Source organism: Chlamydotis macqueenii, chromosome Z (genome assembly GCF_036417535.1).
Source record: "Chlamydotis macqueenii isolate bChlMac1 chromosome Z, bChlMac1.mat, whole genome shotgun sequence".
Taxonomy (NCBI): Eukaryota; Metazoa; Chordata; class Aves; order Otidiformes; family Otididae; genus Chlamydotis; species Chlamydotis macqueenii.
The window spans coordinates 3,985,371-4,057,459 of NC_141593.1; the positions used below are offsets into that span (position 1 = coordinate 3,985,371).

General features: G+C 39.4%; 1 protein-coding gene across 1 annotated transcript; it reads left to right on the forward strand.

Annotated features, from left to right (window-relative positions):
- Window positions 1-43,537: 43,537 nt before the first annotated feature.
- Window positions 43,538-51,528, forward strand: SYT4 (synaptotagmin 4). Its single transcript, XM_010121340.2, has 4 exons — window positions 43,538-43,571; window positions 46,392-47,206; window positions 48,723-48,843; window positions 51,186-51,528. Exons 1-4 carry the CDS (start codon window positions 43,538-43,540, stop codon window positions 51,491-51,493), a joined length of 1,278 nt encoding a protein of 425 aa, XP_010119642.1. The 3' UTR covers window positions 51,494-51,528.
- The last annotated feature ends 20,561 nt before the right edge of the window (window positions 51,529-72,089 follow it).

A 72,089-nucleotide genomic window follows, 5' to 3' on the forward strand; every position in this document is an offset into this window, starting at 1 on the left:
GATATTTGATTTAAAAGTGATTTATTTTGTTAATCTGTTTCTAATTTGAACAGACAAACAAATAAAAAACTGTTTCTGCCAAAATAAATGGAAGAGTTTGGATCAATATAACTATATTGGTTTATAAGCAGACCCTAGAATACATTGGTGCAAATTTCCTGTATAAAGGAGCTCTTTTTATGGATTTGTGGAAGTATAAGTTGCAGACTACAATATTTTTGCTGTCATGATATGAGGTCTTTTAACAATCTGATTTATGTCTATCATCTCCTAAGATTCGTGACCTGTCAGAAATATCTCAACACAGCGCTCAGGGGTTTCAGAGGACCAGGGATTATTAGTAACTTTCTAACATCATTCCCTGCCCACTCCCCTTCCTTATTTCCAACAGAATATAGAGAAATTTCTTTTCATAGGAGACCATCAAGTTCAGTAGCAGACATTTCAGAGATAGATAAAAAAAAATGAGCAGACATTTAGCTACTGAAGGGAGAAGTATTTCTAAATCACTTATGATAGGAAAACATAAAATAAGTAAGAACAGAAAAAAAGAAAGTACATAGTCAGAAATCTCATAACCTATTTTCAGTTAATTCTTCACTCACTATCTCAAATTAGCATCTTTGTCTACGAATACAAATATCATACTAGACTAAACTCAGAAGTGATATTTAAGTCTTTACAAACTATTATACAGAGCACAACCAACACTGGAAAAGGTGACAGTGATGTGACTCGTTAAAAAGTGTATTTTCTATATCCCATGGTATTGGTGAACATTTGAGTCAGAACTTACAGACTTCAGTTGGTTAATGTTAGGCTGACAATGTTAGGTACAAGTTATACCACCTTTCCGTGTAGGCTAGTGACCACCAGGCTAGTGATTGAGTTTGGAGATAGAGTTGGGTTGCAAGGAGTTCCTTTTAGTCTGTGTTCATACATTATGGTGAAATTTTGATCCATGACTTCAACTTTTTCCTCTAATTTCTCTGTTACTCTGTCAAAAAACATACCAAATTTGAAGAGCTGATCACTTTTCACTATGTATATGTATTTGAAAAATTAAAGAGAGAGCAATTATTTTTGAAGAGGAAAAGAGAATCATTTGTTGTATGAACTCCTCATGTGTGAACTACTGCTAAATCCAACCCTGGAGCTAGTAGAGTGCATGGACTCGTCTGGGCTGAAGTGTCATTAAGCATCAGTGTTTCTGGTGTTAAGCCAATAAACATTCACCTCTCAGCTGCACAACATGCAAACCATTCACTGGAAAGACCCTCATCAAAGTTAGCAAGACTGATATCAAGAGCTATACAATTATAGGGTGGGCACTCTCCTTGAGTACTGACTACAGTTCTTGTTCCAGCACTGTTCCAGCACCAACATCCTCAGTCATGACAGGACAGATGGATGTTCTCTTGCAGATGGAGCTCCTGGGTATTCCTTGCTGGAGGAGAAACTTCCCATGGTGCCACATGTACTGCAGTGAAAGTAGGCTGAAAATCTTTTATGAGACACGGCAAATCACCTGCATTCTTTAGCATATACACAACTTTATTTCCAGAAGGTATTACATTGTCTCCTAGATTACACATTTACACCAGTAAATATGACACCAACAAAAACTTCTTCTTTAGTAATCCCTCTATAGAGATAACATAGCAGGCAGCAGAGATGGAGAGAGAAATCTCAATTGCTTAAAAGCAAAGAAATCAATAACCAAATTTAAATAAATAAAACAGTATGTAAAGACTCTATTGTGATTGGATCACATACAAATTCTGTGCTTTAATCTGTGTACTACAGTATTCCTTTTGTTTCTTTGTTGGCGTTCTTTTCCCTTCAGTTGCTTAAATTATACCCGATTCTTTTTATATTAGAGGCTCAAAGCATAAATTTAAGATCACAACACCTCTGTTGTGCAGGGAAGTATCAGTCACATCAATTTTGTCACAAGGCAAGCAGAAACAGAGCCTTCAAAGGAATTGTCCAAGGCCTGCCAGTAGATTAACTAAATTCTTACTAAGAGTTGTCACTTGCTAGAGCAACAACTCCTCTTTATCCAGCAGTCTGAAACAGAAGGTATATGATGATGGTGTCAGTAAAATTGTATGACCTCTAAGTTGTTACAATTTCTCATTAAACTACCAGGAGCGCACTAGATTGTAGAATCCTACAAATGTTACTTGTTTTATGAATGCATGCCTATATATAATTGATATTTTTATTTATTTTTATATATATATATGTATCTAAAACCAATCATTTAAAATGAGGAATTAAAAATTCGGACAAGCTCTGTGGGATAAAAGTTCTTAGTTACTTATTTTGGAGTGGAAACAGCAATAATTTCAGTATATAATTTACTTCCTAATCTCCACTACAATGTCTGTTTCCAATGATTCATTTTGAAGTATGCTGGATACTTCATACTCTATTTAAACTCTATATCATGCTTAAAATGAGATCTGGAGGGAAGGTGTCAGAAAAGAGCCTTTAAATAGCTGTATGGAAATACATACATACCCAGCTGCAAATAGAGGTACAAGATGATACAGACTGTCTGGAGCTCAGGTTCAAATGAGAGTCTGGGGAACAGAGCAACCCAGGTATCTGATATCATTATGCAAACATCTTTCTACACATGATAAGTGTTTGTATCCCTTACAATGGACCTATAGTTGAACAGAATTATTCAGAAATGGGGAGACTGTGACATTAGATTTGGTGGGAGCAAACAAACACCAGGACAAGACTGTGGTACCAGATGAATACCCTTCTTATGTATATGTTTCGTTCAATGCCACCAAAATTATTGAAGAGCTAAAAAACTGTATATGATAACAGTGACATAAAATCAAAAAAGAGATAAAACAAGATGGTGATGCATATTCACAAAATGCATTTCATAATGATGATTTCTTCCTGGTTAACCAAGCAGGTAAAAGATGAAGAAAGCATAACATTAATCTTTCTTTTCAGTTCAACCTTTTTTTATATTCATTCATTATTGCTTCAGTGTATATGTTGTATACCGTTTTATCACAGTGATTTTCTGTATTGTGATCTTGGAATGGTGCAATTCTACAAAGATGTGTTGTGCAGTGCTAAAATGCAATATTTAAATCACTGCCCCTGTAAGACCAGCTTCCAAATGCAACTCCTTGGAAGCAAACACTCCAACTGTACTGGAGCAGGAGTTGTTGCAATCTTGCAAACATGGTTTTTTTTTTGGCTTTTCCTCTCAAGGAACTAAGGGATCTTGCTGTTCCAATGGCCTGAGCATCATTTTTGCGTGCAACATGTGGCACAGGCCAAGAAAGGTTAGTTGTTCTCCAAATCCCATGCAGAAATAAATTGACAAGATCTGAAGTTGACATCACTTGCTGTAGTTCCTTCAATAAGAAATGTTTCAGTGAAGCCACACCACTTTTAAGCTATTTGAAGATCACATTTAATCTGCTGATAGACTCTATAGAATCTACCTTCAATGTTGGTTAAATATAGCCCTTACTAGAGATCAGAAGAAAGTTTATTCATAACCTCTTCTGAGCTCTAGAGGCTATAATAGTAAGTAAAGCTAAATACAAGGGTGATTTTTATCTCCCACATCCATTTAATTAAACATGGTTCATAAACTGCCATCATTAATACTAAATCACCATTGAAAAGTATATGTAATGTTAAATTAACCCTTGATTCTAGATTTTTTCCTTTTATGTCATATCTGATAAATCTTGCAGAGGATTAATGGATATGATTTAACTAGAGACAAACAGCCATATGCAAAGTACAACAGGAAGTACAATTTCTTGCTACATGATTCAGGAAAGAGTCAGTAGTACAAATAGCATGTAGTTACTAGAGGTATGCTGATTTTAAGATGTATGTTCAACTCCTTATAGCGCGCTATTTCTGTGATGTTCAAATAATGAAATGCTATGATAAATTCTAGTTCAAATCAAGCCAAATCCCTCCATGTTTAACTATGGATCATTTCATCTGACTTTCTGTGTATCTCTGACCTATTCATTCTGTGTCAATCACATTATAATTCACCATTGACCACTGATGATCACTGATCATCATTACCCTTCAAGATAGACATTAGTAACAATTTTTAAAGTGAAATTCCCCACTTTGGTCTTCTAGTCACTGTTACTTGCTATGTCTCTGACTAAGCAAAAGAGTCTTATGTTATGCACTATGCTCTCTTGACTGGCTTACAAATTGTACATATCACCTTTATCAATCTTATTTTGATAAAACAGTTCATCTAAACTCTTACGTTTTCCATTGTAAGGCACATTTGGTAGATCTCAAACTGATTTGTTCCTTTTTTTATTTCATCACCGGTTTATAAATTCCTCTCTAAGGTAGAAGCACCAGAATTCTGTACAACATTCCTTCATCTCTTTCAGTACTGGCACACATGGATAAGGTATAATTACCAATTATCTGCTTATTACTCCATTTCATTATTTTTAGCAATTTTTTGCCACAAACTGGTAGATAAAGCAAGAGCCAGAGGTTTGTTTTTGACTATTCCTAGTGGTATCTAACTCAAATTATTTTCACTAATTAACCAACTCCCATCACTCTGGTAGCTAGACTGTCATTTATCTTAGAATCATAAAATTATTGAGGTTGGAAAAGACCTTTAAGATCATTGAGTACAACCATAAACCTAACACTGCCAAATCCATGACCAAAGTCCCTAAGCATACAAATCTTCTGAGTACCTCCAGGGATGGTGACTCAACCACTCCCCTGGGCAGCCTGTTCCTGTGCTTGATAACCCTTTCAGTGAAGAGATTTTTCCTAATATTCAATCTAAACCTCCTCTGGTGCAACTTAAGGCCATTTCCTCTCATCCTATCACTTGTTCCTTGTGAGAAGAGACCAACACCCAGCTCACTGCAACTATTTTTCAGGTAGTTTTAGAGAGCAACAAGGTCTCCCCTCCTTATATGTCATTTCACCTTTACTGGGAGATTTTTTCTTCAGTAATTCCATTTTCAAGCAATGAAAACAAAATAAATATATTGAATGTTGGTGCAACCAGTGATGATTTTCCATTAACAAACACTTAAAAGGTTTTGATTAGCAAATTCACAACCTTTTTAATGTGACCTATAGATACTTGTAATTTTTATAATCATCTCCTCATCTGATACAGATCAAATGCCACACTAAAGTCTACATGTATTACATACACACAGCTACCTTTATCAACCAAATTTGTAATCTTATCAAATAATGAAATCTAAACTATGTGACAAAACCTATTTTCCATAAAAACACACTTACTGGAATGAATTACAGTCTCCTCTTTCTGATTCTCTGTTAATGGAAAATCATATTGACTTTTCCATTATATTGTCTGAGTTTGATGTCTGGGTAACTGGCCTATAATTACTAGGACTATTCAGCTCATGCTTTATGAATATCTGTACCAGAGTACAGGTACTCTTTCAGAACTCTAGGTTTTCCTAGAATGTAAAGTTTTCTTAAAAATGAGTATTTATTTGTTTATTATTTATTTCTGTCACCTACTCAGCTATTCCTGGATGCAATTTGATCCAAGATTTCAGAGAAATTTTCCTGGATGCAATTTGATCCAGATAATTTCAGACAAATTATGAAGCTGGCAATCAGCTTCACATGATACAGGCGTCTCATTCTCTGCAGTGATGATGTTGAGCAAACTAATATTTATTTTGTCATTTCTTTGTATTTATTATTTTTGTTTCATGGTTTTGAGTTTTATTTCCTGTCATCACTAAATAAGGATGGTTCTGTAACAAGGGTTATAATTTTTCTTGACAGTGAGATCCATGTTTCCTAAATATAACTTTAATAATTACTTTTCTTTCTATACCTTTTCTTGCCATCAATTTCATAAGGCATCTTTAAGTTTATGTTTGTGACTTTGTTCCTTCAATGGTAAATAGCATAATACTCTGTGCAGTGGAATATTCTGATTTCTGAATATTTTTGCATAGTCTTGCAAATGCTTAACTGGGAAGTGACATTTTTATGAACAACTTGAGGTACTATTTTTTCCTTTCATCATTGGTCTGTATGACTTCTTCATGGGAAAAGTATTTCTAGGAGTAATCGGGAAGTAATAATAGACATCTTGATGCTATCAGACCTAGGAAGGGTATGCTGTGTGACTGGCAAGTGTTTCTTCCATTTCTGTATAATTTTAGTCAGGGACCTTGTTCAAATTATGATGAGGAAATACAGATGTAAAACTTCAACACTTTAGATTGCATCTAAACTCAGGAGCTATAAATGTGCAGTTAATCTCTAAAAGCTCTTATAATTGTCTTCTTCTCTTGAAAGAATGATGTTATCTTATATTTGTTAAATGGAAACAGTGGGTAAACATGCGCTTATTAAAGCAACTACATCACAAAACTATAGCCTGATTCACCCTAGTAAGACGGGTATTAACCACCTTTTGTTATAGCAGACTAGGGATTATGATTGTATTTTCAAATGCCTGGAATGTGTTACTATTCACAGACCATGTATGAGGCTATGCAAGGTCACTGCTTCAGCATATGAAAGCCTCTTTCTCCACTCTCCTTCACTGTTTGCTGAAAAGAAAACTTCCTGCCTCACCATCCTTCCTTTTTCATGTCTTTAATCCCTTGCCATGGTAGAATCCATTAACAAAGTTCTGTTTTCCAATGAGCTTGACAGCTAGTTTGGTGCACTCGTATACCACTTGCTCTAGCTCATTGAGTGGGTTCCCTGTTACGAAGTTTATTTTTCTGCATGGACCACCCGCAACAACCTTGTACTTCTTTCATGCTTGCACACCTGTGCTGTAGGGCTTTGTTTTACCCAGGCCATTCTGATCGTATCATTCTCCTTGCTGTATGTTCTCTCCTTCATGTTGCTGCTGTCTCTGTTTTCACCTCTCAGACTTCTCATGAACCTGCTTTCCATCACCCCAAGTCATACTAGTATACATAAGAACGGATGGCTAATTAGCACTGAGAGAAGGAAGCTGTCCTGGCAAGGGGAAGGGCTTTAACTTGAGGAGACTATCATAATGAACCATAAAATGCCTTATCTTAGGCACTTGCAGTTCAAGAAGTAGCAACTCTGGTCTTTTTTTTCCCCTCTGTTACTCTGCTCTAGATGCAGCCCATCTTCATGGATGACAGATCAGGCTCAGCATCTGTATCTGATGCGTGGAGTGGCTCCCCTGGAGGGCAGGGGAGCCAAGTGTTTGAGACGAAGCTTCTTGGGAGACATCCTAAGGCAGGAATCAGATGTAAACATGGTAACAGTTATTTCTTTGGTTTTCTCATCTCACCTGGAAAGATAACTTTGAAATCTCTTATTTTGAGTTAAGCTTCTGCTTTATATGAGTATAGGAAGAAAAGTGTAGTCTTGTTTCAAAAGGATCTTGGTTCACTGGGGTAGTAGACAGAGTAACTCAGATACTCTGAAGAGCAGTGCTGTTCACTGTAGATCCAAGCACATTAAGCAGAGATGAGAAAGTGGTGCAGAAAGCTCTGCCAAATTCTTTTTTCACTCAGTCTGTCATCTGTATCCAAATGCTATTCTCAGGGTCCAATCTTGCTTCTCACTTCCTTATACCTATTCTCCCCCATATGTTATGATGCTCCTTCCTCTCTGACACGATGTTTGTCTCTTCACAGTCCACCTTTTCATGTTCTACTATTCAGTCTCCCATCCTTTTCTCAAGCATTTTTATGTGTATTTATTTTTGTGTTTTAATACTCCAATTGTATTGATTTTCTGGTGTGCTTAGATTACAGAGGCAAATTGTAGTATGCCACAAAAAAAATGATACAGCCTTTCAGGAACCAAACATGTCCTGGCTTCAACTAGGCATTGAGGGCTGAGAGTTGCTACATAAACCTTCTCCTATATGTGTTGAACAGAAGCTTGTGTCCCCAGAAAGTGTCTACCTACACACTTCTTGTATACAACCCAACTCCTTATGTTTATTTTTATTTCCTCCAAAGGACAGGAAATACACACATAAGATGCAATAGTAGTACTAATAGTCAGCAGTAATTGTGAGCAGTATAACAATTTGAAGTGTGAATCAGATCTGGGCAAAGAGAAGTAGTCTGTCAGCTTTTTTAGATGCACTTTCTCAGAGAGTATAAAATCTTAGGATCTGGAGTATTATCCATACTCTTCCCCCCTTTCTATAATAACTCAAAAAAGCATTTTGATTTTAGTATATTTAATAGAAAGTTCTCAGTCTCCCCTATTGTTAAAGATTAGAATTATCTTTGCCTAAGATGACTAGTCGTGTGACAACCACAATTCTTGAGGGCAGGAATTATTTCAGCACAAGTCAAAAATAGGACATCTATCATTTTTTTAAAAAAAAATCTCAAGTTGTTATAATAGAGATTAGATCACTAACAGACTCTTACACAGTATTCTAATATTGTAGAGTGGTTACTGTCAGCATGGCAAGCTTCCTCCTAATTGCTCACTTTGGGCTGCTGTAAATGGTGAATTGTTTGACTTTTAATGGAATTACAGTATCTTATGTATAAACATATAAGGTTCTTCATTTGTGTCAGTTACGTGTTCAAGCATAAGGCTGAGGTGAGAAACAGGTAAGATTCTTCCCCACAACCCTTTCTGTTAGTACTGGAACTTGTTCTGGTGTCCTTGCCCATTAACTGTGTCAATACTGGGAAATGAAATGAGCCAAGGACTTTATGAAGTGGCATAGATTGCATTCATATGGCTAAACTCTCTCTTTTACAAATACCCTGTCCCCAAAAAGAAAAGCCTCATTCATGGTAACTGCTGGGAAAAAAAAACCCTGTCCCTTTCTATTTTGCAACTGTGCTTGAGCGCTCGCTGGAAAAGCACTAACTGGCACAGACTAAAACAATGTTGGTGTGGCAGCAATTTTTCATTTACATCATTGAAGCAGAAACACAGGGATTTTCACTAGGAGGTCCATGGGTATAGAAACATTCGTTTGGAAAAACAGACATTAAAGAGATTTGGCTGGAAAAAATAGCAGGTATCTCATCTGTCACTCAGGCTTCAGTCAGGGACACTGCCCTTACTTGGTATCAGTGGGCCTTTACAGTTGTAAAAATATTTTAGCATTTTCATGTAATGTTAACTAGACTCGGGTGAGCCCCTCATCCCTCTTCTTCCTGCTCTTAACAGAGGTTGTTGCCCTGAGATTTATATATTTAAAGTCTCTTTATCTGACAAAGAGGGTGTTTTTCTTTATCCCTGTTTAATTTGAGCATCCCTGAAAGGTAATTTGAAAAGCTGCTTGAATACCTGTAGTGTTGTGGAGAGTTCCTATTTTCCAGTTTTCCTAAGCAGCTGAACTCCAGCAAATTCCATAGTTTTGTTCATTTATCCATTTCTCTTAGCCTACTTTTACATTTCCAGATCCTTTCACATTGCCATGATTTGACAATATGCGATTATTTTATTTGTTTTGCATGCATAATAACCTGCAGGCAGCAGCTTTGCATCTAATAAATGATTCTGTCATAGAGAGACTTGGACAAAACAGATTTTACTAGTGATATTCATTGCCTGTAAAAAAGAATTACACCACAAACAGACATTTATTCCAGATCTAACTGCCTATTCATACAGTTCAATAGACTGTCAGATTAACTGTAATGGTGCCTTCTGGTGACTTTAAATAATACAACAGTATGTGTCCTCTCAGATTTTTTTTTGCCTATTTCTGTTTAAGTAGATACATCAGGTGTCCATATTCAGGTTTTGGAAGTGGGGGGCTGCAGGAGTGGCCTCTGTGAGAAGAGGCTGAGGTTTCTCCCTAGTTAAATCTATTTTAATTGCAATAAATTAAATTAATTTTCCCCACATAGAGCCTGTTTTGCCTGTAAAGGTTACTGGCAAGTTTATCTCGACCTCTGAACTTTCTTACTTTATTTTTTTCTATGCCACCAAGGAGAGGGAGGGAGTGATCTGTCAAGTGGGCTTCTGGCTGTTTGCTAAGGCTAATCCACCACAGTGGAGTTAAGGGATAGCACTTGAAAGCAGAATGGATGTAAATTTAGTCCAGTTCAGTTTGAATTTAAACTCCTCTAGGTAAGCTTTAAGACTCCTTGAAACTCAAATCCCCTGACTATTCAAGTGGAAAAACAAGCAAAGAGGCAACTTGTTGAAGGATGCACATAGCTGTACACTATGTGAACACTTGAATAATACATATGCATTTTATATATGATGCTTTTTAACTGCAAAAGAACTTACCTTCATATAACTTTTACACAGAAAAGACAATTTTGATCCTGTCATTAAATGATTTAAAAGCAAAAATTAACAGTCTATACAGATAATGTTACACAACTCTACTGAATAAAAGGAAAGAAGACAGCCAAGCAAACAACAAAACCAACCAATCCAACTGTTCTCTGGATTGTTCCATGTGAACAACTTGGCCTCTGGCTTCTAGTAATTACATTCCATATAATTTGGCAAGTGGCATTTCTTCTCTACCTGAAAGCCAGAGAAAGCAAGTGCAAAGTCCTGCATACCACAAAATCCCTGAAAGTAAGTGGTTAATACTATGAAAGAAGTCTTATCTTCTGTACATAATCAAAATGAGAATACATTATTAGCTTGAAAAGACACAAGTTTCAGAAAAACACAAACGATTTAGGAACTGAAGATCCCACATGCTGTAAATGAGATTTAATTTCTAAGTAAAGCTGTGTCTCATTTATTAGTTGAAAGAAGTCTTATCAACCTGCAAATTCAGATTAACTGTAACAATTTGTGAATTCAAGATAATTTCAGCTAATTGTCTGATTTGGAAGGAGGAAAAAAAAAAAAAAAGAATAGTTCTTCACTGACATTTCCGAATAGAAAAATAGTAATCTTTTTCAAATTAGAATACTGTGTCCCAGCTTCTCTGGGCAACCTGGGCCAGTGCCTCTCCACCCTCACAGCAAAGAAATTCTTCCTCATATCTAATCTAAATCTACCATCTTCCAGTTTAAAGCCATAACCCCTTGTCCTGTCACTACATGCCCTTGTCAAAAGTACCTCCTCAGATTTCTTGTAGGCCTCTTTTAGGTACTGGAAGACTGATATAAGTTCTCTTCAGAGCCTTCTCTACTCCAGGCTGGACAGCCCCAACTCTCTTAGCCTGTCCTCATAGGAGAGGTGCTGCAGCCCTCTGATCATCTTCATGGCCTCCTCTGGACTCACTCCAACAGGTCCACATCCTTCTGATGTTGAGGGGTCCAGAGCTGGACACAGTAGTCCAGGTGAGGTCTCACCAGGGCAGAGCAGAGGGGCAGAATCATGTCCCTTGACCTGCTGCCGCTCTTCTTTTGATGCTGGACAGGATGCCGTTGGCTTTCTGGGCTGCAAGCAAACATTGCAGGTTTATCTTGAGCTTCTAGTCCAGCAGCACCCCCAAGTCCTTCTCCTCAGGGCTGCTCTCAATCTATTCTCCAGCCAGCCTGTAGTTGTGCTTGGGATTACCCGGAACCATGAGCAGGACCTCGCACTTGGCCTTGTTGAACTTTATTAGGTTCACATGGGCCTGTCTCTCCACTCTGTCAAGGTCTCTCTGGATGGCACCCCTTCCCTACAGCGTGTTGATTGCACCACACATCTTGGTGTCATTGGTGAACTTGCTGAGGGTGCACTCAATCCCACTGTCCCTGTCGCTGACAAAGATGTTAATCAGGGCCAGTCCCAATATTAACCCCTGAGGAATACCACTCGTCACCAGTCTCCACTTGGACATTAAGCCATTGACCACAACTCTTTGAGTGTGGCCATCCAGCAAATTCTTTATCCACCAAGTGGTCCGTCCGCCAAATCCATGTCTCCAGTTTAGAGACAAGGATGTTGTGCAGGACAGTGTCAAATGCTTTGTACAAGTACAGGTAGATGATGTCAGTTACCCTTATCCATCAATACTGGAACCCCGTCATAAAAGGTCACCAAATTTGTCAGGCACAATTCTCCCTTAGTGAAGCCATGTTGGCTGTCACCAACTTATTTTCATCTCTTTGCTCTCCATGTGCCTTAGCATAGTTTCCAGGAGAATCTGCTCCATGACCTTGCCAGGCACAGAAGTGAGACTGTCAAAGTGTAGTTCCCCAGGTCTTCCTTGTTTCCTTTTTTAAAAATGGGGGATATGTTCCCTTTTTTCCAGTCAGTGGGAACCTCACCAGACTGCCATGACTTCTTGGATATAATGGATAATGGCTTAGAGATTTAATCCACCAGTTTCCAGATGTTTTATTTCCTTTTCAGTTTTCATACTATTTATATGAACCATATATAGTCACTCAAATATCATTTTAATCTCATCTAATGCAAAAGGTGATAAAATTTTGTTTTGAAGCTTACTGCACTTTTAATTAACATTTTAGTGCATTTGTGAAACTACAAATAAATTGAAAATAAAAATTAAATAGGTGTCTATTTCTCAATCATATGTAAAAATATTAAGTTCAATTAAAAGTCTGTAATCACTCCCTTTCTTTTGCAAAAATGTTGGGAACATTTATTCCAGTAGTTAAAATCAGTGGAAGTCCACTGATTTCAATAGAATAATGCTGATTAACTGCAAAGAAGACTTCAAAATTTGGATTCCCAATTCAAGAGCAATAGGCTTTTGTAGGAAAAGATAGTTTCCCTGCCTGCTGCAGATATGGAGTCTTATACATACATAAAACATAAAAACACATACCAGTGTGCCAACAAGTTTTTAATTATTTATCACACTTAGAACATAGAGTGTGATAACATTCCTGAAGTTGCTTTTTCATTTGTTGTAGCGGGTTTGCTTAATGAATGTTCAACATTTGTTTGCTAAGCATGAATGTAAAAGGGAGCAAAATAAGATCCTTGTCAAGGACCATTTAAATGGTAATGCCAATGTTGCAAAAGGTGATAGTCTGTGTCCCTTGTAAATGATTTATTCCTACTTTCCCTGCATAGCCTGCTTGCAAAGCTGATTGATTTAACATCTGGTTTTATTTTTTGGACTAAGTAAGATTTTTCTAAATGTCTGTATGTTATATTAGGTACTGTCATTGTTTAGCCCCACTTGGGAAAAAGCTATGCAATTTTTCGCTCACTCTTCCCACTCTCTGTGGGAATGGGGGAGAGATAATATAACAAAAACTCAAGGTTTGAGATAAGGACAGGGAGAGATCATTGAAATTACCATTACAGGCAAAACAGACTCAACCTGGGGAAAAAGATTTCAATTTATTATTAATAAAACCAAAGTAGGATAATGAGGGAGAGAATAAAAACAATTCATCACATGTTGTTTCAGCTCCTCCTTCCTCCCCAGGGGAAGAACTCCTCACATTCCTTCTCTGCTCCAGAATAGGGTCCTTCCCACGGGCTACAGTCCTTTCTGAACTGCTGCAGCATAAGGTCCTTTTCCACAGGGTGCAGTCCCTCTGGAGTGGCTGCCCCAGCAAGAGCCCTCTATGGGCCATAGCCTCCTTCAGGCATCTGCCTGCCCTGGCGTGGGGTCCTCCCCGGGCTGCAGGGGGATCTCTGCCCCTCCGTGGGCCTCCACGGGCTGCAGGGGCACAGCCGGCCTCACCATGGGCTGCACCACGGGCTGCAGGGGAATCTCTGCCGGGAGCAGCGTTACTGCTGTCCCTCCTTCTGCACTGCCCTTGGCATCTGCAGCCATTCCTCTCACAAGAAATTCTTCACAACAGGGAGGCAGATGCCTCTCAGGATCTCTTCACATCTCATCTCCTCTCCACTTCTTGCAGCCAGGCCAGGCCCAGATGGCCGCCCGGCAGGAGGCCAGAGGGTGAGGCCTGCAAGGCCCACGAGGCTCGCGCCTCCCCCTTTCTGCCCCCACTTAAGCTTCTTCATGTCTTTTTTTTTTTATTATTATTTTTCCCCTTCTCAAATATGTTATTGCAGAGGCATTATCAGGGAATATTCTGCTACCAATTGGCTCGGACCTGGCCAGCAGTGGGTCTGGCCTGGCCAGCTCCACTGGACAAAGGGGAAATTTCTAGCAGCTTCTTACAGAAGCTGCCACTGTAGCCACCCTGCTACAAAAAATCAGCACAGTACATGTATTAAAGGTGTGCTTGCACTAGGATGTGCATGTAGAGGGGGAGTCATTTATAATTTAGGAGCTCTGCAGAGTTTTGTTTCCTTCTTTTCAGAGAAGATGATTTTTTTGAGTGTGTGTTTATATGGTATAGGAAGTATGCTATCATTTTAAAACGAAAGGTTCTCAAATCCAGGATAAAACTTCTACTGTATTGAGAGACAGATCCATCTACCCTAGGATAGCTTTTGATTTGCAACATAGGATATTTGTAGTCTCAGAGTTCCATTTTGGGTTAAAGCTGATTCTCAGTTTAGTTACTGCTTTATTGCCTTGACTTTACCACTGAGCTTTCTTTACTGATTGTGGTTGCCCTTTTTCCCCTTGCATTTGTTAAGTTTTCCTTCAGCGAATACATTAGGACGACTTTAGCTCTGTATTTCAAAGTTAATGTCAAACTTACGGTTGGCCTAAGTACAGAGAAGGTCTGCATCTGATCACAAGGTGACCAGCACCACTACAGTGTATTGTCTATAGTGTCTGTTTGACATTTCTTTTGAAATTCAGTGTCCTGAAGTGGATGTGTTTGCCATTGGTTCTTAACTTCTTTGCCTTTGTTCCCAGTCTTGGATACCTCCAAAGAAGAGATGATATTGAGGTAAACTAACCTTGCTGGGGCTGAAGCTGAAAAGCTATTTTTAAAGGTTGTCTCTTCTCTGATCTTTACAATGGAAAAGACTGCTCGTAAACTTTTGAAATTTTGTGTTTCTTTATGGTGGTAAAGGGTGACTTGTGGTTCAGATTTGCAGTTCCTTGAGCAAGAAATTCCTAAGATAGCTTTCCCCATTAGGCATAGAACATTTTTTCTTATTTTAGGAAATTAGAAGACTTTTGCTAATTACCTTGGAGCTTAAAACAATGCTCTCATTTTTTTTTACATACTCAAGCCTGTGCCAGCCTCATGAAGTTTAACCAGGCTAAGTACAAGGTCCTGCACCTGGGTCATGGCAATCCCAGGCACAAATACAGGCTGGGCGGAGAATGGATTGAGAGCAGCCCTGAGGAGAAGGACCTGGGGGTGCTGGTGGACGAGAAGCTGAACATGAGCCGGCAATGCACTCTTGTGGCCCAGAAGGCCAACCGCATCCTGGGCTGCACCAAGAGGATCGTGGCCAGCAGGTCGAGGGAGGTGATTCTCCCCCTCTACTCTGCCCTGGTGAGACCGCACCTGGAGTACTGTGTCCAGTTCTGGAGCCCCCAACATAAGAAGGACATGGACCAGTTGAAGGAGGTCCAGAGGAGGGCCACAAAGATGATAAAAGGGCTGGAGCACCTCTCTTATGAGGACAGGCTGAGAGAGTTGGGGCTGTTCAGCCTGGAGAAGAGGAGGCTCCAGGGAGACCTGATAGCGGTCTTCCAGTACTTCAAGGGGGCCTATAAGAAAGATGGGGAGAGGCTGTTCAGTAGGGCCTGTTGTGATAGGATGAGGAGTAATGGTTTTAAAATAGAGGGAGGTAGATTTAGATTGGAAATTAGGAAAAAAATTTTTACAATGCCAGTTGTAGAACACTGAAACACGTTGCCCAGAGAGGTGGTGGAAGCCCCATCCCTGGAAACGTTCAAGGCCAAGCTGTATGAGGCTCTGAGCAACCTGATCTAGTCAGGGATGTCCCTGCTCCTTGCAGGGGGGTTGGACTAGATGACCATTGAAGGTCCCCTTCAACTCTAACCATTCTATGATTTTAACCAAGTCAGAATGCAGAAACAAACATTCAGTTCTGGAGGGAAATCTTGGAATTGTTTTTTAAAAGAAAAGCTAGATTTTGGTAGATTTGTCTCAGATATTCAATACACTGGACAGAACTAATTTCACAAAACAACAATTTCTGGCTAAGAGTCACTCAGTTTCAATTTTACATTTCTGGCTAAAAAGGACCTAGTTTGGACATTTTTTGCTGTATGCTCATGGGTGATAATCCAATGTCTACTTCTAGCATAAATGCTAGAAGAATAACTTATTTGGGTGATTGTTTCTGAGTATTGTGTGCATCTGTGGTGAGAATAGATAGTTCTGCAGAAACTTGGAACATCACTATGGAAATGTGTTGAGTGAGCAGGAGTATAAGAGATGAAAAGATCTGGGAGAAACAAATGGATTTGAAGTCTCAGGTTGGGGGAAGGAGCTGGGATAGGAAAAGGAAAAACATGAAGTGTGATAGTGAGCTCTAAATTAAGCATTTCACTGTATGTGAAATTGAATTTGTCACTGTAGATATGATCTTTATTAATTTCAACTCTTGCATGAACCATAAGTTTGGGATTTTCCCCTTCTTTGAAAGCATCTCATTTCCCTAGTTTCCCCACTCCCCCACAGTACCACATTGCAACTGGCTTTGGGGCGTCTTTCACCTCTGAAAGTGTTCTGAGCTCTCCTGTTTTCTCCAGATACTATCTCCCAAGTAAAGGAGAAAATTCACTCCTCTGGACTTAAACTTCATCCATGAAGGATTCCACATTCAGACCACGGCAGAGTGAAGAGGGCGTATCCAAGATGTACATCATGGGAACAGAAGCATTGATGCTTCTGAGGCAGCAATAACAGAACCAGCTCAGGTGACTGAAGCAGTTCACACATTTAAAAGCTGCTGCTTCAGACTAAATTCATCTCCATGTCTTTTTCTTATTCCTCTGGGAACATTTCATGGAGACAAATTGGCCACTTCACACTCCTCTGAACCTCCTAAACTACAGATGGATGTAGAAAGCCCTTTGCTTTCGTCCTTCCTTTTAAAAGTCCCTTTTTCTCAATACTGGCAAGGTCAGTATGGCAAAAGCAGTGTTTTGTGATTGAATTTATACAATAGTACCGTGGAGAACTAGGCTTCCTATAGTTAGACTAAAGAAGAATTTCTGTCTTCTGGGAATCTTTGGAGATATTTTACAGTCTGGATGACTGACAGGATTGTCTTAAAACTTGTTTCCTTTAGTAGTGGTGCAAGAACAGTTAAGAATTTAGGATAAGGGCTCCTGAAGAAAAGTCTTCCCAAAAGTGAAAGGTATATATTGCATAGAATATACAATTTCTTTTCTATGTATTTATACATATACATATACACATGTACATGAATATACATATTCTAAGATTTCAATACATATGTTTATGTGTATATAAAATAGTTAATAAATTCTGATGGTTTTACTCTTTTAACAGCTCTGTGGCTCTTTCTGCTTCCTTCCTGATGCACCCTCATTTGTATAGTCTTTCAGAGAGATAGTTTGATTTTAGAAAATATTTTGGCTAATGGCTTATTATTACTTTCGGTGGAAAGAAAATGTCTAATCAGTCAGTTCTGCTATTTTCCAAAGAGTTCAATACGTCATGTGAGTTGGGCTTTCCTGCACTTAGGCAGCACATGTTTCAGCTCTATGTATTTCACATCTTTGAGGAGACAGAAAAATCATCATCAGAGCACAACTGTTGGTGCATTGCTAAAATTTGTTCTACATTTTATTTCCAGAAAATATAACTGGAGATAAATGTAGTATTAAGGAAAGAAGACAAAAAGAACGTGTACAAAAGATTGATTTGACAAGGTGGAAAAGCACCACTGAAGGCTACACTAAGGTCAGAAATGACACAAAGAGGAAATGGCTGTGAAGGGAAAGAAGACTGTAAAGGTGAGAGGAATTGGAATGAATAAGACTAATTAGTCATGAAAAAGAGATAATACCTTCATATCGTAAGCTATGGGGTTGTAGAAAGTCAGTGAAGCCTCCCAGCACCACTTCCCTTTCATTTCTGGGGATGTTCATCAATACAAGATTCAAGTACAGCTAGATGGGGAGAGTATCTAGAACTTCACAAGGGAGTTCCAAAACTCCAAAGGTACATCCCAGATATTTAGACTTTTCAGGCAATTGAGAGAAATATCTTGAGCCAAGGCTGATAGTGGGGGTGCAGGTAAAGTGGGGGTGAATATTCCAAGAAATACAACTATTGATCATGCAGGAACAATATCATCTTCATGAATTCAAAAAACAACAGGAAAAGTTTTTAGTGAACAACTTGACTTTATAGAAGAAAAATAAAGAGTAGAGAAACAAAACTTAAGTATACCTAATTTACATCTGATTTGTCACAACTCAAGGTAAAAAGACAAACCTGGAGACATGCAGCCGATTGGCTGGGCAGTTTTTACTTCGTATATAATGTTTGGTTATATCTTAATAGCAGAAGCAGCTGGTTTTAATTATTTAGAGCAGTGCAAACTAGTCACAGTGACAATTATTATCTGACCCAGAAGGATTATTAAATAAAACAATTCTTAAAATAAAGGGCATCATAGAAATTATATATATCATAGACTACTTCTGGAAAGAGCATTTTCCAAATCAAGGCATCTAGCAGCATTCAGAAAATAACCTGCCTACTATAAAAAAAAAACAAAAAAACAAAAAACAATTAATCAAAGCTTTCATATGTGCAAGTAGCATGAGTACAGATTAAAATTTTAATTCATTGAGTAAAAAAATAAGTTTTGTTAAGGGAATATTAAAATAAGAGATCCAATAGCTTCTTCATACCACTGCAGGAAATAGCTTAATATGAGATCATTCACTAATGATATCTTGCAGGAAAGAAGCTGAAGTTCCAATAACTTGTTCACTAAGAGGGTTGGGGTTTTTTTTGTTTGGTTTTTTTTTTTTTTTTAAATATGCTGGACATTGTTTGATACTTTTCTTTAAAAAAGTCATAAGCTGTAAAATGTGCAGAATACAGGAAACTCAGCTGTCCTACATCTTTAATACAAAAGAAGAGCTGCACAAACTACATTTCCCAGTGTGCATTTCTGCATCATCCATGCGTAGTCAGAAGTTACTGGTTTTTTCTTTCCTCTCAATACAGACATGTTAGTACTTTTGTCCACACATCCGTCCCTAAGTTATTTATGTGAAATAACCCTTCTTGGGTTCTTCACTTCCTGCTAAAGTGTTTCTACGCCAACGCACGCAGCATGGGAAATAAACAGGAAGAACTGGAGATGCGTGCACGCGAGCAGGGCTACGACCTTGTTGGCATCACGGAGACGTGGTGGGACGACTCTTACAACTGGAGCGTCAACATGGAGGGGTACAGGCTTTTTAGAAAAGACAGGCAGGGAAGACGAGGAGGGGGTGTCGCTCTCTATGTCAGCAACCGGCTGGAGTGCGTGGAGCTCTGCCTGGGGATGGGGGAGGAGCTGACAGAGAGCTTATGGGTTAAGATCAGAGGACAGGGACGGACGGGGGATGTTACGGTGGGGGTCTGTTACAGGCCGCCTGGCCAAGAAGACAGAGCGGACGAGGCGCTCTATAGCCACATAGGAGCAGCCTCACAGCGGTCACGAGCCCTGGTCCTCATGGGGGACTTCAACCACCCTGACATCTGTTGGAGAGACAACACGGCAGGGCACAGGCAGTCCAGGAGGTTCCTGGAATGCGTGGATGATAACTTCCTCCTGCAGGCGATAGAGGAGCCGACAAGGAGGGGTGCCATGCTGGACCTTGTGCTCACCAACAGGGAGGGGCTGGTGGGGTCGTGAAACTGATGGACAGCCTTGGCTGCAGTGACCATGACGCGGTGGAGTTCAAGATCCACGGGGCGGCAAGGAAACTGCACAGTAAGCTCTCTGCCCTAGATTTCAGGAAGGCGGACTTCGGCCTCTTCAGGAACCTCATGGGCAAAGTGCCATGGGAGGCGGCCCTGGAGGGAAGAGGGGCCCAGGAAAGTTGGTCCATATTTAAGGAGCACCTCCTCCAAGCTCAGCAGAGGTGCATCCCGATGAAGAAAAAGTCGGGCAAAAAGGCCAGGTGGCCAGCGTGGATGAGCAAGGAACTCCTGGACCAACTGAAAGTGAAGAGGAAAGCCTATAGAGGGTGGAAGCTGGGACAGGTAGCCTGGGAGGACTACCGAGTGACTGTGCGGGCGGCCAGGGATAGGGTGAGGAAGGCTAAAGCCCTGATGGAATCGAATCTGGCCAGGGATATAAAAAGTAACAAGAAAAGCTTTTACAGGTATGTAGGGGACAAAAGAAAATCCAAGGAGAATGTAGGCCCCCTCCAGAAGGTAATGGGTGTCGTGGTTACCCGGGATGTGGAGAAGGCTGAGGTACTCAATGACTTTTTTGCCTCAGTCTTCACTGATAAGAACTCTTGTCTCCCCACCCAAGCTGTGGAAGGCACAGGCAGGGACTGCAAGGATGAAGAACCGCCCACAGTGCTCGAAGAGCAGGTTCGAGATCATTTAAGGAACTTGAAGGTGCACAAGTCCATGGGTCCTGATGAGATCCATCCGCGGGTCCTGAGGGAACTGGCGGATGAAGTTGCCAAGCCACTGGCTATCGTATTTGAGAAGTCGTGGCGGTCTGGTGAGGTCCCCGATGACTGGAAGAGAGGGAACATAACCCCAATTTTTAAAAAGGGGAACAAGGAAGACCCAGGCAACTACAGGCCGGTCAGCCTCACCTCTGTGCCTGGCAAGGTCATGGAGCAGATTCTCCTGGAAACCATGCTAAGGCACATGGAGAGCAAGGAGGTGGTTGGTGACAGCCAACATGGCTTCACCAAGGGCAGATCGTGCCTGACCAATTTGATGGCCTTTTATGACGGGGTAACAGCATCGGTGGACAAGGGACGGGCAACGGATATCATCTACCTGGACTTGTGCAAAGCTTTTGACACTGTCCCACACTACATCCTTCTCTCTAAACTGGAGAGGCATGGGTTCGATGGATGGACCACTCGGTGGATAAGGAGTTGGCTGGATGGCCACACTCAGAGAGTGGTGGTCAACGGCTCAATGTCCAAGTGGAGACCGGTCACGAGTGGCGTCCCTCAGGGGTCCGTGTTGGGCCCGGCCCTGTTCAACATCTTTGTCGGCGACATGGACAGTGGGATAGAGTGCACCCTCAGCAAGTTCGCCGATGACACCAAGCTGTGTGGTGCCATCGACTCGCTGGAAGGGAGGGATGCCATCCAGAGGGACCTGGACAGGCTGGAGAGGTGGGTCCGTGCCAACCTCATGAAGTTCAACCAGGCCAAGTGCAAGGTCCTGCATCTGGGTCATGGCAATCCCAAGCACAAATACAGGCTGGGTGGAGAATGGATCGAGAGCAGCCCTGAGGAGAAAGACCTGGGAGTGTTGGTAGACGAGAGGTTCAACATGAGTGGGCAATGCGCCCTTGCGGCCCAGAAGGCCAACCGCATCCTGGGCTGCATCAAGAGGAGCGTGGCCAGCAGGTCGAGGGAGGTGATTCTCCCCTTCTACTCTGCCCTGCTGAGACCCCACCTGGAGTACTGTGTCCAGTTCTGGAGTCCCCAACACAAGAAAGACATGGACCAGTTGGAAAGGGTCCAGAGGAGGGCCACAAAGATGATCAGAGGGCTGGAGCACCTCTCCTATGAGGACAGGCTGAGAGAGTTGGGGCTGTTCAGCCTGGAGAAGAGGAGGCTCCGGGGAGACCTGATAGTGGTCTTCCAATACCTCAAGGGGGCCTACAGGAAAGATGGGGAGAAGCTGTTCAGTAGGGCCTGTTGTGGTAGAACAAGGGGTAATGGGTTTAAATTAGAAGGAGGTAGGTTTAGATTAGATATGAGAAAAAAATTTTTTACAATGAGAGTTGTAGAGCACTGGAACAGGTTGCCCAGAGAGGTGGTGGAAGCCCCATCCCTGGAATCGTTCAAGGCCAGGCTGGATGGGGCTCTGAGCAACCTGATCTAGTCAGGGATGTCCCTGCTTCTTGCAGGGGGGTTGGACTAGATGACCATTGAAGGTCCCTTCCAACTCTAACTATTCTATGATTCTATGATTCTATGATTCTTTGTTCCCTCCAACTCTCACACACATACACAGCAGAGAGCAGCGTGAATCACAGGAATGCTCAGTTAGAAATGTATCTTACAGTTTAGAGAACAAGAGTGTTTGGTAGTTAGGAGTTTAGAATATTCAGATTTTTCTTACTAAATATTGAAGAAAAACATGTTTTCTCAAACGGACATCTGTCTACCATCATTTCTTTAACTTCTTTCCAAAGTCAATGCATCTTTTATATCTTGAAGACACCGACTCATCAATTTTCCTGGACAGCTTCCTTGTCTGTCACAGTACTGCTATACCACCAAAATCAGAGGAGCTGCGTCTCTTTATCTTGACTGAAGCATTTTCCTTTCTCCTTCTTCTATGTGTGATTAAAATATGAGACAAATCTTCTTCTGATTTATACCCTATATGAAGTCAGAAGACCTCAGCTTTGTGATGGCAACTCAATTTACAATGACACTGAGAACTGTCTCCCTGCTGCAGGGAGAAGAATCTCACTACTGATGTGAATGCCAAAATATAGACAAGCCCTTTAGACTGTGATTTTTCTTCCGAGTGATGTTGCATGGGTAATTTCAGCTTCTTTCTCCACTCCCCCATAGGAGTGGAAAACAATGCACTCAGACTGAGAACAGTTGCTTCATTTATATTACCTTTGGAAAGGCAGAACAACAATAAAAACCAAGAAGTTTGGTTTCAGCAAAAACAGTACACATTTCAAGTCAGACTACTATTTTTTCTTAGCTGTGACTGCAAGTCAGTGCCAGTCTGTGAGTCATGATTCCTTACCTGTTTCCATCTTTTTTACAGGTGGAAATAATCCTATGCTGCTCCTTGTTTTCTCTGCACTCTTACCCAAAGTAATAATAATTTTCCACTTTTCCTTTCTGCCTGCTTTTCTACAAAGCAAAGTAATACAGAATATCATATTCTCAAAGCCTGGCCTCTGAGTCAGCGTTAAGGGAGAAGAAAGACAATTAGTAAAACTGGCAAAGGTGGCAGTATGTTTCAGTGTGTGTGAGAGAGAAGAAATACCTCTGTCTGAGCCTTATCCCTGGGTTTTGTCTAGTTTTAACACCCACCTCAAACCCTTGCCTAGACTCTCAGAATAATTTTTGTGTGATGGAAATTCTTATATGATGAGTGTTTCTGTATAATGCAGACTTACTGTCGTTGGAAGCTAGACCGTCCTTGAAAGACATAGCAGATTTTTGTAAAGTACTTCTTAGCATTTGTAGAAAAATACATAATTTATTATTTGGTGCTAATTTTTTTTTTTTTTGATCTGTGGACCATGAGTCCTTGAAGTCTACTTCTAAGTGTGGCTCAAAAGATAACAAGAAGCTATTCTTTGTCACGGGGTTTCTGCTTCCCTAAGAATATTTTGAGGATAGACAAACCCTCACAAAAAGTTGATTGTGACTTCTTTAACGTATTAGTTTCTAGCCAATATGGACTAATTAATTTGTATTTAATGATTTGAAACTTTCTGGTTCCATGACTTTTTCTAAAACATGTGGCATTTTTTTTCTGGTTGTTCACTGGTGAGAGGTAGTGTAACCCTGTGAATCATAGGAAATTCAACTACAATATAAATGTTTCATTTGAGAGGTTCTCTTTGGTTTCAAGAAGTACAGAATAAAATCCCTGTCTCTTAAAAAATATTTGTAAATCTTATTTTGTAGTGTTTGGCAAGTTTCACATAAAAGGTCATATTCGGCACTTACCAGAACAGCTTTCTGCTTTAATTCCTTGACTCTGAGACTTGAATCCCAAAATATAATTCAAATTTTTGCATTCACAAGACAGAGCATACATGAAAACAGAGAAGTACTTAGGAATAGTTATTTGATTCTGATCACATTAAGAAAACATCTGACCAGAGGTGGCAGTATGTTTCAGTGTGTGAGAGAGAGAAGAAATACCCATGTCTGAGCCTTATCCCTGGGTTTTGTCTAATTTTAACACCCACCTCAAACCCTTGTCTAGACTCTCAGAATAATTTTTGTGTGATGGAAATTCTTATATGATGAGTGGTTCTGTAAAATCCCTGTGCAGCATCTGTTCCACACATGGATATTTAACCCTAGCAGGACTTATAAAATGACAGACAACTTCCAAAGGGTTGTCTAGAAAGCAAAATCAGAATTCATACAAGGAATCAATCAGTGAAGCATTGCTTTGGTTCCAACGGAGACTTTGAATAAGGGCTAAGCTATGAAATTATTCCTGCCACCAGATGCTGTTTGTCTGCTTCTGTGCTCTAATTGCTATCAATAATTAAACACAGGTCTCGGATTCATATGCACAGAGGCATAGATTCTTAAATTAAACATTTTAAAGTCATTATAGTACATTTTATATGTTCAGCTAAACACTGCAATCAGGCTGATTATGATTAAATATACTGATACTAAATTACATATTGATTCCGTAAATATCAACGGATACCCAGAACAAATAAGAAGATTCTTGGTAAATAGAAGGAACATTTTAATTTCAGATGACTAACAGAAAGCGGCTTATATTTATTTATATATGTTACATTATGTTACACATTGTGCAAAGAGACTGCATCTCCCAGTTGACTTGCAGAAAACACAAAATAATTTCCATCCCTTTGGAAAACAACAAATCCAGACAATGTGGTATATCTAAGTTTATGTGACAGCCACTTGAAAAGTCAAGTTTGAATGCAAGCGAAGCTTGCACTTGTTAATCAGTCTGTGACAGGCATGATCTTTTCCAAAACTATGTCCCCAAGGTGATTCTCACTTTCTTTAATAGGATACAGTCTGAAGTGTGTCTGGAGGGGAAAAAAAAAATACTGACTTTGAAACTGCCTGTGTTTAGCCTTTGGCAGGCCGTACAATTTGATGACATGCTTTCTTATGATGATTGCTATTAGTCATTCTAGTGTCCTGCACAAAGGTTTGGCAAGCTTTCAAGCAGAGGTATGATGATGAGCCATCTCTGGTGATTCACTCTTTCCACTGCAGCCAAGAGGTCAGTGCGGTATGAGCCCATAATATCAGGTTCACAAAGTACAGATTCTGTGGAGTCTGATGCCAGTGTTCAGACATTCTTCATCTGCTTGTCCCAGACCTTTGGGACTGCTGTCTTCTGTTTCCAGAATCCCACGATTTGCTTTCTGTGACTTCTACTCGGTATGAGAAAGGTTCAAATTGCTCAGATATGCTTTGACTAGGGTGGATTTGAGATAGAAGTTATTAACCAGAGCATATTCTCATTTGAAATCTGCAGTTAAAAGTGAGTCCTATTCAAAGTTGTATTAGCTCCCTTTTATCCTTTGATAAGTTGCCACTGAACAACTCTGGAAAGATATAAATCAGGCAAATGGAGAGTTTGTTGGACAACTGTTACTGAAAGACAATGAGTTCAGTTAGACTTTGAAAGGCCACATTCTTTTTTCAAAATAGTTTGAAAAATGACTTTTTCTGTTACTAGTAAAGTCCTTTAAGCTTTAATGTTCATGAAATATTTGGAACAATCATGTGCTCAAAGTGTAGGATGTATCACAATATTTTATAGAGGATTCACCGTTGTACACTGTGGAGTGGAGATCAGTAGATGACTTTCATTCTGAGACATTGACCAAAAAAATCTTTATAAAAATGCTATAATTTAAATTTCTTTTCCTTATCTTATACTTCCGGTCATTTAGGCTCTCTTGCATACATTTTATTATCAGAAGGGAAAAATCTCATCTTCTGAAAAACTAATTTGGAACCTAAGACAACCAAGACAAATTAGCAGTTGTTTCTACAGTTAACTACATTTCTGAAAGGAGTTGTTGCTACTGAAGATATGAGATAATTTAACTTTAGTGCTTAACATGATATGGGTACTTAAACATAATTGTCTAATGTCATTTGTCATTTTAGATGCACTAAGGTTTTACGTACATGCCTCCAGCTGCACTCCAATAGGATATAGATCTCTCCTATGTCCTGTGTCGTATAGACAAGCCCAACTGAATGTCTCAGATTCCTAGGATGTTGTAAATGACATTTATGTTCAAACAAACTGACTCATTGACACATGTCACTTCTAGTTTATTTGTTGCCAGTAGAATCCCATAAGCATTAATGTTCGTGAAATATTTGGAACTGTAACATGCCTAAAGTGTAGCATGTGTCATGGCACAGTTAATAAAACTAGAAATCTTCAATTAGCTGTTGTGTAAATCCACAATTGTATCATAATTAGACATTTTTCTTTTGTTAAACACATTAAGAGGAGGAAGAAGCAAAATATGATTAAATATGGCTAAAATTCTAGCAGAGCCACAAGAACTTTTCTGAATGTCTTTAAAGATACAAAGTTAAAGCAATATATATTGTTTTAAAACTACTGTATATTAAATGCTGGAACATTTCCTAATGATGAACTCAGTGTAGTACTCTATTATTTTGCAATAGGTCTGCTATACAAAAAAGAAAAAAAATTCTAAGAAAAAAAAAAAAAAGCCAAGTTTTCTGACAAGCTGATATTATTGGTCAGAACAGCTTAGTCACCTGCTGTAAAATTCAACTGACATTATTAATTTTAAGACCTTGTTTACAGCTGCTTGCAACTTTACAAGCCCACAATTCTGAGGACTGAAAAACTTTATATATATACAGCGCTTTGTGCATGGACTGTACAAGCTATCTAACTAAAGTACTATTGAAACATTCTGGCCAGAGTAGCTGTCGTAGTTCAGCTATTTTAGGCAAGCTAGAGAAACAGATACTCTGTTTTGTTTCCAAAAATCTCATACTTAAAACCATAAAAAATACAAGCATTTTCTTTTCACATCTCTAATTAGTGTTCTAATAAGACTGTGCATTTGGCAGGGACACAGCCTCAGTAAACTACCTGACTCATCTTAATTGAGTCACTCCCTAAGAATTACTTAATGTTGGGGTTATATACCATTGGTTCCCTATCTGTTTCAGAAAACTGATGCATCCTAGGGGTAAGGCTCATGGAATAATGTAGACTACTGTTTGTAGGACTTCATCTCAAAAGTTGAAAAGTGAATAGTAAACAAAGTTGGAGACTGGAAAGAGAAGAAATGTAATCCAGGAACTTAATGATGTCCTGTTTGCAGTGGATTGGTGAATAATTACCTTTTTAAACAGAATTAACCTTTAAACAGAAAAAAATATATATTTTAAACTGAATTTTAAACAGAAGGTTGGAAAGTAAGCTCACCCCTTTGTAGACCTCCAAAAATGACAGAGGGAAGAGATACCATAAATGCTTCAATCAACAGATTTCAAGCACATTGGACATACTTTTAGTGGTAAAGAGATAAATTTTGCTTGAGGTGTAAATTGCCTGAGGTGTAATGAATCACAAAACCTGTCCCCTTTCTCCTGTGCTTAGGACATCCATAGTGGTAGTGAACAGGTGAAATTCTGAAAGGATATGAGTTTATCATCCAGCTTTTTTCCTCACTGTCGTATTACCTCTGTCTGACCACTCATTCTAGAACTATATTCTTAAGGGTTAAAAGGCATGGCCAGCTACTAAAGATTTCTTACCAAAGCGAGGCTGGACTTTAGTCTCCTCTCCTGCAAGACCTTCCTCCTTTCTACCCCATGTTTCCTACTTGCCAAAGACCATTTTCTTCCTCCTGATAGCCTTCCCTACCATTTTCCATGTTGCTATTTGTTTTTGGCCTGCCTATTAAGAAAGAGGCATCACAGGTAGTGCTGTGAATGTGATGACTAGTCATCTGCCTCTCAGCAACTGAATTGGCCAGGTGGAACGTGTTACTTTTTAGCAGCCACATGTAACCCTTAGGCTGTATTTTCATACAGCTCAGTTGTGAGTACTTTAATATCTTTAAGACTTCTACTCTTCCATTCAGTTTGGCTGATACTAGCCAAAGGGATCAAAAGTTATTGTGAGAAAGAGGGCTGACAGAAAGACTTTGTCACAGAGATAGAAGTGATGCCATCACATAAAGTTTGTCCCCTTAGGAGATGAGACTAAAATGGGGGGATGCTTTCACTATTGAGAAATTTGATTGCTGCCCTGGAGAATTTCCTCACAGAATCTGCCAAAACTTTCTTACATGATGGTAGGCACATGACTTCAAATATGAAATACAGTGGAGCTGAGCTATGGCAACTGGAGCTGCAGTAACTAGGGGTTGTGTTTTAAAAACATATAAACTACTATATAGCACTAAGAACTCTGAAAATATGGGTCCTGTGGGACTGGTGTGAGACACTGAATAAGGGCAGACAAATGGCCTGAATTTTTCTGGTAGACATTTAGGAAAACATTTGGGTTCCTGAAGTGACATTTGGGTGAAACTTAGAAGCTGAAGTTTAGGAAGACAGTTCTAAAAACTATGCTTACTTTTTTAATACTTGCTACCTGAGTGAAACTGGGGTCTTTAGTAAGATATTAAGAATTTAGGATTTCTGATCATATTTTTTTTTTATTTTCAATTTCCAGTGATATCTCAAGGCAAAATGCATGAAGAGTCCTTGAAGAAAAACATTCCCTAGAACAAGAGCTGTCAAGCAGTTTGGTAGTGGGACTGGAACGGGTGGCAGTAGTGTCAAGGTTGATCACAATGGTAGCAGCAGGAGGTTGTGGCTATTTACTGGTCTAAAACTCATAATTGTATCTTCCCAATTCTTACCACAGCTGACAGCTTATCAGATTATAAACACAGACCCAGTCTTCTCTCTTCCTCATGCTCTTGTCATACTTTTCACTCCCATGAGCTACATGGAATTCACTCTGTCTTGTTACTATTTGTCAGATGACTAATCATAGCATCACAGAATTTTTAAGGTTGGAAAAGATCTCCAAGATCATCAAGTCCAACTGTCAACCTAACACCACCATGCCTACTAAACCATGTCCAGAAGTGCCACGTCTACATGTTTTTTGAACACCTCCAGGGATGATGCCTCCACCACTTCCTTGGGCAGCCTGTCCCAGTGCCTGAACACTCTTTCAATAAAGAAGTGTTTCCTAATATCCAACCTAAACCTCCCCTGTTGCAACTTGAGGCCATTTCCTCTCATCCTATCACAAGGTACTTGGAAGAATGGAGACCAACACCCGCCTCCCTACAACCTCCTTTCAGGCAGTTGTAGAGAGCAGTGAGGTCTCCCCTCAGCCTCCCCTTCTCCAGACTAAGCAATCCCAGTTCCCTCAGCCACTTCTCATAAGACCTGTTCTCCAGACCCCTCACCAGCTTCATTGCCTGGACACACTCCAGCAACTCAACCTTCCTGTAGTGAGGGCCCCAAAACCACATACGGTATTTGAGGTGCAGCCTCACCAGTGCCAAGTATGGGGGCACGATCACTTCCCTACTCCTGCTGGCCACACTGTTCCTAATGCAAGCTAGGATGTTGTTGGCCTTCTTGGCCACCTGGGCACACTGCTGGCTCATATTGAGCCAGCTGTCCACCAGCACCTCCAGGTCCCTTTCCACCAGGCAGCTTTCCAACCACTCTTCCCCAAGTCTGTACCACTAGGGGGTTGTTGTGACCCAAGTGCAGGACCTGGTACTTGGTCTTGTTGAACCTCATGCAGTTGACCTCAGCCTGTTGGTCCAGGTTGTACAGATCCCTCTGCAGAGCCTTCCTACCCCCTGATACTGCCGCCCGGTTTGGTGTCATCTGCAGCTTAAAGAAAGAGCTCTCAATCTGCTCATCCAGATCATTAATAAAGTTATTGCACAGAACTGACACCAGCGCTGAGCCCTGGGGAACACTGCTTGTGACCAGCCACCAACTGGATTTAACTCCATTCACCACAATTCTCCAGGCTCGATCATCCAGCCAGTTTTTAACTCATCACAGGGTACACTTGTCCAAGCCATAAGCTGCTAGGAGAATGCTTTGACGGTATCAAAGGTTTTTCTAAAGTCCAGGTAGATCACATCCACAGCCTTCCTGTTGCCCACTAGGCTGGTCAACTGATCATAGAAGGAGATCAGATTGGTCAAGCAGGACCCACCCTTCATGAACCCATGCTGACTGGGGCTGATCCCTTGGGTGTCCTGCATATGCCAGGTGAGCACATTCAAGATGAACTGCTCCATAATCTTCCCCGGCACTGAGGTCAGGCTGACAGACTTGTAGTCCCCCAGATCCTCTTTCCAGTCCTTCCTGTAGATGGGCATCAGATTGGCATACCTCCAGTCATCTGTGATCTCCCCTGTTAACCAGGACTGCTGATAGATGATGGAGAGTGGCTTTTCAAGCTCCTATACCAGCTCCCACAATACCCTTGGGTGTATCACATCTGCACCCATAGACTTATGCATGTCAAAGTGGCATAGCAGGTTGGTAACTGATTCCTCCTGGACCAAGGCTAACAATCTCCGACCACATGCTTACACTGAAATTGTTCCAAGAATACTTATTTTACAAGTTTCCTATAGATGCTCATACAGTACATGCTGTTGTCTCATCCCTCTTTGAAAACAGATTGCACATTAGACAATTGTAGGTATTGAGAATCTTACTATATTAATCATCTTTTTTAATTTATTTAACTTTCCTTGACTGCTATTGAGAAAAGGAGAGAAAATAGCTACAGGAAAGGCATCTATTTTTAGCAACAAGGAATACATGTTTTGTGCCACCTTGTTTTCGAGAGACATAGAGACAATCCACATTCTATTTGGTTTCCTTAAGGAAAACATGCAAAGTTAGTAATTTACATATGGTCAATTAGACAGAGAACATACTTACATTACTTTAATTTGAAAGTCAAGCTTTCCATAAAAGAGGCAAGCAAATAAGCTGAGGCTTGATGTGTAATCCTTAATACATGTATAATATGCTTACTAGAGCTTTTGATATCTGTGTCATCATATTTTATGCCTGTAATAGTAATATCTGTTGTGCCTTCTCAAAATAGGGCATTCTACTGAAATATTACTATTTTCTTCAAGAGCAGGTCTGTGGAACACATTACTATATCCATCAGATAATTCTGCAAACTCTTGTTAGGCAAACCATGCTAACCTTTTTAGGACAAGGACATATGGCATCATAGAATCATAGAATGGTGTGAGTTAGCAGGGACCTTTAAAGGTCATCTAGTCCAACCCCCCTGCAAGGAGCAGGGACATCTCCAACCAGATCAGGTTGCTCAGAGCCCCATCCAACCTGGTCTTGAATGTTGTTTCCAGGGATGGGGCATCCACCACCTCTCTGAGTAACGTGTGCCAGTGTTCCACCACCCTCATTGCAAAAAAAAAACTCTTCCTGATATCTAATCTAAATCTACCCTCTTTCAGTTTAAAGCCATTATCCTTTGTCCTATCACAACAGGCCCTGCTTAAAATTTTTGCTCCTTCTTGCCTATAAGCCCCCTTCAAGTATTGAAAGGCTGCAATAAGGTCTCCCCAGAGCCTTCTCTTCACCAGGCTGAACAGGCCCAACTCTCTCAGCCTGTCCTCATAGCAGAGGTGCTCCAGCCCACTGATCATTTTCGTGGCCCTCTGCTGGTTCTTCTCCAACAAGTCCGTGTCTCTCCTGTGCTGGGGTCTCCAGAGCTGGATGCAGTACTGCAGGTGGGTTCTCATGAGAGTGGAGTAGTCGGGTAGAATTACCACCCTCAACCTCCTGCTCACGCTTCTTTTGATGCAGTCTGGGATGCAGTTGGCTTTCTGGGCTGCGAGCACACACTGCCAACTCATGTCCAGCTTTTCACCCACCAGTACCCACAAGTCTTTCTCAGCAGGGCTACTCTCAATTCTTTCATCCCCCAGCCTGTATTTATACTGGGGTTTGACTTGACCCAAGTGCTGGACTCTGCACTTGACTTTGTTGAACTTCATAGGGTTTGCACGGGCCCACTTTTCAAGGTTGTCCAGGTCCTCCAGGTCCCTCTGCATGGCATCCCATCCCTCAGGTGTGTTGACCACACCACACAGCTTGGTGTTGTCTGCAAACTTACTGAGAGTGCACTCAATCCCACTGCCTATGTCATTGATGAAAATGTTAAACAGTACTGGTCCCAGTATGGACCTCTGAGGGACACCACTCATCACCGATCTCCATCTGGACATTGAACTGTTGACCACTACCCTCTGGATGTGTCCATCCAACTAATTTCTCTTCCACTGAACAGTCCACCATCAAATCCGTATCTCTCCAATTTAGAGAGAAGGATGTCCTGGAGGACCATGTCAAAGGCCTTACACAAGTCCAGATAGACAACATCCGTAGCTCTTCCCTTGTCCACTGGTCTAGTCACTCCATCACAGAAGGCCACTAGGTTGGTCAGGAAAGATTTGCCCTTGGTGAAGCCATACAGACCGTCTTGGACCACTTGACTGTCCTCCATGTGCCTCAGCATAGCTTCTAGGAGGATCTATTTCATGATCTTCCCAGGCACAGAGGTGAGGCTGACAGGTTGGTAGTTCCCAGGATCTCCCTTTTTACTCTTTTAGAAAATGAGTGCAATGTTTCCCTTTTTCCTGTCACTGATGACTTCACCTGACTGCCATGACTTTTTAAATATCATGGAGAGTGACTTAGCAACTACATCAGCAAATTCCCTCAGGACTCTGGGATGCATCTTGTCAGGTCCCATTGACTTATGTATGTTCATGTTTCTCAGGTGGTCAGGAACCTGATCTTCTCTTACAGTGGGAGCGACTTGCCTCCCCCAGTCTCTGCCTTGCATTTCATCCACTCGAAAGATGTAGGAAGGGAGATTGCCAGTGAAGACTGAGGCAACAAAATTGTCGAGTACCTCAGCCTTCTCCTTATTCACTGTTACCAGTTTGTCAGTCATGTTCCTTGGGACCTCTCTTTTCTGACTGACATACCTATAGAAGCCCTTACTATTCTTGGCGTCCCTTGCCAAGTTGACCTACAGTTGCATCTTGGCCTTCCTGACCCCATCCCTACACAACCAGACAACATTTTTAGACTTTTCCCAGGACACCTGTCCCTGCTTCCACTGTCGGTGCATTTCCTTCCTGCCCTTCAGTTTGACCAGCATTTCTTGACTCAGACATGCTAGCCTCTTGCAGTCAGCTTAAAAACAGATGATCTGGATATTTCAACTGCATTCTGTATTCAGAAATGTGTGATTAGCACCTAATCAAGTGATAATCTGAAATCTTGGCCATTTTTTGTATTGACTGATTTTGTTTTATCATTGCATCTGTGATGAACCCAATGAAATCTTGAGTATCATGGCACAGACTATCTTAACATAGACTTTTGCTAAGTCCCTCTACGGCTCTCCTTTGCATCTGAAAATCTGAGGTAGCCTACCTTAGAGGAGTATTGAGGAAATAATTAATGTTAGAGAAGTAGCAGGGTACTGTAATAATGAGATTCTGAGCAAAATTTCCAAGAAAATTAATAACTTTATTTCCAGAATAAGGTTTGATTAGCATCTGGTAAGACAGACCTGGGGCTAAACATGGAACAATGAGCATTAACCAAGAACTGTTGCTCACTAAATGAGCAATGCCCCTTCTGAATGAGCCGAAGGTCCTGTGGATTGATGTAATTTGTAATTGATGTAAAAGGTGTATAAGCATACACAAGACAAGTAAATTCAAGTTGACAGATAACCTGAGATCCAGCATGTTTTTATAGTGAGTGCTGAGTGTGTAAGATTCGCTAAGAATTTTTGTCTAGTTATTGTTTGAATTTCAAGATTCTTGGCTCCAATGAGCATAGGATCTCATTCTAAAAATCTGGTGGAAAATGGCTCAGGGATTCTCAATAAACTAATGGATATTTCCAATTCTTACAATCTAATGAGAAAAATCAAAAGTATTATTTGGACTGGTATCTTTAACAGTCCAAAACATAGGAGAACTCAAATCTCCCTACCAGGAGGCTAGTGAGTGTCAGAGACATAATGTTGATGGCACACTCAAGTATTGGGCATAATTTGAAAACATAACAGTGGGAAATATTTCCTGCTATGAAAATGGAAAAAAAAACCTCATAAACTTATTTTCTGCTACTTCTTATTGAACTAAATAAAATGTATTATTCCCCTTTTCTAACAATATGTCTCTGCACCTGAGATTATTACCTTCTTTGTTCCAAATCTTGTGAGAGAACACAGAAAACTTTGTTTATCTTTTTCAGAAATTCAAATATTGTCTTAACTTCAACATGAAAGATCTGAAGGTCTGGACTGTTTGTTATCTGTTATTTTCTTCTTTTCTGAAAAAAAAAAAATTGCAGCAGTTGGCTCCTTTAAACTTATCTGCATGAAGCAAAAGCTGTATCAAGTGTTCTTCATGTGTTGAAAAATCTCTAACAAAACCAACTCCTGAGAAGTGATGCATACCATATTAAACAGAAATTCAGTGGAGCAGAATTGTAGTTGTAGTTTCCCCTTTTGGCTTGTCAGCCACTGCCTGTATCACTACATTATTAATTTTTTTGTCCTTGCTGTCCTACAGAGCAGAGAAACCTCTTTTCCTTCATTCTTTCATTCTCTCTCCCTCCTTATGCTCTACTTTTGGCTTCAATAAAATTTGTCCAAATTCAAGCTTCAGATTTTATTCAAACTATATTTCAGGAAATTTTACAGAGGTAATGGAGACTAAATTTTCATTTCTACCTATTGCTGGTTAGTATGTAAATCATTTGGATGCACCAATGTAGAGGAAGTTCATTAGCACATTACAGTGGGAAGAAATAGTCACAGAAATAAGGGGAAAAGGTACCCAGTTTCTGGGGTACTGAAGAATGGAACTCTTCACCAATAGGCAAATTCATATGGAATTTAAAAAAAAAATCTCAATATTGATCTCTTAAAGACATCTACTTTACTCTTCATAGTACTAATGTAGAAATAATTTAACTCAGGATTGTAATGCTGTATTTAGTTAAATGAAAGGACTTATCAGAATTGCTTTTATCTGGATGGAGTGCTTGTTTCTCATCTACAGTTTCCATTTACCTCTCTGGTGGCTCCAGAAGCTCCACCTCACCTTAAAAAAAAAAAAAAAAATTTACTGACAATGTATTACGGTTTTTAACTTGATGTGTTTCTCTTCCCCAAACAGCACATGCTGCACTGGGGAAACATCACTCAGAATAGAACACAATATGTAAGAGCACGATGCAAGATTTTCAATGAATTTTGGGAATATTTGATCTTTAAAAACTAAGCTCCACAAATTGTAACATTAATTTGCAATTTTGAATTGAGGCATATTAGCCTTAAGGATTTCAGTCAGAGCCTTCACATGTAACGAAGACACCTACTGATTGTAGAATGTTTGGGATCAAGTAGATTCCACCAGATCTAGATTTATACAGGGATTTTTTTTTCCTTAAAAAAATACTCTTCAGAATCTCTCTCCTTCCCTTCATCTCTTGTTTGCTGATGACTCCTGTTGCCTAATTCTTACAGGTGTCTCAGTGTATATACATGCACTGGGGTTCCAGCATTGGTGAACAAAGGACAACCAAGTGACATCATCTACCTGGACTTGTGCAAAGCATTTAACACTGTCCCATAAGACATCCTTGTCTCTAAACTGGAGAAATGTGGATTTGATGGACAGACCACTTGGTGAATAAGGAATTGACTGGATGGCCGCACTCAAAGTTTTGTGGTCAATGCCTTGATGTCCAAGTGGAGACTGGTGATGAGTGGTGTTACTCAGGGGTCAGTATTAGGGCTGACTCCGTTTAACATCTTTGTCGGCGACATGGACAGTTGGACTGAGTGCACCCTCAGCAAGTTCCTTGAGAACACCAAGCTGTATGGTGCGATCAACACACTGGAGGTAAAGGATGCCATCCAGAGGGGCCTTGACAGACTGAAGAGATGGGGCCCTGAGAACCTCAGGAAGTTCAACAAGGTCAAGTGCAAGGTCTTGCACGTGGGTCAAGGCAATCCCAGGCACAAATACAGGGTAGGCGGAGAATGGATTAAGAGCATCCCTGAGGAGAAGGATTTAGGAGTGATGGTGGATGAGAAGTTCAAGATGAGCCTGCAGTGTTTGCTTGCAGCCCAGAAAGCCAACTACATCCCAGGCTGCATCAGAAGAATCATGGCCAGCAAGTCGAGGGAGGTGATTCTGCCCTTCTACTCCACTCTGATGAGACCTCACATGGAGTACTGTGTCCAGTTCTGGAGACCCTAGCATCAGAAGAATGTGGACCTGTTGGATCGACTCCAGAGGAGGGCTATGAAGATGATAAGAGGGCTAGAGCACCTCTCCTATGAGCACAGGCTAATAGAGTTGGGGCTGTTCAGCCTGGAGAAGAGAAGACTCCAGGGAGAACTTCCAGCACCTAAAGGGAGTGGACCTTCCAGTGACCTTCCAGTACCTAAAGGGCGCTTATAAGAAAGACAGGGAGAAACTCTTTAGCAGGGCCTGTTGTGATAGGACAAGGAATAATGGCTTTAAACTAAAAGAGGGTGGATTCAGACTAGATATAAGGAATAAGTTCTTTACTATGAGGGTGGTGAAACACTGGCACAGGTTGCCCATGGACGTGGTGGATGCTCCATCCCCAGAAGCATTCAAGGCCAGGTTGGTTAGGGGCTCTGAGCAACCTGATTTGGTTGGAGATGTCCCTGCTCCGGGCAGGGGGGTTGGACTAGATGACCTTTAAAGGTCACTTCCAACCCAAACTGTTCTATGGTTCTATAACAATAAATGTTGCAGCATTTCTAGAATTAATCTCTACAAACATTAATAGTAATATCTTTACTTAATTTTACAATATAATGCTTGAAGTCCAGACAAAGGGTAGTCTTAAGAAAGAATATGGTATGTAACACATTAGTTGCCCTTGGTAAATCCCTCTATAATGCAGAGTCTTTAGTCCGAGTTTCAGAGAATTTGTCCACTGTTTAAGTCCCTAAATATTGAACCTGTCACTGGAGTGAAGCACTTGTACATGTAATATTCAGCTGCCATATATACTACACTAAAACGTTGCTTGGAAGGAAGATGAGAAAGTAGATCTCAATCCTTAGTGCATTACTGTAAGTGCTGCACTCAGATCGCATGTTTATTTTCTGACTTATGTCATAGTTCAGCACTCAGTTCAACTCACTGAACAAAGGGGAGCGACTTCTAGCAGTTTCCTACAGAAGCTACCACCTTAGGCCCCCCCTCACTAAACAAAACCACGACATTCAGTATATTATTACATTGGAACAATGTCAATAGGTTCATTTCTTCCTTTAAAGAATGATGCACAGGATATTCCTGCAAGAAATAACTGCACAGGAAGGACTTAAGCCTCTTTATGAACTTTCTGGTGGAATGCTGTAATCTCTGGTGTCCTAGAAGGAAATGAGACTTCTAGGTGCTTTTGTCTGCTGCCTGCTCCATCACACATGTCTGGAGAATGGATACAAAGCAGGTAAGCAAGGTGAAGAAATGAACTAGGTATTTGACTTCTTCACATACCAGGGCAAGTTTTCTTGAGTATGGCCAGAAAAGAAGACATTTTACAGGAAGCCCTTCTTATTGTTTTAAAGTTTCTTGAGATGGTCCCATCCTTAAACATAAATTGAGCAGGTATTTCAGGGTTTATATTTTAGATTAAAGTTCATAAAACTGGAGTTAGATGTGACTTAAGCACCTAAATCCCTGTTTTGGCATAGTCCTCACTCCTTATACGTATTAATAAATAACATAAAAGTCCTTTCTGTTAATTAAGGCTGAGATTTCTAAAGAAGTCTGAATGAACTAAGTAAGAAATCCAAGTTAATTTGAACCTTCTAATACCATAATGCTGCTTTAAAATCTCAGCCTAACTCCCTAGTGGTACCTTTTTTCTTTACTTGAATTATACATTAACTGCTAATACTAACTAAAAAGCAAAAGAGATTTCTGATAAGAAAATGATTCTGATTCTATTTCCTATTTTCAGCATTTTTGGTATCAAAACCTGTACTTGAAGAGGAAATAAATTCGTCTTTTCCTCAACAGGTAGAGGCTACCAAGATGAAAGAGTATCCTATCTCCTGAGGTATCTATAGCCCTGGCTGAAAGTATGAGTTGTTCTGGCTTACCTGGATTGCAGAGCCTGTAAAACATGTATAGACACAGTAATTTTACCAGCCCATACACACTGCTGTTCATGAACCTTGGCACATTAAAACCAGTAGAATCTAGCTGTTATTGAAATAAAACTGTCACCTGAAGTGATATATTGCCTGGAAAAAAAAAAAAACTGTCATAAAAATAAAGAAAAAAGGTAAGAAATGTCATGGGAATTATTAGTAGCTTCTGCCTCCAAAATGAAAGTCTGCTTCTTGATACCTTATTACATAAATGTACCTGTAACCACCAGAGAGCTGATCTGCAGACATTTTGGAAAAAAAAATGTGTATGCCAGTACATACAGAGGGAAATAATTCTGGAGCCCTTGCTGCAAAAATGTAGTTGCTTTTTCTTTTTCTCTCTCTTAATCCATCATGTGGATTGCAGGGAGGTCTTGCAATGAAAAACAAAAAAGGAAAACAAAATACATGTAATTGTGTACTTAGCCAAACAAGTAAATGCATCAGTAAATTTAGACACCTCGCCTAACTTCAGGAGTGGAGGTCAGCCCTAAAACTAGCATACCAAACTTCATATCTGTATATGCAATAGGTGTTCTAAATTCCCACTGTAGAAAATGAGTGTCTGGTCAATACAGTCAGTGGAGTCAAAAGCAATGTTCTTCTTGGCCTAAAACTGATCCCTGACGTATGACTAAATTTCGTGTTTAAAACATTAATTTAGACTTCTACATATCTGTAGTTGAACTAGGGAATTTATTCAGTTGCTTCAATTATGTTATATAATAACATTTGAGGCAGCTTACCTAGACCAACCCCTCTAGCAGGCACCTCTACCTCACCTTCAACTGCTGCCTCAGGTTTGTACAGATCTCCTATTCATCCTGTCCTGTATCCACTAGTTCTGTATGGAAGTTTAGGGCTTTTCAGGGACTCTAGACACATGTTAGAGGAAATTTAACTGAACCCCAGAGTGCAAATAATTAGTCTCCAGATGTCTAGGCCTGAAATTAGATGCCTAGATGTGGTATATGAGCTAGGGGATGATTCAATTACCTAAATCCATATCTATTGTGTCATTTCAGGAACTCTGTGGTATCTGATGTATCCGCATGGGATTGATAAATACAGTCCAGAAAATGTACACCATTATGCAGCAGGAACTGGAGGTCATGCTGACGTATTTCATGTAGTACAGATAGTAAAATTCATGAAGCTGAATTCAGTCACGACCTAGGGAGAAACAGTAAGTCTGTAAAGGCAAATAGGCAGCAGGTTAAGTCTTCAGATGACAAGTTCAGGCTTGTGGGTGTGTGCAGCACCCAAAGACGTGCCTTTAGGCATTTAAGGAGTGTCAAAAACTGCAAGATGAGACAGAGAGGGATGCTAGACCCCTTCCACTGTCTAACTGTAGAGCTAACTGAAGTGGAAATTAAGTAGAGTGTAGCTACCTAAATCATTTGTAGATCCTTTTGAAGTTTTTTGACTTTCAGAAACATTGAATGCTCTGCACTTCCCCAAATCAGGGACCAATTCCTGTGTTCTCACTGAGGTTTTATTTTATAAGCATGACGGGAGAGTTCAATTTTCATAGGTGCATATTAATTAATGTCTGTAGTTTGACACAAGGCAACAGCAGAACTCAAAAATAGATGCTATTTTGAAAATGTGAAACTCTGTCTTTAACCTGCAGGGAAACATTTCACAGAGATGCAAAGGGGCTTTTTCACCAGCTTCAACTCGTACATATAAATCACTGAGTTTTATTTTTAAGTGTTGATTGGCTTTTGGGATGGGGTATCTTGTTTAGAATAACTTTGCTTTTTCTTTTTTTAAAGGGACAGTATTAGATTTTCTTCACACACAGGCTTTGGGATGTGAACAACAATGACAGTTTATTTGCAGGTGGGGGACTACCTTTTCCAGCCCCATATGCTTGTTTGAGTACTGTCTGCTTTGGGAAGTGTATGGCCTCTGTCGCTTAGCAACCACCCTCCCTCTTCTCAGAGTAGCAGGAGGATGCTCTGTGCATGCATGTGTACCGGTAATCTGGTTTTCAGACCACAGGCCTTGTTGTGGTACAGGCAGCCAGATCATATACAGAGATATTTTGCAGATGCTCAGTGCAGTTCAGCTCAGTGCTGTCAAAATCTGAACCAGCTCCTTTTAATGTTCTGTCTCTGAGCTGAAGTGTTTGGAGATCATTCTATCTTTTTTTTTTTTTTTTTTTTTTTCTGGGAAAATTAAGGGACTATTACCTGGACAGTGAGTTCCTAGTCCAAGTTTTTACTGCAGAGTCTGTTGTACACTGTGTGAAGTTTTGCTGAAGTATCCAGGATGTTTGCTTAGAACAGAGGGAAATGTGAAGAACGTATAGCTGCAAAAATGGAAAGTCACTACTATTGCATGATACTGAACAGAAATAGTCACTTAACTGAATAAGAGACACACTGAGTTCACATGAGAATTTTTCCCTCTGGCCGTTTATCAGAAGTGTAATGAAGCAGCAGTGAGTTGGTTATGTATTTTTGTGTTTGTAGTACCTACATGGGAGTAAGCCAGTCATCTGGTGCTGATGGGTCTAAGATGTACACTAGATGGTGCTTGCACAACACAGGGAGCAAAAAGTGCATCTGTCTCAGGATGTGTCAGCAACTCAATGCTCCACCTCCTCCTCGACTATTTTCTGTGATGTGCACTTTGTTCCATTAAATGGAGTCATGTAATTAAATATTGAATGTTCATGACTGGTGTAAAAAAAAATGGTTATTTACTATTTCACTGACCAATGAAATAAAGAGATAACAGCATTCTTTTGCATATCTGTATATATGTTTACACATGCTTATGTATATACACAATCTTGGCAACTCCAAGTTTTTAAGGGCAGAAAGCTGGTATCATTAAACCTTTCCTGTATTAGTTTAAAAAGCTACACATGCACAGAACTGAGATAAAAGGAAGGGCTCCTTACTGTATGTTTGTACAGCACCTAGCACCATACACATCTTAACTAATATCTAAAATCTAGCACGAAATACACAGAATTTTGTAAAAAGGAGAGGAAAAAAAAAAAGGAAAAAAAGAAGGATGTGTATCATCTACATTTCATCAGCATTGTCATGGAAAAGAAAAAGAAAAAAAAAGAAAATCCTGAATGCTGAAGGAAATTGTTTCTGTGCACTATATAAAGACATATAAATTGTGTAGAAGCTTTTTACATATCCTTGGGACTAGAAACTAAAGGAAGAAAAAGAAACTAAAAGGAAGAAAATCTGAATGAATAATTGTTATATTTCCATATGCCCCATAAATTTTTTTTATATATCAACAAAGGATGTTCTGATTTTCATTTTAAAACAAGAAATTTTCAGAAATTATTGACAGTAATTCAATTGTCAGTATAACATATATGTTTACCATATCTCAGCTTAAATAGGATAAACACACTACTGAGATATATCATATTAATTCTTGGTCCATGGTTTTTAAAGTAACAACTTACAATATTTTGACATCCCAGTTAAACATGTTTACCTCTAAATTTGTTTAAGGATTTTGTTTATTTCAGTCATGTCTGGAGGCGCAAGAACCTGGAATGCAGTTTATAATCAAATGTAATTACTTTCAATGGATGCATGTTTTGCGCAAGACTGGATTTTGGACAGAGAAAAGGAAGTGGATAGCAGGGCTAGGAGAAGGGAGGACTGCCAGAAAGAAGAGAGAAGGTGAGCCAGATTTGCTTGTATTGGTGCCAACATGTGAACCTAAACATCCCAAACCAAACTGTGCTGCCAAAACATAAATAACAGCTAAACAACAGTTTCTGCAGTCTTCTAATACCTGAATTCATTGTAGTCCAGGTGTCTGTAAGAGCAACAGTGGTTACAAGCTGTGTTTTATTAAAGAGGATGGGATGTAATGAAGATTGGGGTAGTGAAGACTGTTCCTGGAGGAATTGTGTAGGTGTACACCAAGGTCAAGTTGCTGAAGGTGTTGTAGATAAGCATAAAAAATACTAACCAATAGATTTTTGGCTGTCAGGACAGGCCAGGCATTTCATTCAGCTCTGTTTTGACACTAGCTTGCCATGAATCTTTGGGCTTTATTTTTTAATTTTTCTAAAATACCAAGAGCTTCACTGTGAAGCAAGAACATGCTTTAAAGTGGATCAAGACATACTAGCTTCCAAGTGGTCCATCATAGAGCAGGTCATACCAGACTATGCCTGCATCTGGATTTTGCTATTTAGAAGGCAACAACACCTGTTTCCCACTTATGCATCAGAATTAGCAGTTGGGCTCCAAACTTGGCTGCTATGATTCCTTCTGAATCCAGGAGGAGTCAGATGTCATGTCCTGGCTTTTGCAAATCTGTTGCACCAGGATCTAGCTTGGGTTATTATATGCTGTATCAGTTCTAGTTACATGCAGCCTGGCTTTCTTGATCTGTTTCCCCCCATTCCTCCTGTCTGTTAGCCTCCCTCTGGGTCTGCCTCCATGTTCTCAGTCCAGACTGGGAGAGAGATGTGTAAACCTAGTAAAATCCAGAGGTATCTAGATAGATCTAGTTCTTTCCTAGACCTAGAGGAAGATCAAAAGGATTTCCAAAGTGGGGACTGGGTGTTTTTGTGGGGGTAGATGGTGGGACGAAACAGAGGAGGGACAAGGAGAAGGCATATCAGGAGTTTTCATTATTCAAATCCAGTAAGTGTATCATGTCAGTCATAGGAAAAAATACATATCTTACAGTTGGAGCCAAGGTGTCTGGACCATCTGAGTTAGCATATCCTTTATTTATCTATCAGCCTGTCCAGCTGATAGATAAATAAACAAATAAATAAATCTTACTCCATCAAAACAGCCACACTCGTGCATTACACAAAGTGGACTGAGTCACAGACATTTCACTTGCTGCATCTGATGGAGGGTGGGAGCTCATAACCTGCAGCAGGGCAGTTAAAATAATCAGTGAGTGGTGTTCAATCCTCAGAAAGAGCTGGCGGGGGAGGTGGAGGGGGTGGGGGGGCGTGGGGGGAGGGAAGGGAGAGAGAAGTGAGAGAGACAGAGAGAGGGAGGGTGTGGTGGTTGGGGAGGGGGGATGGGAGGTGGGAAAGGTGCTGATTTCAGCCCTGTAGCGTCAGGATTGCGTCAATTTGGGTTTCAACCACGTCTTCAGTCTCGGAGCGGAGCTACTCAGAAGAGCCAAAACAGGAAGGGAGTTGCAAATCAGTGTGCAGAGGGGAGGACTGAAGCTTCCCCTCCCCCCTCTCCTCCAGCCCCCTCGTAGCCTCCTCCTCTAGCTTCCCCACTGCTTGTGCTCCGGGTTTGGGTGGGTTTTTATGTTGTTTTCTTTCTTTTATTTTTTTTTTCTTTAAAAAACTGCGCTGGAAAAGGCGGTTGCCCGAGCTCTGTGAGAGCAGAGAGCCGGGGGACAGCAGGGCAGGGCGTTTGGCGCTCCGGGCAGGTCTCTTGATACCCGGGGAGGCGGCTCCCACATCTCGGACGGCGGCTCCAGCACCGCGGACAGCGTCTCCAGCACCGCGGACAGCGTCTCCAGCACCGCGGACAGCGCACGCGGCCAACATGGCTCCGATCGCCGCCAGTCGCCAGGAGTTCGGTAAGTGCGTCCCGGGCCCGGGTCCCCGCCCGCGGAGCTGGGGGCTACTCCCCTCCCCAGGCCAAGTGCCCGCAGACAGTCTCTGCTGAGCCTCCCTGCACCTCCCAGCACGCAGCTTGTTGGGAGGAATCTGGTTTCCCCCAGTTCTCTTCGATCCCAGAAGTTGTGTGAATTTATTTTCTTTTGCTTCTTTCTCTCTCTGTCTTCCTTCCTCCCTAACCCATTCCACCCGGTAAAGCACCTAAAGAGAAATGAAGATGTTTGTTAAGGTGCATATTCAGATAAAAGAGGTTTGAGGTTGTTTTCTGTATCTTGGTTAAAGTAGTGCAGCTTCAGAGTTAAGTGATGTAAATACATCCCATGCCACATGGAAAATCTTTGTTCAGGTCATTCTTGGAATAATTGTCATTTCTTTTTTCCTGTTGTAGAGAAAAACTTGTCAAACATTAGCGAAAGTAAAAAGTATTCTTGTAAAGGTTATTGCTAGGAAGATTAAAATATAGGATGCCAGTGTTTTTTCTAAACAGATGCATTTTGATCAGTCTGGGTTCACTGAAAATAGCAATGATTACAATGAACTTCTCAATTGTGTCATTTCTATGCACTGAATATAGGGTTATTAACTGTGGTACTAGAAGTTTCAGAAACAGTCATATATGTGCACTTATAAAATAGGTACAGAAATAGCTTTACTCAGAAAAGCAGTAAGTAGAAATGTTTCTGAACTCTGCTTTACAAATATTGACTCTGGTCTAGACTACATTTGCTTTAGCAGTGGTTTAATTCAAGGATCATTCCACTGACTTAACTGAAGTGACTCCAGATTTATATCATGTAACTGAAATAATAACTTCTCCCAGGATCAATAGGTGATGTTTCCCATTAATACACTGCCTTGAATGTTAACCGATGATTTACACTATGACAACAGTAAGAAATTCAGGTTGCAACATAATTAGTTGTAAATATAAAACCATTGTTGTTATCATTTCATCTCTTTTCCTGCCCCACCCACTTGATGTTCCTAACCTCACTTGTGACATCATGCTTGTCTAATTACTTATTTAAGGAAGATAATTAATATTTTTTAAACACAAAATTGATTCTACCATTGCTTTCAGTAGTTGTAGAATTAAAATGTAGCACAATTTCCATTACTATAAAAAAGTCTGTCATCTCATGAAAAAGTATTGGAAATGTGCAAATCATTATTAAAAGCTATAAAGTATTCAGATTAGTTTTAAATTACTCCTTGCTTTCTACCTTTATACCATACATATTTAAATCTCAGTAGCCCAGGGAATTCTTGAAACTCAGAGCCACGTGCTTACCTTTGAAAAAAATACTTTTTGGTTATGTATATAATTTTCAGTGATTTCATTAAGGTCTTACAGTTAAGTATGTTGACTGATACAGCTTGTGGGCAAAGGGAAAGTGGCACAAATATTGTCAGAAGAAATTAATAGGCAGGCCCAATCCTTTTTGTGCTGGAACATTTTGTCCTACTTTGCTCTGATAGTATTGTTATGGATTTTTTTTCAATCATCCAAGTGAAAAGCAAAGGTGGTAGCACATCTATCTGCCCAGTTTTTACCTGAATTAAGCTGATTTAGTAACACATAGAGGGGAATAGTTTTGCTTTTCTCATCCAGAATGATCTGCTAATCATTTGTGAGAGAACAAGAACTGTTACACAATTGCCTTTATGCATAAACAACGTAATTCCATTAATATTCTGCTGGTCTTCCACTGTGGCAGGGAGTAAAGATTAAGCTCTGATTGTTACATTGAGGGAGGTTTAAACTCACTTAGTAATGTTACTTATGGGCAAAATTGGATTTCCAATTAGTTGTGCTCATTTGCCCCTTCGATGAATGCTTTGAAGGGCTAATGATACTCTATATGTAACTAGTGCATCCACATGACAATTGAGGTTGTAACACTTGCTCAGTTTTATCTTTATTCAGCTTAAACATAGGATTCGTATTAAGGTAGAAGAGAATTATGCTTTAATGTTTTTCTTACGTAGTCCTAAAAAGTAGTGACCCTTTCTGTAAACTCCCCATAGCTTTGATTCATAACGTCTTAAATTTAGAACTTAGATGTTATCAATGGTATATTTAATAGTTTTTCAGCTTTGGGCTCATATGTGATTGCTCAATGTCACATGAATCTGGAAAAGACACTTGGTATATAATTATTTTAAATTTTCTTGATAGACTTTCTTTTACAAAATATTGAAAATTCCATTGAAACTGTTGAGTGTTATAACCTCCAGTTAAACGCAGTTCTTTCAATAGGTACCTCCAGGCAATTATGGGATCAGACCATAAAAAATGAGTTAATTGGATGTACAAAGTATTCTGGGAATCAGTGTGAAAAGCAGACAATATATCTATAAGTAATGCATATTTCAGGATCTGTTTTATCTAACCAAAAAAGCTATGTAAACTCAAAGCTGAAACCTTCTGAGAGCTGATATTACTCACAGTCATATAATCTCAGAAACTACACAAGAGGGATGAGATAGTCGAACAATTACTAATGGTTATTACTATTAGGATGGGAATAGTATTTTCCTCCCAAACACTCTGTGGAAAGAAAAATACTAACATAACAAACGCATCTTAATAAAGGACTACACCTTCATGCCTGCAGGTGGCGAGCAATATGTACAATGCAAAGCGCTTTCACTTTGGCAGTCCTGCTGTTATCACCATCTCGTATCAGTGTGTTTTACTGAATTCTTATTTATTAAGTATCACACAGAGTCCAAGGCATTGCTGCTTATGTGCTTGTTGCTATTTATTTGATTTGCAGATGAAATTCCTACAGTGGTTGGGATCTTTAGTGCATTTGGCCTTGTCTTCTCTGTCTCCCTTTTTGCTTGGATCTGCTGTCAACGTAAATCTTCCAAATCAAATAAAACCCCTCCATATAAGTTTGTCCATGTTCTGAAGGGGGTTGATATTTACCCTGAGAATCTCAACAGTAAGAAGAAGTTTGGAGCTGATGATAAAAGTGAAGCAAAAAACAAATCAGTGATGCCAAAGAATTCTCTCCATCTTGACCTCGAGAAGAGAGATCTAAATGGCAATTTCCCCAAAACAACCCCTAAAATTCAAAGCTCTCCAGATCTTGAAAATTCGTCTCCTAAACACTTTGCAGAAAGGAAGAAAGATTCAGTATCTCCTGATAGTTTAAAATCTATCACTTCCCTGTCATCTGAAGATAAACAAGACAAGCTAGGAACTCTCTTTTTCTCCTTAGAGTACAACTTCGAGAAAAAGGCATTTGTAGTCAACATCAAAGAAGCACGTGGGCTGCCAGCAATGGATGAACAGTCAATGACTTCTGATCCCTACATCAAAATGACAATCCTGCCAGAGAAAAAGCACAAGGTGAAAACCAGAGTGCTGAGAAAAACCTTAGATCCAGCTTTCGATGAGACTTTCACATTTTATGGAATCCCCTATAGCCAAATTCAAGATTTAACGCTTCATTTTATGATCCTGAGCTTTGACAGGTTTTCCAGAGATGATGTCATTGGAGAAGTCCTCATTCCCCTCACAGGAATTGAATTGTCAGAAGGAAGGCTGCTAATGGACAGAGAGATCATCAAAAGAAATGTTAGGGTAACATATTTTTTATTTAAATTTTAAAAGAGTTGTGCTAGTGTTAGCTATGATTTTTGTGTAATGCTTTTAGCATCTTGGAAAGAAAAGGGAATAAGCTCATCATGCAAGTCATTGAGATGCTTTCGTAATGGCAGTATGAGGAAGCAATTACACAGATGTAATAAAAGAACATTACAATAAGCATGTTGCAAGAAATTGCTAATGTCCTAAATGCTACTTGCTTATTCAGCTGGTCCAGCAGGTTTGAGCGAACCCATTTACATTAGATGAAGAAGCCTCAGTTCACATTAATTTGCTTTAAAAGGAAAGAATGCAAAGATTTATATATTATTTCCCTTCTCCTCCCTCCTCTTTTCTGTTTGAAATCATTCTCTCTTAAAGCTTACTGAAGTCAGTGTGAAACTTTCACATCAACTACCTGGGTTTTATAGTAGATTCTTAAAGAATGCAGGTAGTCTTTAGTTAGGGAATTGAAATGCAGTAGTACATTCTTGCACTTCAGAGCCATTACTACCTTCTCTTTCAAGAATTGTGACACAGGCTGCACCTCTACTAAGGACAGTAAGATATGAGGAAGAAGCCAAAGCCTTACTGAAGTCAATGGTAAAACATACTTGACTTCACCAGATTAAAACTATTTAATAACATTTCGTCTCATTTCAGAATGCAAAGATCATTTACAGCCATCACAACTGAACCACAGACATGTACATGCATCACACATATGTCTCTTAATCTCTACTAAAGAAATGGAATATGTATTGACTTTCAATTTGATTGTTTTCAAAGAGCAAGCATACTGCCAAATTAAATAAGTGTCTACCAGACAATATACCTATAATTAATACTGTTATTTTACAATTCTATCACTATATTACAAGATCTATAACTATATCACTGATATTTTGTTGATAACTTATTGGGCTTTTTGGTATACAAGGTATTATTTTTGCTTGTTTCTCTTGCCTTCCTCCTTTCTGTGAAATAAACTACTCCTGTGAATTCAGATCTAATAATCATAGAGAAAGTCTTTGATCTCATCTTTATTTCATGTGCATTATACTACTTTAGAAAGTGTCAGGGATTAGATTTCACTCTTTCAACACTTCCTGTTTAAAAACTCTTTACTGAAGATTTGTTTAAATTTACCTTTATTCATTTTTTTAAATATATCTTTACAGAATTTTGTTTTGCTTAAGATGCTTTTCTTTCATTTAGACATTTTTCTCAGGATGTAGGATCTAATTTCTAATCTCTGAAGCTAATGATGTAATGTCAATCTATATTGTCACTTATTTATTATTTATTTTTGTTCGGTCTAATAACCAACCGTAAGAAAAGTTATATAACTACAGTAGAAGGAAATAATATTTGCTATGTAAAACAGCATGACTCTTTTTACATTGCTTCAGAATGTACATGTGACATCTCATGAAACTTCTTAATCCTGGTTTAAAGCTTGGTCAATATAATTGCTGATAAATAGACTTTTTTTTTTCTTTCATTTCCTCAGAAATCATCTGGGCGTGGAGAATTACTGATCTCTCTCTGTTATCAGTCTACAACAAACACGCTCACTGTGGTTGTTTTAAAAGCCAGGCATCTACCTAAGTCTGATGTGTCAGGATTATCAGGTAATGGTTTTACTAGTGAATGTGCCCTAATATAAAACAAACAGACATAAGGCAGCTGAAATATGGCATTTCAAAGACTAAAAATAGTCCGTAAGTGCAGAAATGGTGTTTCTATTATTTGTAGCCTATTCATTTTATTAATATCTAGGTCAATTCTTTATTTTACAGGGTATGTATTTTACACATTGTTCTTCAATCATATGTTAAAAAAACATGACATCTGCTAGCAGTGGAAACCAATGAGTTTTGTGATTGTCTTGAACAGAACCCATCTGCCATAAGTATGGAATGTTGTTTGCAGATATTAAAAGCTTTTATTTATCTAAAAACTCAGTTTATTTATAGAAGATCAGTATTGTGTGAGATCATCATATGCTTTATTTCAACTTAGCACCAAGAAAAGCGACCAGTTACATCTGTGCTGAATTTGGCCCACTGAGAATGAACATTTATTTGGCAAGGTGAAACGTGAACTATGCCAGTGCTGGAAGCAGGCTATAACATAACACCTGTGCTTTATCTTAAGCTGTACCTGAGGTGCACTAAGAAGGAGCAGTTTTTGCACTCCCTTCTCCTGGTCTTGTGCCATTTTGCATTAAGTAAAACCTCCTTTGAAGCCAATACTAGAATTGCACTTATACGCACATTAATTCTTGATAAAACAACAACAGAATAAAATTCAATGTACAGTATACTAAGGAGAAGATAACCACACAAAAATAACAGTACATAACAAAGGGCTATACAAACAGTAGCACATCTACTGTTGACTCTGTATAGGACCGATATTCTTTCATTTCACGGGACTTTTCTGAAAGAAGCAGAATATGAAATAATTTCAGGATCACTGAATCATAATTACTAGAGCAAATAATACAATCTTTCTACTTCTCATACCAAGAAATGCTGCAATTTACCTAGAATGTTAACCCATCCAGGATCCAACACAACAAAACTATAGATAAGTCCCATTTACATGGTGAGTTCCATTGAAATCCTTCTTCTGATCTAAATTTTATTCACATATCATAAGGAGAAAGAAAATAAATGGAGCCCAACAGTTTACTTCACTATAAGAGAGCATATGTACTTTTAGTAATCAACCCCAAAGTCACAGCAGATAGTGGAGGTTTCATGAAGACAGCATGACAGCAAGCCTGGCTGAGGTTCACTCAGGTGGGAAAATAACTTGAAAACAAAAGCCCTCCTAGTCTCAGCAGCCACCTGGATCCTATATAGCACATCCAAACTACATGTTTACTGTACCTCTTATGAGTAAAGCTATAAATTCTGCTTGGTCTCCCTGCTTCCCTTATGACAACTTTGCTAACTATAATAAGAATATAATATTTCTAAGAGATACAGGCAGTCATGCTACACCTGGACATCTAGTTAATTTAGACATTTCTTCATTATTGGCTGCTCATCAGCAAGGCCAGTTTCAGTAGGTATTTGGTGTCAGTAACATACTGTATTCACAACAGTTCTTATTTCCTCTGTGACTTTCCCCTCAGCCCAAAATAAATCTTCAACAAGGAGGAGGGTGAAATGGTGTTTCTATGGAGTCAGATAAACAATTGCATAACTCAGACTCCTTAGGAAGATGGGAACTTCTTTTACTCAGAACCTATTCCATTCCCACAAAATCCTTAGTTTCCTTGATCAATGGTGTTGAGGTCTCCTAATAAACCTAATAAAATCAAAAGGAACAGATGGCCAGAAGTAACAGTCAGAAAATATCCTTTAAACAGACATGAACAACAATGTGAAGCCACTGATTGACATTGATTCTGATATTTTTAATGCTTGTGTGGCATATTCTAAAGCAAATGAACATTTTAATTACATTGAGTCTCCTTTCTGAGGCTTTTCTTTGCATGAGTCTTATTAATGCTAATGATTATCCCCTCCTGGTAGAATGTGTGAAAAGTAGATTTCTGTTACACATAAATATGTAATATTTGTAAATATTTGTCAGGGTCCATTAGAACTTTATTTACTTTCAGACCACCTTTGCATGTATTAGATGTTATTAGGGTTAAGGGACTACAGGGCAGCATTTATCTCATGAAGGAGACACTCATATTTGGACAGATAAATCACTCCCTAAGCTTCACTGATGTCTTGATTACATCTTTGGTGACTATAAAGGGAGCTTAAAGGGACTAATTCAGATGCAAACACAAAACTTGGATTAGATTAACCATCTTTAATAACTTGAAACATCTCCTCATGGTGATGCAATTATGTTGCTAAGTTATAAAATTTACCATTAACTTTAACAAATAATTTCTAAATGAGACTATTCAATAACTAATCTGTGCTCTTTCTTTTCATTGCAGACCCTTATGTCAAAGTGAACCTGTACCATGCTAAGAAGAGAATTTCTAAGAAGAAAACCCACGTGAAGAAGTGTACCCCCAATGCAGTGTTCAATGAATTGTTTGTCTTTGACATTCCTTGTGAGGGCCTTGATGATATAAGCATTGAATTTTTGGTTCTAGATTCAGATAGGGGATCAAGGAATGAGGTCATTGGCCGGTTAACATTGGGATCTTCAGCAGAAGGAACAGGTGGGGAGCACTGGAAAGAAATCTGTGAATATCCTAGGAGACAAATCGCCAAATGGCATATGTTGTGTGATGGTTAGCAGCTTAGAAAAGTATTGGAACTTGAAAAACTATACATATTTCCATAGGCAAGGAGCAGTTTTCTTTCTTTGCTATGTTTAATTACAGGCTTGTAACTACAAGACTTTTTTTTTTTTTTTTTTTTGAGTGGAGGGGATTAGAAACTGGATTGAATTATCAGAATAGAAGGTAACTAAATTTTCACAGTAAATAAAGGAATTTCAATTTCATTTGACTTTAACATAATTGGATCATATTCATATTCTTCTGAAGTTTATATAGCTTGAAACTTCTGAAATAGTATAAACTTCAATAAGAACAGACTATGTTTTATGAAACAGTCACTGTAAACCTTACTAGTGCTGTTATAGAGAAGAAGATAACCTCATTAAAATATATTGCTAGATCTACAAAAAATCACCTGTGGCTTATTGGGGGAAGGGGCTGAGTCTGTAAAAGCCATGGGAATGAGGGTGAGTAGGAGAGGAATTCATTCTGTTCCTGCATCAAAAACCTTCTTTTATGAAAATTCAATCATTATTTGTAAGTTTTTGTTACTTATACTTTGATCATCCCAAAGACTGAAGACATTTTCAGCAATTTGCTTTACATATCACATCATGTGCAACTAGTTGTTTTATGTGTTGAAATACTGTATAATTATTTACACTTGGATTTCTTAATATGTGTATATATAACTTGTTTTGTTACAGTGACCAAAATAGATACATTCTACACATCGTTCAGCAAGTTAACATACATTGTTTTGTTAAAAGGGCTCCTTTACGGGTGACTGCACATGTTACAGTATAGCTAGAATCTGGGACTAGATATGGCTTGGGTTTTTTTTTCCTCTAGCAAGGATTACACTTCAAGCATTTCAAGCCATGGGAAAGCACTTCTGATGAGATGAGGTAAAATACAGTACATTACAGTCAATGACTTTTCACCAATTGCATTTTAAGCCATTCAGTAATACCTAAACAAAAGTTGCTTCTTCTTTTGTTTCATTAAAGAGCAAACAAAACAGTGAGATGGAGAACAAAAGCTTATTCTGCTGTTTAACTTCCTGAACTGTAATGCCATTACAGTCAGTAAGACTACTCCAAACACACGAAGTTTAATGCATTTTTAAACTTTTACAGGGTAAGAAACCAAGCTCACATTGTAATTTATTCAATATTAGGTTAGACAAACTGCTTGAAAAGTGCATTTAAATTAGCCTATATGCATTGAAGTCCATTACTGATTGTACTGAAAATTGGTGGTGGTAAGGGAAAATAACATCTTGATTTCATGTTAGCATGACATACGTGTGTTTAAACTCCAACTGTGCCAGTCTAGGGGAGTACGAAGGGTAACATAAACAAGTATATAAATAAAACATTTAGACCCGTGGAATTTAGTCTTGGTCACATCAGATAGATTCTTAGGCTGTCAGAACTATAGCACAACTATAAACAGATTATTTCCTAAAGTTTGTACACCAATTTCTGATACAGAATTGTTTGCAAATATTACTTCTACAAAATTTTCAATTACAACATATATAAAGACAGATATGATGATGTTAGTTGTTGATATAAGAAGGATTTCAAAAGTGGAAAAGCATTTCAGTGTTTTTTCATACTCCATTTCATCATGTGTGATCCGACTGAAGTGAATGAGACTATTTGGGAATTAAGGTATCGCTCAGTGCAAGTAAAGATAGCAGAATGGGCATGCGAGGTAAAAACCCATACATTGGATGTCAAATTACTTTCAATAAACAACAGATCTAGGTCTTATTCAAAATTGTTGGGGATTTGTTGTGACCTTTACCTGTTGTCATATGGCCAAATTATGTTTGTGGTAAAGGACACTGAAATATGAAATATGCAAGTAGACAAATAGTACTGGAAGAATTCTATTGAGGCTCTTCCAGGTTTTGTGTCAGTATTTTCTCCAGTTTTTGAGAATGTGTTTGATATAACCGTGTTTATAAAGTTCTGTAAAAATACATTTTCAAAATAACATTAACATGCTTTTTATGATAATGCTCAGTGTAAAAAACCTGTGTGTTGTATGTATAAAGGAATCTTTTTCAGTTATTTCTTTAGAAAGCTGATTAACTGCTTAAGGGCTAGAGTTTGCCAGCCACATTCACACAGAGCTAATCCAAAGTCACCAATTCAAAGGAAAGATGCCCACAGGCTTCAATGGATTTGAAGTGCAATCACAGACCAAAACTCTTCTTGTGAGTCAATCCAGCAATATAAATGGAGCTATGGATAAGGGGATACACTATTTGATGTAATGGAAGCTGGGTGGGTTTAAATCAGTACCACACAACCAGAGCTGTTACAAATTCTGGTAAGGAAAGAACTTTTTACTGAAAGTGATTGCATGAAAGAGAGTGGGACAGCTTATAATTTAAAAAATGGAGGTTTTCTATATTGGCCCATAAGTAATACATTATCTATAAAAATCAGATTACAGGAGTCCTCTGTCTCCAATGGACACAATTCTGACATTAGGAGGAAAAAAAAATCAACTTTTTTGAATTATTGATGGGCTGTGACCAGCTTTCATTTTGCGTCCAAAATTTTTTTTTTTCAAGTTTCGATAGCAGCTTGAGTGTTAATATTTCTACCAGCTAAATGGCAGAGGTTGGTGGGGGTATGGGGTAGGGATGGGAAAGGGAAGGAAAGACATTTTTATTAAATCTAAAAAAAAATCTTGTAAATAGAATTTCGTTTTTCATTTGAAGCGACGTTTAGCTTGGAAAGTTGAGTCAAGATGACTTGTAACACATCTGTAAAACAGACAAGGCAGGAGCAAATGTAGACCTGTACCGAGATGAGAAATTCTGCTGTTTTATAAAGTATTCAGTTCTCATTGTGAATATCTTGAACTCTGTTAAGGATACTGTACTGTATTAAACATGTAAAAAAAATGATGTTTGTCCAAGTAGCTTACAAAAATAGCTCCTTGAATGGGAGACTATCAATGTCTGGAGATCTGTCGTAACTAAATACCTGATTTGTTATGGTGTTGTAACTTAATAGAAACTATTTGAGAGAAAGCATGGTGTATGAGATTTTGTAAGTTATTTGTGCTGGTTCTGTATGTTGTGCCATGTGTGTAAGACAAGAATAAACTGCTGCTTTCATTCATCCCATCCCAAAACAATTATCCCACCAATGTATCTTTTCCAGAGATTTCTGCTATTGTTTGTGTTCATGATCTGCTCTCTCATGCTTCTATTAAAAAAAAAATATTTGCCTTGCAACATCTTCCTCTTCTCACAGAGGTGGATTATGCTTGTTCTGCCAAATACTACCCAGACATGCCACATGTTCTTTATTCCTAGCTTCTTGCTGCATACTTATATTTGTCTTAAATTGTACTGTACACTCAGGCTAGAACCTGAGACATGAACCACAACAGATAATCTGAGACCTACACAGGCCCTACAAGGACTAATATAGAGATGTAAACATGTGTAAGTCCAGCATAGTAGGTTGAAGAAGTAAAATACAAGTCACATTTCTATTGGAATCCTGGTTATATTCAATTTATTTTCCAGAAGTAAACAATATCACACTGTACCACTCTTACTTCCCTTGATATAAGGAAGTCAGGTCAGGATCCAGCTTGTCAGGTGAGTCTGGAATAAGGTAGAGAAAGCTTGTCTTCAAATGCTATACACAAATATAAACTTTGCTGCTGTGATCTCTAAGGTTGTTGGGTATTTTACCAATACAGAATCTAAACCTAAGGAAGCAAGAAGGTAGTTGCAGCTGGGATACACAATGCCATTTAATAACTCCCATTGTGAGTCTATAACCAATCACATGAAAGGGATCCTTGACCCTTGTCACAGAAATCAATGTATAAAAACTATAACAGGATCCACTAGCTAAATGCAGAACATTTAACATCTTCCATTGGTATAAGCTGGTATATTGTCCCTGGCAAATCCGTCCCCAAGAAACAGGTATTAAGTATGAAAGACTGCTTTTTTTTCCCATCCTATACAGTCACTTCTTTTTTCTTCTCTGCATTGTACAGTTCTCCTCAAGCAATGGTGATTCACATGGGTCACAGACCTTCCTCTTCAGGGCAGAGATCAAGAATGTCTGTAAGTTTTCCAACTATAATGCTGCTGAACCTCAGGGGAAGTCTTAAGGCTACTGTCCTTGCTATTTATGTCTCAAATTGCTGGAACAAACAAGTCCTGTGAGGTCTCAAAGAAGCCCTTACAGATATCCTCCTGATTACAGGACATGTGATTCCTGATGTGTAACACTATTTTGTAAACCCCTTACATTTATACTACATCACAAATAGCAACATGCTGCACACACAGTAATAACATCTAACCACAGATCATCGTGAACAGTATTTCCTTTCCTCAAACATACCTTTCTATCTGTGCTCTCTGCTTGATGAGTTCTCACGAAGTTACTGAACAACCCATAGCACTCTTACACCTGCTATGACTGGTACTGACACAAATTTGCTTTGCTCTGCTGATGACTCCTGATGACCTTCATTCAAAAAAAAAAATTCTACCCAGTTCACATGGGCTTCTCCATTATATCTTTTACATTCTATCACCAAAAGGCTGTGGCAACATGACTTTGGGTCTAGATGCTTTGAGGCAGCTTTTGAGCACTGATTATAGTGCAGCATGGCACCACCTTTTAGTTCAGAAGAAAGAATCAAAGTTAATAAGAATAGAAAATGTGAGAGTTTCATTGCTATGTTATTGCTGTATTTGTATTGTTATGCTAGTTTTGCTATTATGCATCTGAAATACTTTGTGTATGACCAGAGAGTGTCCTGTAATCACAGAAGTGAATGCTCTAATTACACCACCAGCAACACAATTAGGCATTGTCCCATCAGATATGCTCTCAGCTTGAGCTGAGTAAGTAAGAAGGACTGAGGGGACACCACCTGGGCACCCATGCCTTAGCCCTGCCCCCAGAGCTCTGCAGTCACTCTTGACGCGCTCTGGGTTACACAGCAGTAATGTTGGCACCTGCATAGAAGAACTGTAACAGTCTGAGAGCTGGTCAAGCCTTGGCAACATCCTAGTTCCTGGCCTCATGGCAAGCATCAGACCTCCCAAGATATCGTCAGGACAGGTCAGAAGATTAAGCCTCCATCCCCAGGTGGAGGTTGTCTCCAGTAACTATCACACTCCTTTTCTCCTCTGTTAAGACACAAGATTTGCAGTCAGCTGCCTCTGGCAAATCCCTATTTGTTCTTCTCAGTGACTAGGGCAACGTTCTTAAGTTGCAGGTGAGGCCAACTGCTCTCATGGCTGTTGCCATAAGTCACAAGCTTCCCGCTTTCCCCACTCAGAAAGCCGCCCAAAAACAAATGCCAGATCCCTCCCCGGCTCTGTCTGAATGTAGGCTGAGACAATTAGAATCATTTGGTGTTGCAGAGCATGCTCCTTGGCATACTGAGACCATTGCTGCACAACCTCCCAGCAGCTGTACTCAGTCCTGTGGGGAAGGGCCGGGCCTCAGCACACCATGCTCTGCTAACTGGTGTTGTGAATCCCACATCCCCTACTGCTGTTTGACTTTCCCCTGTGCTCCCCTGTGAGGTACCAAATTTCTGCAGCAGCAGCCCAAACCCAAAGGCAACTTCCAACATTGGCAGCAGAGCCCAGAGCTACTGCTGCATACTTGGCGAGCACAGGCTGTTGGCAGCCGCCTGCCTATTTGAACGGCTTCACCAAAGGCAGTGCTTCTGTTCGCAGTCCTCAGGCCATGGAACACCCTGAGGACCCCCTCCACAACCCTCCTCCACAGCTAGCCCCAAGTGCTGCTGCTCCTGGGTGAGGATTCTTGCCACCCAACCCCAGTCCATCAGTATCCCCATCTCAGGAATCTGCAAACCTGGCCAGGTGCTGGCATGTGTCACCACCCACCTTTGCTGTGCCTGAAGCTGTAACAGCCCCAGCCATGGAGCTCCCGGGTGTTCTAAAGTTTGTGTAACTTTTAACCTGCTTCACTTTAGAAGGCAGGATGTCACTCACCCTGCAGATCCAGTGGGATGTCTCCTTATAAATCTTTCTGTCAGTAAGATGTTCTTAGGCCATTAAAGAACAGACTGGGCCTGGCTGGAAAATGCTTCCCTTCCTCTTGCCCTGACAAAGAAGGTTTCATTCATTATTGAATCTTATACAATAATAGAATATTTTACGTTGGAAGGGACCTTTAAAGGCCATCCAGTTCAACCCCGCTGCAAGGAGCAGGGACATCGCCAACCAGATCAGGTTGCTCAGAGACCCGTCCAACCTGGCCTTGAACATTTCCAGGGATGGGGCATCCACCACCTCTCTGGGCAACTTGTTCCAGTGTTCTACCATCTCATTGAAAAAAAAATTTTCCTAATATCTAATTTAAATCTACCTCACTCTATTTTGAAACCATTACCTCTTGTCCTGCCACAACAGGCCGTACTGAAGAGTTTCTCCCTGTCTTTCCTGTAGGGTCCTTATCTTATTCTTACTCTTTGGGCAGTCTCTCAAGGGTTTTTTCTAGGTGACTGATCTATAAGAAGACAGAAGGATTTTAATTTTTGTCACTGGATAACGCAGCATGTAGTTTGGGTTTAAGTGAAACATGCAGGAATTTAAGGTCCCACTGGGTGACAGATAAATGCTGTGTTATTGCAAGCAGCTTCACTAGGGCTGTGGCTGCACATAGGGCTGAGGTAGTAATCATATGTAGCAGTTCTGAGTCATAGCATTCTGGATTATGAGTTAATCAGCAAATATAAATTAGAATAGAGTGCTTGCAGTATAAGTTCATGTTGCAAAAAAAGATCCCTGTCTTTCCTTCACATGAGAAATACTGTGTTAAGAAAGGCTCTAGTTCTAACAAAAATAGAAAACAGAAGAAAAGCACAGAATGAAATATGCAGAAGATCAAAATGCACAAAGAAACATGTTAAGAATATTTTCTTTTGAAATCACTAGAGAAGAAGCATCCTTTTAAAACTATATAATTGCTGTTACAGTTCTTTTTTCTAACCAGCCACGGGTGCTGTATGGTGACTGCAAGATTTAATTTACTCTTGAAGACAATAACAAGGAGAATCATGAATTTCCTCTGACAGATACTGTAAATATTTTACATGGCTCTGAAAACACAACTAGTTTTATGGAAACAAGAAGAATTTCACAGTATCACTAGCAATATTCATTGCATTTCAGTAATACACTCTGAATGAGATTGCCTTTAGGACTGTGTGAATGGAAATTTCTGGTTGGACACTAACAGATGAACAGGGAAACCTCTGTATATCTGCATCTGAGGTGTGTACGTATGTTGATTTGTAAGGCAAATTTTCCTTTCAGAAGCATGGGATAAAACTTAACAACATTAACAGTAGCTACTAACTTTTGTTATTAATTACTATTTTTATGAATTACTGTTCTCCAGGGTTGTAATGCTGCTCTGGGGACTGCATTTTCTTGAGATAAATCCCTCAGAGCTGTATGCTGCAATGGATGCACATGGAGAAGAATATAGTTGTGAACTACAAATAGGCATATAAAAATAGGTAATTATCCCAGGCTAAAATCAGAAGTGATATTAAACCACAGTAAAAGTTACAGATAAGTAAATCAGTGTGAAAAAAGTGCACATGGGTAAAAGGTTGTCAGGAGAGGGAAGATGATAGAAGTTGGATACTTCTTCGGTGGACAAGGGACGGGCAACGGATATCATCTACCTGGACTTGTGCAAGGCATTTGACACTGTCCCACATGACATCCTTCTCTCTAAACTAGAGAGGCATGGGTTCGATGGATGGACCACTCGGTGGATAAGGAGTTGGCTGGATGGCCGCACTCAGAGAGTGGTGGTCAACGGCTCAATGTCCAAGTGGAGACCGGTCACCAGTGGCATCCCTCAGGGGTGCGTGTTGGGCCCAGCCCTGTTCAACATCTTTGTCGGCGACATGGACAGTGGGATAGAGTGCACCCTCAGCAAGTTCGCCGACGACACCAAGTTGTGTGGTGCCGTCGACACGCTGGAAGGGAGGGATGCCATCCAGAGGGACCTGGACAGGCTGGAGAGGTGGGCCCGTGCCAACCTCATGAAGTTCAACCAGGCCAAGTGCAAGGTCCTGCATCTGGGTCGTGGCAATCCCAAGCACAAATACAGGCTGGGCGGGGATTGGATCGAGAGCAGCCCTGAGGAGAAAGACCTGGGAGTGTTGGTAGACGAGAGGTTCAACATGAGTGGGCAATGCGCCCTTGCGGCCCAGAAGGCCAACCGCATCCTGGGCTGCATCAAGAGGAGCGTGGCCAGCAGGTCGAGGGAGGTGATTCTCCCCCTCTACTCTGCCCTGGTGAGACCCCACCTGGAGTACTGCGTCCAGTTCTGGAGCCCCCAGCACAAGAAGGACATGGACCAGTTGGAAAGGGTCCAGAGGAGGGCCACAAAGATGATCAGAGGGCTGGAGCACCTCTCCTATGGTGACAGGCTGAGAGAGTGGGGGCTGTTCAGCCTGGAGAAGAGGAGGCTCCGGGGAGACCTGATAGCGGTCTTCCAATACCTCAAGGGGGCCTACAGGAAAGATGGGGAGAGGCTGTTCAGTAGGGCCTGTTGTGGTAGAACAAGGGGTAATGGGTTTAAATTAGAAGGAGGTAGGTTTAGATTAGATATTAGAAAAAAATTTTTTACAATGAGAGTTGTAGAGCACTGGAACAGGTTGCCCAGAGAGGTGGTGGATGCCCCATCCCTGGAATCGTTCAAGGCCAGGCTGGATGAGGCTCTGAGCAACCTGATCTAGTCAGGGATGTCCCTGCTTCTTGCAGGGGGGTTGGACTAGATGACCATTGAAGGTCCCTTCCAACTCTAACTATTCTATGATTCTATGATTCTATGATTCTACTTCTTCAGAAGAAGGAAAATTCAGGTGTACTTGGCCTCTGATACGTATTTGTGTTGGTTATTTTTCCCCTTATTTGCTCAATGAAAGCAATACACCCTTATTTTAGCCTGCTTTGATTGACATCTGTTAATGGGCATTTGTTCTAACTTGAAGTTCACTATGTGTGTTTGGTCTTGAGTTTGCTTTGAACAAGGGCTGCAACGGTTGAGTACTTGGGTGGTTTTTTTTTATATGTACAAAAATTGCCTGAAGTACTGTCTATGCTTTCCTATTAGGAAGTGCTTGGGACAAGGTTGACGCTGTCAGGTCTGGACAGATATGGTGATACCAGAAAGCTCTGTTTGTTTCTGGTGATCCTCTGCTATCCAAGGAAAACACTTTGATTTAATTACTGGTCAGGAGGACCAAAGAGGGGAGTTTTAACCTGGGGTATGGTCAGAACAAGAGGTTTGATTCTTGCTCTGCTCCAGGCTTTGTGAATAAGTACCTGCATTGCTTATTACTTTTTCCTGTTTCTCAGCCCTCATTTTTGCTGCCTCGGTATGTCCTTTTCTTTGACTAAATCTTCACCCAAACCTACATTCATTACTTCTTCTGCTCCCGCTTCCAATAGTCCATAGACAAATTTGGAATTTCTGATACAGTTACCTAGATGATCTCTTCCTCACAAGCTTTAAATGATATCTTTTCTTGAACATGGCTGTCACTGCAAAGCTTGATTCCTACAAAGGTCTCTAGTTCTTCTCTTTAATTATCTGTGAAATTTAACCATTTCTGACTGTAACTCCTCCCTTAATCACTTGTGAAGTCCAACCCTACACTCCTATCTACAACTTTCCTCAGCTTCTTACATTACTATTGGCCAGATTCAGTAATTTCTTATGTTACATTCAGCAGTTTTTCTGTTAAGTGGGATAAACCTCAGGCAAAGGCCTAGTCACTAATTATTTATCATAGAACCCATAGATTGGATTGTGAGGTACCTTTAAAGGCCATCTAGGCCCCCCTGCAAGAAACAGGGACATCTGCAACAAGATCAGATTGCTCAGAACCCTGTACAACCTGGCCTTAGATGTTTCCAGGGATGGGGCATCCACTACCTCCCTGGGCAACCTATGCCAGTGTTCCACCACCTTCACAGTAAAGAACTTCCTTATATCTAGTCTGAATCTACCCTCTTTTAGTTTAAAGCCATTATCTCTTGTCCTGTTGCTACAGGCCCTACTAAAATGTCTGTCATGTTTCTTATCTTACACCGTTAGGTACTGGAAGACCACTATATGGTCTCCCTGGAGCCTTCTCCTCTCTAGGCTGATAAACCCCAATTCTCTCAGCCTGTCCTCATAGCAGAGGTGCTCCAGCTCACTGATAATTTTTGTGGCCCTCTGCTGGACTCGCTCCAACAGATCCATGTCTTTCCTGTGCTGGGGGCTCCAGAGCTGGATGCAGTACTGCAGTACTGCAGGTGTGGTCTGACAAGAGAAGAGTAGAGGGGCAGAATCACCTCCCTCAACCTGCTGGCCACGCTTCCTTTGATGCAGGCCAGGATACGGTTGGCTTTCTGGACTGCAAGCAAACATTGTCAGCTCATGTCCAGCTTTTCATCCATCGGTACCCACAAGTCTTTCTCAGCAGGGCTACTCTCAATCCTTTTGTCTCCCAGCCTGTATTAATACTGAGAGTTCTGCTGACCCAGGTGTAAGACCTTGCACGTGTTCTTATTGAACCCCATGCATTCGCATAAACCCACTTCTCACGGTTGTTCAGGTCCCTCTGGATGGTATCCGATCTCTCAAGCATGTCAACCACACCACTCAGCTTGGTGTCATCTGCAAACTTGCTGAGAGTGCACTCAATCCTACTGTCTATGTCACTGATGAAGATGTTATAAGGTACCGGTCCCAGTACAGACCCTCAAGGGACACAACTCATCACCGATCTCCATCTGGACATTGAACCTTTGACCACTACTTTCTGGATGTGACCATCCAGCTAATTCCTCTTCCACTGAATAGTCCACCATCAAATCCATATCTCTCAAATTTAGAGAGAAGGATGTTGTGGGGGTCCCTTAGGGCCATGAGAGGCACCTTGATAGGCATTTATATATAACTGTGTTATGTCTTAACACTTCATTTAAGCCACTGACATAGTAGCTGTCTTCAATCTTTCTTAACCCTTTCCTTGTTGAATTATGTTTATTACTTTATTCTTAATTTGGATGAACTCTGCTACCTCACAGCTAACGTATAGATTCTGAAAAAAATATGTTACTTACTGTAACATATTCAACAACAAATTTCTGTTTCCTCCCTGTCTCCCTAAAGCCAACATTACAAAAACAGAGATTGAGATACAAATGATCCTTCAATACTCAGTAGAAAATCCTGGCCCAAAAAGCTGGATCAGTTCTGAGATTTCACAAACCTATCTGATTAAAACCATAAAAATGCAATCAAGGTTAAAGCTAAATTGTGCCTAATGTCAGAGTAAGTCAGCTTGAAGTGACCACATGACTGTCCCTCGAACAATGTATGTAAGAATATTTTTTATGGAGAGGTAATATATTGCTCACTGATTTCATTGTCAGCAGAATGTTTGAATTAATATTTTTTAATATTCACATTCATGCAGGATAGAAGAATCTTGTTACACAGTATGCCTGATTGCTGGACCTGTCTCTATCCCAAGGAGCTATGTTCCTCGCCCATGGAGGCAAACTTCACACGTTGTTCTGCTGGTGGCAGTCTTCAGAGCGGAGAAGGGTTGTTACTAAAACTATATAAAGCTCAGAATATTTATTAAAGGGACAGAAATTTTACTGTGATTTTTTTTTTTATTTTCCTGTTTAGAAGGCTGGTAAAGTTTGTGGAAAAGAAATAGTTTTCATAGACCTTTCAGGTAGAGAGTTATTTAGACCTGAACTGAAGAAGTGAAATTAGATTTTTAAATTTCTGTTACATTAATTGAACGGTTAAGACACTTGAGTTGAAGCATCTTGGTTCAAGTTGTTAATCTGTCTGCCTCAGTTTCAGGTAAATATCCTATCTATGAAATCAATGGGTACTTAGAGAGGTATCACCTTCCTACTTCTGCTTCATGTGATACTCTACCCTGGAACTACTTAAAACTTTCCTAGAAAACTCCAGGGCACTAGGGTGTTTGACTTAGGCCACCCAGAGCTCAGAGAAGTGCCTAAGTACCTGATGTAAGATGTTTTTACCCCTTCTTCTAACCTAATAGTAATTAATAGGAATTAGAAAAGACAAATATCTTCATGCAGAAAACTAATAGAGTCTGAAGATGCTGTGGGCTAAGAAAACAGCTGAATCCACACAAGTTAAAAAAAAAAAAAGCAAAACCAAACAAAACCGAAAAAAAACCCACACCAAACCCAGATCTTTCCTAGAATATTTAGTTCAGAATTTTGTCACTGTAGTGTTTAGAAACCAGAATAGCAAAAGCAGCAATATGATCTCGGAGTTTCTACCTTATAAAATTGAATACTTGATCTTTTAAAGTTAGGAGTGGCGTGAAGGGGTAGTTATAAATGTCTAAGTGTAAATTAACAGGTGATATGTCTCCAGACTTAAGAGTGGTATTGACCCAAAGTATCCTTGTATTTTATGTTTGCATGTGAGTGTGTGCAGAATCCTCAGGGCAAAGTGCATAAAGAAATGGTGGAGACTTAACCCCGGCATTCATATGTGTGCAGTATGCAGGCATCTCATGATGCCTGTTCTATTCTGGCAATAACTGGCTGTTTTCTTAAAGGATGATGGGTCAATCTGCTCTCAGTCAATGCTATATAGTTCTCAGAGTGATTGTAAACCTCAATGAAAGAACATTTGCAAACCACATGTGGATGAGTATTACTAAGAACTGCTACAGCGTTCTATCATTCTATGAAAATTATCAGGTTCAAACTTGTGCTTGCTTGGCAATTTTTTTTTTCCCTCTCTATGGTAATTTGCAATGTAGAAATGTAAGAGAGTTATGGTACTGATAGTTAAGAAATATCTGCAAAAAGATCATACTGTCAGTCAGCATCAATTATTGCGATTAAAACCTGATGCAAAAATAATAACTGTCCTAGAACCCCTTTGCTACTATCTTTGTTATATATACATGGCACTGCAAAATATCATTCATCCACAGGAAGTTAACTAAATTTGCCCTTTGCCTAAATTTACAATATATAGTACTTATATGAAGCAAATAATGCTTGGTATGAATCTTCTCTGAAATATAGTCCATAAAATTGATACAAAACTGGAACAAAGTCAATGCAACTAAAATATTTACAGTCATTTAGGCATATAATACCAATTTCTTAATATTTTTTTTCCTTATACTTTTGTTTTAAATGCCAAAACTGGCCTATAGTAGTGAATAATGGGATAATTTTGATATGGTATATAGCATTCATGTAACTTTTATTCTGTGCAATAAATTTAAATGAAATACACATTATCTGAATTGGTGTCTGCTCTCTGAGCTGAAAACAAACATTTTCTTCTATCATCTTCACGCTATATTGCCCCAGTTGTGCTTCATACTTGTCATTTTTTTCCTCCCTTGTGATTAAAAGCATCTAGAAATGGTATCCTGCACAGCCTTTTGTGGAATCATATTGTTCAGACTTAATTCCTACTTCCTGATTGCATCAGAGCATCAATTGCTCTAAACCTAAGAAAACTTGATGGAAGGTAATTCCCTCTAAAGCAGCGGTGTAGACATCAGACTGTGAATGAGGCAGTTAACTTCTGGCCATTGAGCTAGCCTACTAGAGTGTCTGAGCTAATATCTTGCCTGGCTTTACTGCTGCCTGCCTTCATTTCCCGAACGTGCCCAGTTGGACCACCCAGTCAGCTGGTTTAATAAATAGCAGAAGGAAGTGGGTGTTTAGGGGAAAAAAAAAAAAAGTCGTGTGGGTTTTGAGAGCAAACACTTTTAGCAGTATAAAGGTGCTATTGATGAAATGGATGTACTTCCTGAAACCTTTCTTGGAGAAAATTTATAACACATAGTTCTCACTTACCTAGGTATCAGACAACTGCATGACTTCACCAGTAAGAACTAGAAGGCAGAAACCAGGGTGTTATTATGATGATGAAGAGTAAATATCTTCTCTGATAAATGGGACAGTGCAGTAATACAAGTAACAGGGAATATGTCCAGCACACATGCCAGAGGAGGTCCTGCCATGCATAGTCCATATCTTCTACAGTGCTTTGGAGGTGATCTGTATTCATAGGTTTGCTGAACAGCTCTGAGTAAGGCCAGAGAAGGGAAGAGATGTCTATCTAGCATTGTGCTGTGTGAGAGACTGGGAAGAAGGATCTCCTCCAAAAAAGTTTTGCTTGAAAACCTGGATTACAAAAGAATCTATATGTGGAGCTAGTGAAATCAGATAGTGCTAAAATTCTGTCAGGAAAAAAAAAAAAAAAAGAAAGAAACAATTTTGGGCAAACATACTTTAGTCTACTGATATTTTCAGAAGTGGAATTTTATTTTTCTTTTTAAAATAGTGTTCACACTACTTGATTTGACAACATGAGAATAATCTGTTTGAGGAAGTATTGGTTTTTTTGACTGCACCTTCAAAGTTTTGATTAGTTTAGTAAGGTTTTAAAACTTTTTAAATGTTGTATTTGTATACCACAGTAAGTAGGAAAAACACTTTGTCATTCTGACACTATATAAATAAATTGTGTGAGTGTTTCTGAATAAAATTACTTTTCTAATTATTTGTCTTAACAATGGTGCAGATGCAAAGAATTGAAAATTTGATTGTTTTCTGGTTTTAAATGACAACAGTTTTAGAACATTGCTTTTTCTTCTAAAACAGAAGTTACATTTCCTGAACATCTTTGTTGGTATGAATTCAATTCTGTAACTTCAATATGCTGAAAGCAAGACAGATCAACTCCAGCCTATAACATAAACAAGCCTCAAGTAACTTCTCAGTTTCCAGGGCTTTTCCGATATATTTTTTCCATATTTCTGCACTGTGGTCTAGAAGGGAAGACAGCAGCCTCCAAACCTCCAAATTAAAAGTCTTCTTATTTATTGTTTTGTATATAGCAAAAACAGGAATAGAAAATTTTGGGGTAAACTCGAGTTTTTAAGGGAATTATAGCCCTAACTTTTATTGACCACTATTCTGATGGATGTGTTTCTTAGGGGCAACACAGAAATGTCTTGCAGAGTTCAGAGTTGGAACACTGCTATTTCTCTGTGTCTTTGAACTCAAGCTTATTTTGTTGTTATGGTCAACAAACCTCACTGTTCTCCTATCTTCCCTTTAAGGGTGAGAGATGTTATGTTGGCTTTATATTCAGCCCTGCAGCATTGTGATGAGATAGGACTCGGAGCCTCAGGGAATGCAAGATAGGAGTTGATATGGAATCGTTACCCAGCTTTCCTTCATATAATAGAGCAGGAGCACACAGCCATTTCTAGCTCTATGTCATGAAGTAGAAGAACAGAAAATGGAAGAGCTATACCAGATGGATACACAGTCACCAACATGAGACAGAATAGTTAGGGTAATCATCTACATAATGTATCAGAAATGTAAGACAAAATATTTTTGCTTTTGCATCTTGGATGAATCGTCATCTTCATTTGCTAGACAGATAACAGATATGCTGGGTGTCATTCAGTACGAAAAATAACACTTGATATTCTAGTCGAATAGAAAGTTACATTTTTCTACCTTTACAAAATAGTTATTGATCATATTTAACAAAAACACTACATTTATTTTACAGAATTAGATATTTGAAAGGGAATTAGGGATACATTAAAAGACACTTGGAGAAGCAGTAAGAGGACAATATTGCAAGTTACCATTGTTTTTAATAACAGTTACATTTTTTTTCACCCCACAAATTAATAACCTGGAAAATTAGCTCAATTTAGTGTGCTATTCTGATTGAAGAGATGGCTGAAAAGATAAAAGTTATATTTGAAATTATTGTCATAATGGCTTACAAATGAGAGGTATGAATCTGTCTGCCTTTTATTAACTAAAAAGCAAATTGGCTTAGAACACCCTGCACTGCCTTAAGGATGAGTAGATCCTATTTCTATGAGTATAATTAGGACCTCAAAGGACAAGATGTAGTTCAAACCTTCCTATAATATGTGTCATTTTTTCGATTCAACAAGACAGATCTCTACTTCTAAACTTATGTTGCTCCCCTCCCATGCTACACAGAATAGATGAAATAACAGTGAAGAATTCAGCAGAGATTGAAGGTTTTCAAGCTTATAAGAAAGAGTATTTAGAAAATACATAACAACATATTTAATTGTGATAAACAAAGTAAAAGGCAACAGGCTGAAGAAGGAAGAGAAGTCATATCCAGTATGGGATGCCTTTGATGGGAAGTGACATTCAATGACCCAAGGAGGGCCTTCCAGTCTTCAGTTCCAGAGAAGATCAAAGGAAATGTAATGAAAATATAATTTGGCAGCAGAATTTATTCTTAAATTGACACAGAAAAGTTATTAGTGCTTGAAATTTCTGTTAATTTTACCAATGTATGGACACTAAAAAGACATGTCATAAATGATAACATAAAATAATGAAATTTGAATTTACTGAGCCTATAAAAGTTTAGTAAAAAAAACAGTTTTATAGTGGCTTTATTGTAGAGCAATTTGATATGCAAGGAACTTATTACAGATGGTGACAGCCAAGAAAAATTTCTGTAACTAAATCAGAATTCTAAATCTGGACTTTACCACCTCCCCACAAAACAAAACAAAACACACACACACAAAAAAACCCACAAACAAATAAACAACCAAAAAACAACCAACCCCCCCCCCCAATTCTTTACTTGCAATCATAAGACTGTAACAAAAGATATGAGAGTAATCTGAAAAAAATAGCTTAGTTGTCTCTAGAGAGAAACAAAATTGGTACTAGGATGACCTTTAGAGGGAAAACTGGAAGGCTGTATAACCTGATTGTCAGACTTTACTGCAAGATCAGAGACTTATATGCTCAGGCAGGTGTTCATGTAAAGACTTGATTTATTCATCCATGCCAATACTTAGAATTATTTGTAAAAATAAAAATTAAAAAAAACTGGCAATGTGCAAAAGGAACATACAGATCTGGAAACGTCTGCATTGTTCAAAAACCCTTTCTAATGTGCAGAGAGAAAATATTTCCATAACTCTATGCATTGGTACTAATTTTTTTAGTGATTTTAATAGTGTCCCGTTAGTTTATGTTCCAAGGTTAAAAAGCTCCACCAATAACAAAAAGTCCATTTTGGCTTGCTACCTGAAACAAAAATAATAATTCTGCATCTTAAGGGCTGAGGTGAGTACTGAAGTTGTAAAGAGAAATATTTTCTCTCTTAATAACTAGACTAAGAATAACATTTTTGGTTTTAACGCTCGTGGAGCTGTAATGTTCCTCTGCATAACAGCCACGGAAATCATTGGAATGGCAAAGAGCAGATATGTTTGTACTAAACTCAAATGGAACCAAACTGTAAAATGGCTTAAATTGTGCCTGGCATTAAACTAACACATTATGGATAATGTGTTTGGCCTAATGCCATCCTCTCTACTTGGATAGATGAACAAACACAAAACGAGTTCAGTAAAGGATATTTTTGAATAGTTTTAATGTTTGTAAATAAAGAACTCTGAAAGCTACAGTCCTACATAACTGGTTGAGAAAAAGGATACACAAATGTGTCCCTTGTAGCTAGACAGACACTGTGCTGTTGTCACATGAATTCTCAACAATTCCACTGTAACTTCCTAAATAAGTAAACAGCCACAACCCAGTGTGGTGGCTGAGATGTTCGTTCTTTGTTGCTGTTCCCAGCTAGACTGTTTGCTGACTTGACAAAGACCTGAGGAAAGTCATATAGAAGTTCTTGGTGCACTGGCTCAGATATTGGCTAAGTAAGGTAGTATTATTTTCCTGCTTTAGTGCAGCTTCATTAAAGTGTTTGATGTTTTGTCTAATTATGAGTTAAATTGTGCAGTATAAATTTATCTTTGGAGAAAATGGTAATTCAAAGATTCCATCAGTTTTCTAGCCAAATCCTGATCTTCCCTGTAGAATTGATCAGCAGTCCAAGTTCATTCAGTCTAGTCATATATAAATAATCTTTCAATACAAAGAACGTATATCTGCATATTTCGTAGTGCTCCTCTATTCCTTTTAATTCATCACTCCTCTAAGTGTAGTCTGATATTTTTTTAGCCCCTGTTTTTATTTTGAGACAGTAGAAGAAGATTGAGTAGTTCTCTTGAGGGGACTCCCACTGCAGCCTTTCCTACCTCATATTACTGCAACAATTTTTCAGTTTTTATATTTTTTTAATCATAAAAGCAATTGGTGTTCGAAAGGTGGTTATGGGATTCTTCTATCTTCTGTACAAGGAAATGGGTCATAGACTTCCTTTTTCCACTTTGTCTCACATCAGCTCTAGTAGAGGCATTCATGCAGATAAAACATCTCCATTTCCGTCCTGTGCCCAAGAATCATCCTTAACTATTTCAAACTCTCTTGCCTTCAATGTTGTTGCCTATCTTGCTAAAATACCCAGTTCAGCAAACTCAAGTCCCTTCCTAATGAACAAGAATATACCTTGAAGCTTGACTTTTCTCACTGAGTGCTTTCTGGGCTTTTTGTTTTCTTGTCTGCATGGTTTGTTCATGACTTTTTTATGTTTTGGTTTTTTTTAGTTCTCAGAAAGAGCATACTAGACAGAGCGAAGGCAATGCTACATAGGCCATAAATGAGTAAGCCTTTAATGATCTGGAAATCATCTAATCGATTTATGAAATTCCCTACAGAATACTTTTTTTTACTAATAACCTAATTGTTTCATTTGGTGCAGTTTTTCAGTGCATTCTGAAATACATTTTGTTGAAAAAGCATCAAATCCAGATCTCCCCTTCTACCTTTTTAAAATTTTTGATTCCGATAAAGAAATAGTGGTGGTGGTGGTGAAATAATAGTGAAGTATCATATAGCCTCAAAGTATTCCATTGTCTAGATTATATAGAAAGTCAGGTTCTTGACAAGGTTTTTGTTTAGAAATCAAAGGAAAGAAATGCATAAAGAAATGACCGAAAGCCACTAGTCAGAGGCTATAGTCTTTAACAGAGAATAAAACAGTGATTCACTAGTATCCTGAGATAAAATTAATTTGCGATTAACATTGATACATAAAAGAGAATTGCAAGTATACTGTTGATAATTACATAGCTTTAGTTATAATTACAACCTATTCTTATTTTCATGTTGTGGTTCTGTGTATTTTTAAGTCCTGTTACTTTCCTATACTTTCTTAGTATGTGCAATAACATTTTAAAAGGAAAAAATACAAAACATATTTTACCACATAAACATTGCAGCTGGAGAGCTAGCAAGAGCTACACTCACAGCCTGCAGACATTTCCATTACACCTTTATCTACTCCATTGTTCATAACTTTCTGAGACCTACAGGCTTCAGGCTACAATATTATAGTCTTGGCATGACTCTGATGATTTCTTTTCAAAAGCTAAACATAGCAAACAAAGTCTTCTCCCACTTTCAATATTATGACATTGAGCAGAGCCCCAGCTCACTGTGAATACATTCATCACCAGGAGAGCTATGTTAATGGATCACATAACTGATCTGCGTCATACCTTGTTCTCCAATAACAGATATTTTTGAGCAAAGCCCCAGAACACTGTGAACACATTCATCACCAGAAGAGTTATGTTAATGGACAGCATAACTGATCTGCGTCATACCTCCAATAATAGGTATCCATTGTTGCACCTGTACATATATATCCTGTGTCAAATACAGCCACATAGCTACAGATAATAGCTGCATTCAACAGAACTGGATTCTTTTGTTCTACAAACAGTGGATTTTGCCAACAGAATGAAATAATTTTTTCTATGTAATGTCTTTCTTGGAGAACCTATTGGTCCTGTGTGTTTAGTACCATCGTTCACAACACGGGAATACCAATACCCAGGACTGTTACAGAACTTATCACAGTGGAACTGGGGACAAAAGTCACTCCATGGAAAGAACATTTTCTCACAAATGTCTAATACTCTTCCATTGCAACTCCCTTGGTTGTTCATTTCCAAATCTGAATCTATGAATCTGAAACTATAGATGCAAATCAGAGGATACACTGTGCCACCAGGAGCTGTCTAGGGTGGAAATCTCCTTCTACTATTTGTACTCCTATTTTTTATCCAATCGACCCTGGGATGAGGTGAAAGTGGAAAGGGAGGTGGCAAAGAGAATGCAATAGGTATTGCATTGAGAGTATTGATTAAAGTAGAAAATATGGAGACTTCTTGTGCATGACTTTGTTGTTACCGGCCACACAGGGTCAGGATTTCCAGGCAGATCTGAGACACTTGCCATATTATCTGAACTTTACTGTCACTGACAAAATAAATTTAACTAATCTCTTTACAACAAGTTCTATTTCTTTACTTCCTCCTTTGAGGTTTGGAGGTAACTTTCTCTCTGAAAGGATTTCAGAGTTATAAGTTTTAAACATATAATTGTAACTGAAAATACTAAATTAATGTAAACCTACAGCCTACCAAACTTCTGACTCAGAAATAAATTAGTATACACGCTGTAAATTCTCAGATTTTTTCCATAGTGTGTATATACCTATTTATCTTTTTTTTAAA

Excerpts from the sequence above, each read along its gene's own strand:
- SYT4 (XM_010121340.2), top strand. The coding sequence starts at position 43,538 with ATGGCTCCGATCGCCGCCAGTCGCCAGGAGTTCG. Across the intron at positions 47,207-48,722 it reads TCATCAAAAGAAATGTTAGG|AAATCATCTGGGCGTGGAGA; the intron begins GTAACATATTTT and ends TCATTTCCTCAG. Across the intron at positions 48,844-51,185 it reads TGATGTGTCAGGATTATCAG|ACCCTTATGTCAAAGTGAAC; the intron begins GTAATGGTTTTA and ends TTTTCATTGCAG.